The sequence below is a fragment of the Chenopodium quinoa genome, unplaced genomic scaffold (genome assembly GCF_001683475.1).
Source record: "Chenopodium quinoa cultivar QQ74 unplaced genomic scaffold, ASM168347v1, whole genome shotgun sequence".
Taxonomy (NCBI): domain Eukaryota; kingdom Viridiplantae; phylum Streptophyta; class Magnoliopsida; order Caryophyllales; family Amaranthaceae; genus Chenopodium; species Chenopodium quinoa.
This window is the reverse complement of record NW_018744662.1, coordinates 1,668,495-1,740,583: the sequence shown is the minus strand read 5'-3', so window position 1 is coordinate 1,740,583 and position 72,089 is coordinate 1,668,495. Positions and strand designations below refer to the sequence as shown.

At 36.1% G+C, this 72,089-nt stretch overlaps 5 protein-coding genes across 7 annotated transcripts; 3 read left to right on the top strand and 2 right to left on the bottom strand.

Moving 5' to 3' along the window:
* Window positions 1-398: 398 nt before the first annotated feature.
* On the bottom strand, window positions 399-2,966 carry LOC110701962 (aspartyl protease family protein 2-like). 2 transcript variants are annotated; one of them, XM_021879585.1, is made up of 2 exons: window positions 2,660-2,966; window positions 399-2,494 (listed from the first exon to the last, which is right to left on the bottom strand). In XM_021879585.1, the coding sequence occupies exon 2, from the start codon at window positions 2,436-2,438 to the stop codon at window positions 762-764; it is 1,677 nt and encodes a 558-aa protein (XP_021735277.1). In that variant the 5' UTR covers window positions 2,439-2,494; window positions 2,660-2,966; the 3' UTR covers window positions 399-761. The 2 variants fall into 2 exon arrangements, with proteins under 2 accessions (XP_021735277.1, XP_021735276.1); XM_021879584.1 differs by having other exon boundaries at window positions 399-2,478; window positions 2,660-2,965.
* A 3,107-nt stretch (window positions 2,967-6,073) lies between these two features.
* LOC110701961 (protein JASON-like) lies at window positions 6,074-10,061 on the bottom strand. The gene is made up of 6 exons (XM_021879582.1): window positions 9,578-10,061; window positions 9,422-9,482; window positions 9,231-9,322; window positions 7,249-8,064; window positions 7,085-7,167; window positions 6,074-6,767 (listed from the first exon to the last, which is right to left on the bottom strand). The coding sequence occupies exons 1-6, from the start codon at window positions 9,767-9,769 to the stop codon at window positions 6,659-6,661; spliced, it is 1,353 nt and encodes a 450-aa protein (XP_021735274.1). The 5' UTR covers window positions 9,770-10,061; the 3' UTR covers window positions 6,074-6,658.
* Window positions 10,062-20,867: 10,806 nt separating this feature from the next.
* Window positions 20,868-24,983, top strand: LOC110701960 (4-hydroxyphenylpyruvate dioxygenase-like). Its single transcript, XM_021879581.1, has 2 exons — window positions 20,868-22,238; window positions 24,495-24,983. Exons 1-2 carry the CDS (start codon window positions 20,920-20,922, stop codon window positions 24,679-24,681), a joined length of 1,506 nt encoding a protein of 501 aa, XP_021735273.1. The 5' UTR covers window positions 20,868-20,919; the 3' UTR covers window positions 24,682-24,983.
* A 2,231-nt stretch (window positions 24,984-27,214) lies between these two features.
* On the top strand, window positions 27,215-36,124 carry LOC110701959 (differentially expressed in FDCP 6 homolog). Of its 2 annotated transcripts, XM_021879580.1 has the most exons (11): window positions 27,215-27,393; window positions 27,537-27,641; window positions 31,324-31,385; window positions 31,516-31,599; window positions 31,692-31,723; window positions 31,850-31,931; window positions 33,185-33,413; window positions 34,325-34,552; window positions 34,781-35,073; window positions 35,416-35,799; window positions 35,891-36,124. In XM_021879580.1, the coding sequence occupies exons 1-10, from the start codon at window positions 27,370-27,372 to the stop codon at window positions 35,786-35,788; spliced, it is 1,512 nt and encodes a 503-aa protein (XP_021735272.1). In that variant the 5' UTR covers window positions 27,215-27,369; the 3' UTR covers window positions 35,789-35,799; window positions 35,891-36,124. The 2 variants fall into 2 exon arrangements, with proteins under 2 accessions (XP_021735272.1, XP_021735271.1); XM_021879579.1 differs by having other exon boundaries at window positions 35,416-36,124.
* Window positions 36,125-61,637: 25,513 nt separating this feature from the next.
* Window positions 61,638-63,621, top strand: LOC110701957 (1-aminocyclopropane-1-carboxylate oxidase 4-like). The gene is made up of 4 exons (XM_021879578.1): window positions 61,638-61,846; window positions 62,115-62,341; window positions 62,504-62,837; window positions 63,046-63,621. Exons 1-4 carry the CDS (start codon window positions 61,742-61,744, stop codon window positions 63,346-63,348), a joined length of 969 nt encoding a protein of 322 aa, XP_021735270.1. The 5' UTR covers window positions 61,638-61,741; the 3' UTR covers window positions 63,349-63,621.
* Window positions 63,622-72,089: the final 8,468 nt, after the last annotated feature.

Here is a 72,089-nt window from a genome sequence, read left to right as displayed (position 1 = left end):
TATTTACACTGGTCACTCCATTACTTGAAGAAATCTGCGTTCTGAGCCATTGCTGGTGATGTTGCTGCTGTGGTTGCTAGTTTTGCTATTGCTGCTCCTCAGGTTGCTGACTTTGCCCGTGGAGAGCAGATAATGTGCTGGTTTTTCAAGGGTCGTTGGTCAAACATTTTGCAACAGTAACAAAAAATTTCTACAAATCTAACCATTATGTTACTTAACGAGAGTCTCTTCATTTTTCATGGGTACAAAGGGACAAAGACGGGTAAATTTGGCTTTCGGAGTCTCTTAAAGAACTTTCTAAACCCCTTATTGAAGTATTTGGTTTACATCTATGTAAAACATGGAATCAAATTTGATAATAAGCACATGAAGGTACAATAGGTTACTCAAATTTCATGAACACAAATTCTTCTTATATAGATTTGTTTCGGTAGTTAATCTGAAATCAGGGAGGGGGAGAATGGGAGATAGATGCTGTACATAAGTCGCCGAAAAACATATAAAGAGATGTGTACATTTCATGGGACAGGTGATATTCCCTGTTCTCCAGTATATAAATTAAATGAACTTTGCAAGGGACCTATTTTCAAGTATCTAACCTGGAATAAAAGAGAACAACCACCCAAATCTACAAAAAGAAGATGAAAATACAACAAACTAGAGAAAAGGAATAAAGAGTTACTGCCCCTTTCTAACCCAAAATGTGTGAAAAAATTCCTTCTCTAACTGACCAAATTTATATGCTCTTCTGCAATGTTCTGTCAGACATCAGCACAGCTTGTAGGTGCATATCCTATCCTAGATCGTTTAGTGTCGTACAACATGTGAAAATTCTGCTGCTGATAGTTTCCAATTATAGAAAAGGCTGATCTTTTCGTGCCCATCATTGCCAAACACACCACCTCCTGATCAATCCTTATGAAATAATTCTGAACAGGAAAGTTCCACTCAGCGCCGTCACTGAACTGAATTCTGAAACTAGGCATCTCAAGATCATTATTCTCCACCCCAGATACATTATAGCAAGGACTTAGGATAGGGAAGTCTGAAACCAATGGATACTTATTGATCTTCTTCATGAACGCGGATTTAATGACATCATAAGCTGGTTCTACAAAATAGCTGAGAGTGGTTCCTGAATCAACAATAGTTCCACCACCACCATCCTCCATGAAATCCCACATTTCCTTTGGTATGTTCAACATTTCACCTCCAACTGAGACCGATTTTATCTCCACATAGTAAAAGGTATCAACTGGATTATCTTTACCATTTACTAGCTTAGTGAATTTCAATTCCGGGTGGTTCAAGAGATCCTTATCCTCCCCGAAGATCAGCTTGCTACTAACACTAGGATCACTATTTCTGTCCACCAAACAATATGAAAACGAATGTCCATATATTGATTGCAACTGAGAGGAGAATGACAGCGGCCCCTTTCCAAGTCCTAACAACCCTGCAGCTCCATGGAAGAGACCGCGGTTCCAATGTCCACAACCGAACATTACATTATCCACCTTCTTAAACTCTGAATCCCCATTTGGAGATGTCAAGTTCACTGTAAAAGTCTCAAGGGCAAAATCCCCTGTGGTGTTCGAACTGTCACCATACCAATAAAAATACGGACAGCTTTGGTTTCGACCTTTACAAGGCACTGGAGGATCAGGTGAACTAACAAGATCACACCTAGGGTCTTGGCAGCTAATATTCTTAAACGACAACGAATCCTTTGGATCATAATGAGGCCCGTTCTGCTCGAAACAATCATAGCAAGGTACACATTGTATCCAATTGAGATCACTTCCTGTATCAACAATCAGCGAAAAATGCTTAGGAGGAGTACCTACATATACATCCATAAAGTATTCTCCTGAACCAAGACTAACCCCGGATTTCAAACTGCCCACAAGATGCCCTTGCAACACACTTACATCAGGCTCTTTTGCAGGCTGTTCTTCAAGTAACTGCCTATGATTCTGAAGCCTCGAATTCGCTTTCTGATTCTTATTCTCAGTAATCCTTCGTCGAAAAGTCTGAATTCTGTTAAAGTCCCTGAATGTAGACTCAATAACAGACTGCTTCCTACCCTCCTCCCCAACTGTCCTGTGTCTTAAAGGGAGTTTCACTAAATGTGGTTGTTTCTCCAATTTCTCTAGCTTTCCCTCATCATTCTCATGACTGACAACTACCCTTTCTTCTGATTCTGCATTGCTGTGATTCTGAGAAGCAGACAGACTGCTGCTGCAGCCTGAACCCGAACCCGAACCTGAAGAGATTACAGTATTGACATTGACATTTGTATTGAAGTTGTGTTCAGGCATTTCGAGCAACGAGCCATTCGAATTAAAAGGGTTGTGATCATGAATACTAGAGCTTGATGCTAGAATCAAATATGAAATTAGGACTAAAATCGCGGTATATATTGCTTTGGAAACCATAAGGATGATCTTTTTTTCTCTGACAAGAGAGAAAATCCCCCTGCATCAACAAATTGCTGCAAGATTTAGAAGCAATTCTCAATATAAAAACACAAATTCACCCAAAAAAACATAAGAAATCAATAACAATAGCAAAAACAGAAACAAACCAACAATAAAACTTCCATAAAATTTTAATAAATGTAACACAGTAGCATAAAATTAGCAGAAATTGAACTAACCTGGGGAAAAAAGGACAGAACTTTGAGCAAAAAAAAAAAAAAAAATCCTAGAAATTAAAATCCCTTGATTTGTTTAGTGGGAAACAAGAATCAACAAAAACCCAACTCCAAAAGAATTAAACTTCCAATCAAAAATGAAAAAAATTAAATAATTTACGAGATTTCAGCTCTTTGAAGCTGAAAGTTGAGGAAAGAGAAAAGTGGGAAATGAGAAAGAAACTATAAAAAGATTGAACTTAAATTAAAAAATATGAGTACGAAAGATATAGGAAAGAAAGAAGTAGTAGTAAGAAAAGGAAAAAGGGTTAGTCCAAACATATGATTTCAGTATTCAATTAATAAGAATAAGGTGGGTTATTCAAACCGTTGAAATTTCCAATTTCTTGGTCAAAATGAAGAACACCACATAGATAAAAGTAATAATAATATTATTATTTTTATAAACGCGTTTTGGAGATTTGCTACTTGTAGTATATAAATGACTATGTTCCCTAATTCACCTAGTGTTGTATTGTTACAAGTACGATTTATGTGTGTAAGATTAATCAATATTAGAGTCGTGTTAATTGATCTCGAATATTAACATGGGCTTATCAAAGCTAGTTCATTAGTCAAATGCCAATGCTAAATTAAAAGTATGGCACTAATAACTTTAAAATTACCTTGTGGAAATTTTATTGGGTGAATCTTCTTCGTCCTCCATTGATGACTGAAATAAGGTTTCACAATTTCACACCATATTAAAAAGACTAAATACTAAAAATGGTTGAAAATCTAACTTTATTTACAAGTTTTTCAGTGAGAATAAATGGTGTGGTTTTGTTAGAGATATGTGTTATCGGAAAATATATGTGTGATATATTTTCTGTAGATATCATTAAAGGAATAATATATTTAGGTTTATTTTATGTTAAGATATGATTTAGTGAATATATCATTAGGATATATGGTATATCTTATGGAAAGATTGTTTCCTATCTTATGAGTATAGGTTTTGTATAAATACTCAACTTATTGATGAATTATAATCAAGCAATACAAAAGCTATTCATTCTCTCTTCTCCCTAATTTATCATGGTATCAAGAGCAGGTTAAATCTTGGGACCGCTCACAAAAAATTTATTTTGACAGGTTTAATTAAGCAGTGTTAGTATATAATGGTAAAATGTTTTGACTTAATTTTATTTTTTATTTTTTTTGACAAATTGACTTAAAAGTTGCATTTATGGAATAAAAAAATAAAATTAAAAAAAAAAAGGAGTAGAAGACAAGTTAATTAATTGTAAAAACTAGCTTTCAAAAATTAATTGGAAAAAGTAGAAAAAGTGTATTGTATTTGCTCAAAGTACGCAGTTTTCCCCGCCAAACACGCAAGGGTATGAAGACCGTGGCAAGGGAGGAATTAGCCGTCAGATGGGCCCACTTTGCCCTCATTTTTTTGGCCTCCTTGAGTTTAAATGTTGGTATGTTGCTACCTACTTCCAGATAATCTCTTAATTAGGCATAATCAAAGATGATAATGAATTGATGGAATGATAGTTGTTGTCAAAAGTTACTTATATTTCATACTTTTGCTTAAAAAGCTTTTCTTTCTGGAAAGGGAAAGTGTTAGTATATATGCTTAGACCAATGGATTAACATGGGCAATGGGCGGATCAACATTTACTCAAAAATAACAATACTTAACTATTATATGTCCTACTTTTTATATAAATTTATTATGCTTCACATAACTAATAACCAAATACTACGTATTTAGAAAACTTAGGGGGTAGAGCCCTTACCCGTCATACCTAAGATCTATCCACCCCTAACTATGAGAGTCTAGTTGTTCTACTAGCGAGTCAAGGTCTAGAGACTAACCATTAAAACACTTTGAATATGCTTCAAAAGAAACCATTTCTATTTTAGAAAAATAAATAAATATATTCCAATTTGTGGACCACCTAAAGCAATTCAATACACGACCCAATCATCTCCCAACTTTACTTGTGACAACTTCCCGTCCTATGGCCTGTTCGCTTCAGCTTAATTTCACTTCACTTCAATTCAGTTCAGTTCTGCTCCAATCTGTTCAGTTCAATTTTTAATTTCCTTTTCTCATAAATAATTCATTTCAGTTTAGTTCTGTTTAGTTCAGTTCAGCTCAACTCAATTTAGTAAATGAGAACATACCCTTAGTCCATTGACTCAATTCACATGCTTCTCTACCCTAACATGGGTTGGAGTGGCCTAATAGCTTTATCTCAAACACGATACACTTTAAAGGGATACAAAACCCTTTGTTTAGGACTAGAGGCGATAAGGAGTTGAGTTGGGCTTTGACTAAAAAGCAAGGTCATTTAAGCTCCATTGACAAACAAGCCAAAACCTACTAAAATTGAGCCTATGAAGTGGTCTTTTGAGCTAAATCGAGCTAGAACGGATTTTGAGCTGAACAGCCATACATTTAATGCTCAAAATTGTTTTCTTAAAAATGCTATCCAAATGTGTCATTATTGGAGGTCTAGATATATTTGAATGGCTCTAATTAACACTCTCTTTGTCTCATAATATAATAACTGCATTTTTTTTTATGTTCCGCAATATTGTGTTTGTTTTTAACAATTCTGTATTTACTACCTCCATTGCATATTATTTGTAACATGAACTATATTATGAATTAGGAAGACTTCTTGCGTGGAATTAGGATAAATGAAGTTCATCTAAAAGCAAGTGTTCCTTCTTCATTCCGATGCTCAACCGTGATTTACCAATGCCATTTCCAATACGAGTACACAACAATGGATTCCTATTAGGATAGTATACCATTAACAAAAGTCAGTAGAATACTTGTCTGCTGTTTAGTAAAACAGTCGATTTGGAAAATGTGACCTAAAACAAATTTAATTAAATTACATGTACGATAACTGTAACTACCGTCAAAAACAGCTTGTCTTTTGCTTACAAATTCGTCAGAGTTGATTACAATGTCAGTCCTTTTATTTTAGGAGGAACAATTTATTTCTCCTATCTAGATGTTTGGTAGGTGGGAATTAGAGATTTGTATTGATTTTGAAAAAAATTCATTTACCAAATGTAAGGACAATATGACTTAATTCCAAATGAAGTAAAATCTATGAAGTATGGAGTACAGAGTACATAAGATGTTTACCTATTTTAAAGGACAAGTATCGAAATCAAGAATCTGAAACCGACAGATAAATCTTCAGACTACAGATATGGCAGTACAGTAGAAGTAATGAATTAAGCTCAAGATAACAGTAAACCAGACTTCTTCCAAGAGCTTATATAAAATGGTGGAGCTTTAAGAATCAAAGCTTAAACATTAAATGCTGCTTTTATGCATTAGATTCTTCAACTCAGAAATGAAACCTTCCTGTCATCAATTATATAATTACTTTATTCAAGTAATGTGAGTAATAAAAACCTAGGTTGCAATATTTTGCCTGTCTTGGCAACATTAACATTATCAAGCATAGTAACATAGCACATGCCATCCATTATTATACTAGATAATACGAGAGGATCATCACTGGTTCATCAGATAATGAACCTCGAAATACAGTAAATATCATTACAGGTGAGAAAAAAGTAAGGTTGCAATATCTTGCCTGTCATGGCAACATTAACATTATCACATGCACTCCATAATCAATGATATTACTAGAGGATCATCACCAATTCATCAGATAATGAACGTCGAAATACAGCAAATACTCCATATTACTTTCTTGGCTCTATATAAACACTAAAATTTCATTCTGCTGAAAAGTTGCATATATCATTTGAATTCATGAATTGATCCAATCATATACCTTCTCTGAACCCTCCACCCCACCCCTTCCCAAAACATGTGGCTACTCAAATCGAGCATATTCGTAGTGATATTCACTCGCAGGGAAATCTTTATATTCACTGAAAGGACAACTAATGTCAAATTGTTGTCAATGAAAACAATCGTTTTCATACTTTTATAAAATTCCTGATGGTAGGAGTTCAAAAAGAAACCACAGATTTTGGACAACTTATTGACTGCAGTTGTGATGAAGCAGTATCCTGGCCTTCAATGTCTTCAAAGGATATTGGCGCCCCTGTAATGGGCTTCCTACAAATTGAAAATGAAGCATGTAAGAGACAATGAAACAACGGCCCACAAGTACTAACATAGAATTTGACCTGTTTAAATAATTATAAAAAATCATAATATGAAATCATTGCTTATTCACAATTGCAGCACTCCTCAAGCTGCACCCTAAAATAAGCTATGCAAAGGGGCTTAGCAAAAATACTGTTGCAGACTTGTAGGTGTCCTAGCCATTCAGAGCTAGCTTCAAGTCTTCAACATATTTCAGGCCCGAATGAGTTTCATACAGTGCACCAAACTCAAAAACTCAAGTTAAAGAAAGAAGAGACAAAGCTTACCTTTGGGGAGCAACAGTCTCTTCAGACATCGCCTTTTCCAGCCTTTCCTCAAACGGAGTAGCATGCCAACAAACCTTCTGATCCTGAAAAAGATGCCAATGAATTAGCAAAGTTCCATAAGCAGACTAAAGCATACAAGCTGGCTTGAGAGTGAAGACAAAAACCTCTTTATATTTAGTTGTTGAATTTGGAATGCCATTACCATCCCATCCCTTTGGTGAAATATGAGAAGCTTCCTCTTGATCATTCCAGTGAGTAGCAACCAGCCCGATAATAGGCCTATCTCCAGGAGTTCTTCCAATTTTAGGCTTTCTATAGCTGGCAGCTCCAAGGTTATGGTGATCATCATCATACTTAGATGCTGGGGGCTTCAACCATGCAGATAAACTGACATCTCCAAGTTTCTCTTCATTGACTGAACATTTACTTGAACCCACTGCAGAAGGAGTAGCATTTCCTTGCTTTGATCCTCCTTCATGATCTGATGCATTTAGGGTAGTATCCTCTTCCTTCAACTCATCCAACTGACAAAGATTCTCAATTGGATTTAAGACTGTATAGACATACTGGGACCGTATTCGACCATTCCCTTTTGTTAGACTTTTCATATTTGTCGCAAACACGGTTCCTGGTGTTTGCATGTCATCACTTATTTTTACAGGAGTTGGATAAGGTGAAGATTTTAGCACACTCTGAGGTCTTTGAGCATCTAATTTCACTGAATTTTCAGCAAATGTTCCCACTCTTTGGACCTCATCAGGTGTCTCTGGTGAAGACTCCAGAACATTAGGAGAATTTTGCAAGTCAGGTCTCTCCAAAGTTTCTGCTTTTTGGATTTCAACTGGAGTGTCTGGTGAAAATTCTTGCATACTGCATGGTCTTTGTATGTCCGAATTGTCAAAGTTCTCCACAATAGTAACTCTTTTCCGGATTTCAGCCGGAGTCTCTGGCAGTGTACCACATGCTTTAAGGAACTTGGCCTGGTATCAACACATAGATAACAATAAACATCTTTAGGGAATAGACATCTGTACACCCACCCTCCCAAATGAAAGATCTGACTTGACACATTGAACAGAAAAGAGCATAATTGAATGAGCAACTCCTTGGCCTAAATTATCACCCCTTAAACATAAAATCATGGATAAGTCATAGTTGTCAAGAATTTCTAGATTGCCGTACTGTCAATCCTACAAGAAAATATTTCTTCTGTCGAGCACATTATAGACATAAAGATTGCAGATCAGTTGACTGTTAGACCACCAACATTTTCCAGTGCAGGGAATACTAGTGGACAAAGGCTCCTCAAACCAGCTAACATTTAGACTAGACAACAAACATCTCCATGAGAAATGAAAGCACATTTAATTGGACAAAAGGTATGATTCCACTAAAGAGCAAGGGATAAAGCTGTTGATATAAATGCTAGAACACTTTCAAGTTTCGACATTGACCCCATTTACCTTAACCAATAGAATGTGAGATAAGATGCAAATTTCTCAAGCTAACCTAGTTCATTATACGTACTGATAATACCAGAATTGTTATACTGTCTGGAATCTGATAGTTGGTTGATTCATCTACCCATATTGAATGGCTACTACCTTATTACAGAAATTAGATTGACTCGGTGATTGAATGCAAGTGTCCAACATAGGAAAGCTAATTATTGCTCATAGATCTGGGCAACATGTCAGCACATAGATGCATATCACGAACAATTTAAGCCCATGCACAATGACGAATCATGATAAGCATCAATGTTCTCCACAGAGTTGTTCTACTTGTTTAGCTCTAAAATTTAAATCCAGATATAAAAAAACAGAAGCATTTTATGATCAGACAGAGACAGATTATTGAAATGACTAATGATAATGCCATGAAACAATCTAGAATCAGAGTTATTCCAATCATCTATCATCACTACAGTAAGCTCATCCTAAATTCAATGAAAAAGACCATTACAATAGTGATTCCTGTACTTGTAATTTCACAATCACCCCATAATTAAAGCTCCCCTTTTTTTTCATAAATTCAACAGCTTCCTTTCAGCTGATTAGTAATAATTTCATAATCCAATTAAACATTCTACCATACACATTATCTCACCAGTTACACTCATTTAGTAAAAGCGACGAAAACTTACTTCTTCCACGAGTTCTTCATGGACATCGGATCGCCCCGCCCGACGCACAAGCACTTCATTCTCCGGCGCTTTCGCAGCAGTTTCATCATTTTCTGCACCAATTTCAGATAATGCCAGTTTAGAATGAGCAAATACTTTGCAAAATTCAAACATAATACATCAAATTAAGCCGAAAATCAAAATCAATTCACCTTCAGCTGTAAAAAGACTCGATAGACGAATCTTTTGTCGCACCTCTTCTTGATCACCAACCTAATCAAGAACATAATCAATCAAATTACTAAACCCTAAACCCTAAAAACAAATCAAATTTAAAAATGAACAAACTCAAGAATCAAGAAACTTACTCTTGCATTAGAAGTTGGAGAATCATGAGGAACAAGTTGAGGGCGAGGATTATTATGAATGTGATGATGTTGATGACGACGATGATGATGATGATGATTATTGTTTCGAACTCCAAAGCAATCGAAGAAGCAAGCCATTGCTTGAACAGATCGCCAAAGAAATCCCAAAACGTCGCAGTAAGTCACTGGCATGTCATAAGATGATGGGAAATTAGGGTTTCTTATAGAAGATTGATTTGGGGGAAATGTAATGATGAAGAAGATGATGATGATTGATTAGGTTAGGTTAAGCTGATAATCGAGTGTGACTGTCTGTGAGGTGAGGAGAGAGAAAGTGAAGAAAGTGTGTCTGAGAATCTGCGATTTTGTGCAATTACACTTGAAATCCGAAATTGCTGATTTTGCGTTGGGACAGAGAGTGAGACGTTTCTGCTCACTGATTTTGAAATTTAAACTATTTAGGAGGGAAACTCTTCCTCTCTCTTCTTCATTCTCTAGACATGGGCATGGGTCGGGTTGCGTGGACCCATGTGTTGTGTTAGCGTGTGCTATATCATGTTTATAATGAATGAATTATGGCTAGTAAAGTGGTTAAGAAGTTGGTTTGGGGCACTGGCCCATTGTGTTTGTGTCAATTTTTGAAAATGATGTTCATACACAACTCATGGCCCACTGACGTGTGTCTCGTACAGTGTTAAGTTCGTGGCAAATCAAGCCATTTTTGTGTTGTACTTGATTGGCCTTGAGAAAACCCAACCCATGCTTAGCTCCACTATTTTCTCTTTTTTGCTATATAATCCTTAAAACTTTAATCATATAGGAAGTATATGAGCTGAACTAAAATAGCTTAATTAACTATGTTTATTTTTTTATTTTTTTTTTATTTTTTTTGTGGGGGGGAGGGGGGGCTCAAAAATAAGGCTAAAAGAACAAGGTTTTATTTCCTCATCCCCACATATTCCATTTTCTCATTCTCCCTATGTTCATACTAAATGCCTCAATTTGACTAGTTTTACTTTTTTACTTATCAAGACTTAAACAAAATCTCAATGTAATTAAGTATTATGGTGTAATATAAATACTAAGCCAAAGTATCTATAAGTTTAATCCCTCGATATTAAGTGATATCGAGTTAATTATATTACTTAATAAGTATACAAGTATTGCATTAAAGTATTAAACTTATAGATACTTCGGGCATGTTCTCATAGACTGAACTCAATTGAACTGAGCTGAATATTTTATAAGAGAAGGAAATTAGGGGTTGAGCTGAACTAAACTAAACTGAAAATAAACGTATGAGAACAGGTCCTTCATCACCACATAAAACGCCCTTGTTGTAACCCCTAACTCAAAACATCCCACCCTTAACCCCCACCTCAAAAACAATCCCTCTTCCTACCCCATCCCAAAACAACCTCCACTGACCACACGCTTTCCTAGTTGCAAAACAACCCCCTCTCCTATCTCATTTGTGGGACTTCCCTAACCCTAGCCCAAAACTACCTTCACAACACATCATGGCCGACTCATACCATGTGCAGCCTAGGCCTCACATTATGAGAAAAGTATATACATTATCAGCTACAATATGTGGCATGCATATTCAATGTGGCTTAGTGGTTTGATGTTTTTAGTTACTATACATGAATTTATATATTTATTTCATTATAATGATAAAATTAATAGGGCAAATTTTATACTATGTACTCCATATTTGCATAGGGCCTCCAAAAAAGGTGGGACGACCTTGATGTACATCCATTGCCCTTTTGCACACACTAGTCGATGATGGGGAAAGGGAGAGGTTGTTTTGGTGGTCGAAAAAGGTAAGGGAAGGGGTAAGGGAGGTGGTGGTATAAAGAGGATGACTGTAACACCCCCGATTTACTAACTTAAAATAAATAAGAATTAAAGGAAAAATAAACAACCTTTAAATAAAATTGCTGAAGCATACTCTTAAATCGGAGGTATTACTGCCACACTCAACAACCTGTCAAGTGTTAAGGCTTACAAAATCCCAATAATTACAACCCAATAAACTAGGTGAGCTATTTATACAACTTTACAAACTTTTTATAAACAAACTAATCGATCACTTGAGCTCCTTTAGCTACGATCACTTGATTAACCTGTTTAAACAATCTTGACTGCTCACCATTAAGTACAAATTCCAAAATAGATCGTTGCAGGGCCACCATAAGAAAAGACATGGCCTCAAACACAAGTAGCACAACAAAATAACACACACGTCAGCAAAAAGTTGAGTAATCACCACATATCAGAATATAGAGTATAATAGGATAATCAACATTACTAGCTAGCTCAATTAAATAATGTAGTTCAAAACTACATAACACATTGTACTCTGAAAATAACCTTTATCAACTCAACCTCGAATAATAATAATCCTTTACTCAACTCATAACCAATAGTGTGCCATGCTCTTTGTTCAATACCTAGCCTTGGACATGGGTAATTCGAATAAAACCAACAAGTATAAAAACTTGAATACTCCCAATAATTAGAAAACACCTTGAACCAGACCACATACGGGTCAATTCCCACTGTAGGGGACCATAGAAAAATAAATAAAGATTGTACCTCATTCTTAACTCATGATTATTACCCTCTTACCAACAAGCAAAGGACTGAGTTATATAAAGCCGAGCCTCAAACCAAGAACAAAACAATAATTCTCAACCATTTGATCTCATACATCGATCAAATTAAATAACCATTCACATGATAATAAATAATATCTCAATATTGGCACAGGTTCCCAATTCATATATGACGACATATTCGGTTCATAAAATATCTCAACTCTTATAGAACTAATACTAGTACCCAAAATTAATCAAATCTCCACCCAAAAATAATACTCTGCATTAACAACCCTAAAACCTCGATAAAACAATACTCCCTATAACAACAACATTAAAAAACCTAACATATTTATACGATTCATCATATACGTACAACAATAATAACAAGCTAGACATTAAATCTGATTAAATCATGAAATTGTATACATTAATCATACATATAAATTAAAGCATATGAACAATTAATCATTCAATAATAATATAAACAACTCCAAAATAGAAACGTGTGATTACCGTCACAGACATACAATCTTCGTTTTGCTTGATCTGACGAGGAGAACATCACACTTTCTTTCACATCGTATAATTAAAATCTCATGAATATAAGATGCTTATTCATGCGCACCAACACCCAATAGTTGACTTTGATTTAGCAAATCAATTGATGATAATTTGCATTATCATGTTAAAGGCAAAAGTAGTAAACTCAATTTTTGCAGAGTACAGCGTTGGGGTAAGCCGAGGAAAACGTAATATAATTAGGGTATAAGAAGTATTTATAGTTTATAAACAAGACTTTTATAAGATATAAAATAAGGTTTCAAACTTTCCAAAAATAAACTACGTAGATAAGGAAGGTTACTTAATAATTAAAATAACTTAATTTATACGTATAAATTTATAAAATATTTAGGTATTACAATGACGGGTGGGAAGGTGGCTAACATGGACGCATATGGGGTTATTGATAGGAGTAAAGGGGAGAATTAGATGAAAAAGTTATTTGCGTAATAAGTTATTGGTCACCAACACTTAATAAGAAATTACCCCTAAAGTATTTAATGTTGAGGTTATTAATTTTTTTTTTCCTATTTATTATTCTTACAACAATTTAAATTTGAAAATCATAACATTTGTCGTTAAATGGAACTCTTTTAATCTATAAAAATGTTTAATAATTACATATTAGAACAAAAATCTGGTGAAAAATAATTTACAAACAAAGTGATTTCGAGGTTATTTTAAGTCAAGTCACAAGTTGGGTAAAGTCAACACACCAAAATTATTATCAATCAGGGTTGAGTTGACACCATATTGCAAATTGTGAATTACTAGATGAGTTAGATTGGTTGTTTGTCAGGTTAAATCGGATTTTTTCTCAAATTGAGCTTTATTGGTAAATTATTTACCAAATTGGTCTCGTGGGAAAAATATTTCCCAAACTAAGCTTCTGGGGTGAAACGCTGTCTCGGACAGCGTTTTACACCCAGTTTTTTTTAAAAAAAAATTCAAGAAGTAAAATGCTGTCTCAGACAGCGTTTTACCTTGTTGACCTGTTGGTATGTATTTTGGCAAAATATACTAGTATATTTTGCCAAATTATACTGGAATATGTATATGGGCTTTAAAACGCTGCCTGAGGCAGCGTATTATGTTGAAGCATAAAACGCAGCCTGAGGCAGCGTTTTATTTGAAGCATAAAACGCTGCCTCAGGCAGCGTTTTTCTGCTAGACTGCATTACCAGCAGCATCTGCTACACTGCATCACCAGCAGTTTCTGCAATCTGCTGCTGCCCCTACACATAACCCTCACCCAGCAGCATCAGCTTAGCCCCACCATGAACCACCACCCCCACCACCATCCACCACCATCAACCACCTCCCCCACCACCACCGGCCGCCACTCTCGACCACCCCTATGCAATGCAAAACACCCTAAACAACGCAAGGACATTCCCACCACCCCCATCATTAACCACCACCCCCACCACCATCAACCACCTCCCCCACCACCACCGCCCCCCACTCTCAACCACCCATAAACTACCATAAAACACCCTAAACAACGCAAGAGCATTCCCACCACCAGCCCCAACCTTTCCACCACCATCGACCACCACCGACAACCATCAAACACCGAAACAACCCCAACAGCATGATAACCATCGTGAAACAGCACTTTAAGTGCAAGAGACCAAATATATGCTGCTTGATACATATAACGGATATAAAAGATATAGTTTCACTAACAAAAGTCAAATTCGGACAAATAAGGGAAATAAACTTCAAATTGTACAAAGAGTCATTTAGAAAACATTTCTTGTATTAATAATGTAAGCGTTATATACAACATTGTTAAATATCTGAGTACCACAAAAGGATCAACTAACTAATACTATCCGGACTCATGTATTGGAGTTAACTGATCTCCATCCTGTGTGTCCTCCGTCCGTCTACGAACACGCCTCGGACGCCTCGTGTAATGCTGAATGGTGGTGAATGGGTCTCGGGACGGCGGAGAAGTCAGCTGGCGAGACGATGAGTCATCCTGGTTGTGGCCGGGAGCGGTGTTATGGATGAAGTAATCCTCTGCCTGTGTAGAGCCCGAAGTATGACCTCCACCACTACTCTGTCCGAAGTCGAACTGTGAATGGAAGGAGTTGGGGTCATGATCGTCCCTGGGGTGGACGAGATGGCCATGGCCATATCTCTGCAAGCTATGTATGCCCATATCTCGCACCCGCTCAACCTGGGCTCTGGTGGGTACGGCTGCTAAGGCATCTGAAAGTGCATCAACCATCGCACCCATATCCTCCGCCTGCAGTAATCATCCATGAATTAGTAATATGATATAGAATTTCAAATAATTTTGGAAAACAAGAAACTGAAAAAACTCACAAGCCCGCTGTTAACATCATAAGCTGGATGGTAGTGCGTGGACGGTGGGGTGTAGGTAGGGTTGATGAAAAGGCGTGTAATCTGCCTGTACCATACCATGTAAGGATCACGCGGATCCATAACACCCTGAAACAGGTGACCGTCAACGATGGACTCCAACCGCTGGTCCCAAAGCTCAATGAATTGATGATGCTCCAGTGCCCAGTTTGTCTCCAACTTTCCACGACGGTCAATGCCGTGGAGGCGAATACTAGTGTCACAGGGCATGGGGATAGGCTGGTGAAGTCCGAATTGTCGCAACACTCGGTCCGGTAGGTGGCTCTCCACGACCTCAAAACAGATCATGGGGGTCCTGGCAAGCCACTCAGCACGATGCTCGAGCAAGTGTTCCGGCATGGCCTCTACCAACACAGCAGAATAGGGATCCCATGTCATCTGCAACAAGGATATATCGTGAAAAGGTTAGGGCAATGCCAATAAACAGTATAAAGAGTAAACAAACGATTACAAATTTAGTGCAAGATTCCACCTGTTCATCCGAGAGTCGATCGAGGGCGTCACGGTAGTAGAGAAGACCTCTCGCTGTATGCGCATGTGTTAGTCTGGGAACCACCCACCTGTGGCAAAAAATTATTTAAGTTGTACTAGCTAATTATAACAAAATTTGAGTACACAAGTATAATGTTACGAACCTACAACCGTATGCCTGATCGGGTTCAGGGAGCGGGGGAGCATCGTATGCTGCGTACTGATCGTCCTGGTCCAGCTGCCCTGGACGGTGTACAACAGGCCTACCTGGTCTCCCTACATGGATGTGCTCCCAAGCCCATAGCTGTTTTAAAAATCAAATAAAAGGTAAAGCATAAATAACGTCAAGTCATTATCAGACTAGGCTTAAGGATAATGATGAGGTTTACCTGTAGCACAACCAAAGGACCTCCAATCAGTTGTGCTCCACGCTGTGATGCTCTACACAGATGGCGATACAAGACCTCCAAACAAGCACTACCCCAACTGTATCCACGGATCTCATCCTAGTCGTGGTCTAACAGCTGCAGGTAAATAATCTGAAGATGGCTTCCGCTCTTGTTTCCAAAGAGCACGCCCGAGATTAGCAGGACCAAGTAAGCTCGGGCGTATCTCTGCACTGTGGCGTCGTCAGCGTCCTGAGGTAAATGTCCAAAAGTGTCGCGTAGCCAACCGGTCCTCAGCGCGCTGCCCCTGATCTCGTGTGGCTCTGGCTGAACCCCTAAAACCCGACCTACTAAACCTGCGGGGTCAAGTACCACACCCCCTGTCACCGCATTCCCATGGATGGGAAGGCGTGTGAGTATCGTGACGTCCCGCAGCGTGACTGTCGCCTCCCCCACAGGAAGATGGAAGGAGTGTGTCTCCTGCCTCCATCTCTCAACTAATGCTGTGATAAGCCCTCGATCTATTTCTCTGTAGCCCACGCGATGAATACCACCAAAGCCAACCCAGTCGACGTACTGAAGAACGCGTGGATCGACTGCCCAGCCGGACCTCAAGTGCCTGCACCCCAACATTTCCGCTATGTCCACCAGGTAATTCATTTAAAAACTGTAAATAAGGGTCAAGTATACAAAAAAAACAAGACAAATCTGTATATGAAATGGCACGTGAGAAATTACCGTCTGCTCCCATATGTCAACACTCCGATGTCTATCCTGCAGTGTAAGGACAGAAGGGTCAAGTGGTCCTGGTATCCGATCGTGTCCGACCATGATATCTGTTCATTCAAAACAATATGGCCAAACCAATTAAAAAACAGAATTACTAGTCAATGAAATTGACATGACTGTCACAAGTAAAAGACAAGTACGAAATATAAGTCACCAAATCTCAAATATAATCCAAGCGTTACAAATGTTACATAACGTCATTAATCAACTACTACATGAATCTACTGTTCTACTACTATAGCCAAACAATTACAAGCTTATGTTTCGGTTGATCTAGCTGGGCACGTTTTGCGATTGTGACCTTGTTGGTGACAGCGGCTGCATTTAGTCCTAGGTCGGTTAGTGTCATCCATTTCATTGTGTATGCGCTTTGACTTTGGCCGACCTTTTCCTCTTTCCATGCTGGCGTCCGGGATGAGTCTAGGTCCTATGTACTGCGTCCAAGTGGTCTCACATGGAATAGGCCAGAACTGTGGTGCATACATGTTCATATACGCATCCGATAGCAGGAAAGGGTCCACCCACGGCCTCTCGGACAGTGAATAAGTCGCACACACTGCTAGAACATGAGAGCATGGAAGGTGGAATATCAGGGGTTTGTTGCATGTACAGGTTCTCAACTGGAAGTTAACAGTGTGTTCGGTTCACTGTGAACCTCATTCATCAGATCATTCACAGTCATGTTCGGTTCAAGTGTTATAAGTTCCATATTCCCTCCACTGTACTCAACATTTGATCCATCGCACATAATTTCACCTCCCCACCGGCATAACAACACTACATTTTGTGAAGCCATGTTCTACATACCAACCAAAACACATTTAAGGATAATCGAATTCTAAAACAACGTCAAAAAACCCTAATTTAACAATACATAGCATATATAGCTTCGATAATGGAAAGTTATATCAAATTTCAAGAACCTACATGTGTAGCTAATATGACAACAATGAAACAAGTCCATTCTCATTATCAACATTTTCATCACCAATTTCATAAACTCTTAGTACCGCATACAACTATCAACATACTAATACCGCATTACCATCAATAATTTTATCATTTTTTTCACAATAATAGACCACATTACCATCAACAATTTCATCAAGAATTTCATCAAAAACAAACCACATTATCATTGAAAATTTCATCAACAATTTAATCAACAATTTCGTCTATATTTTTCCTCAACAATGTACCACATTATCATCAATAATTATCAACAATTTATCACATTTCATTACTAATTAGCAACAAATTAATACAATTTACATCACAATTTGCTACAACATACAACAACTATCTACTACCAACTATTCAATGTAAAATTCAACAATGTACTACGAATTTAAGGTTTACCCGGATTTAAAGAGCGAGTGAGACAATGCCGGCAACAACTTCCGTTCACTTTGGCGGCGGCAGGGGCGGCGGCACGGCAGGGGAGGCGTTGGCAACGGATGTGGTTCTTTGTTGCTGACAATGAGAGTTAGTGAGAGAGAGAGTGTAAATTGCGTGAAAGAGATTGAGAAAAAAAGGCCTGGAATTCGTTATAATTCCCGCAAGAAACGCTGCCTGAGGCAGCGTTTAATGTACAGATAAAAACGCTGCCTCAGGCTGCGTTTTATGCTTGTACATTAAACGCTGCCTGAGGCAGCGTTTCATTTAAAGATATAAATGCTGCCTCAGGCAGCGTTTATTTGTATAAAACAGGTATGAAATACGAAGTTTTTGAAAAAAGTCAAACTACCATAAAACGCTGCCTGAGGCAGCGTTTTATGTCTTGAATTTTTTTTTTAAAAAACTGAGTGTAAAACGCTGTCCGAGACAGCGTTTCACCTCAGAAGCTTAGTTTGGGAAATACTTTTGCCACGAGACCAATTTCGTAAATAATTTCCGTATAAAGCTTAATTTGGGAAAAAATCCGGTTAAATCAGATACGACTTGTTAATGTATGAGTCTCTTGTGAGTCAAAGTCGGGTATGTCATGATTGAAGTGTTGTTTAGGCTGGGTGCAAATTGGATACAAATTTTAGATTGTTGAGTTTAACTAGTTTCGATCTAATATGGATCACCATTCATAGGTAAATGTAATGCCCATAGAGAGGCTACGAAGAAATGAATACGGTTGCTATTGCTCAATCTTGCTTTATTTAAGAGCGTCAAATAATATATTTTACTTTCTATTTTAAGAAACTGTTGTAACATGTTACGAGAATTTCGACAAGATGATGCTCACTTATATCTAAAACTCCCGTATCATTCGCATTAAATATTCAACCTGCTTTCTCTTAATTGACCAACTACTGTGTGGTCCGGACGTTGCACTGAGTTGCTATATTTAATTAACTTTTTTGTGGTTATATGTATTTACTTTTTGGTGTTTCTTTCTTTTCCTTTTGAAATTAGTCCTTGTGATTTGCAATTATATACATTTACTTTCATATTTATAACATGGTTGTTAATTGATTTAGATGGTTAAATAATCATATTACTACGTAAAAATCGAGTGGTGATGTGGCATATTGAGAGGTTGAGTAGGTGACGTGATGTGTGTTTTTAACTTAGTATAGAGTTGTTTTTTCAAACTTTTGATGCACTTGTTTAATCGCTGATCAATGTCTTCATTTTTGTTTTATAAAAAGTATCATTTCATTACTTATCGAGCCGATTTTAATAAAATCTCACATTACTATAATTTCTCTTACATTTTAATAAAAAAAAAATTTACATATATGTGAACTCTACGACATGAAAAGACTTGTACATTATCTAGAAGTGGAGGATATATCATGTTTAATTAACGTAAAACTTGAAATTAATAAAACTTGAAAATTGGGATAAAGAAGAGGAAATTTCTTCCACGTAAGTCACAAGTAGAACCCATGGATCACGTAATTCAATCCTCAAACTTCAACTTTTATTAATTCTCCTCCAATTTCTTTTCCTCAACATAAACGGTCTATGGCAATCGTTTACGTTGACGTTGAACACCAAATGTCACGGTCAACCTTCTTCTTCAAGGATCGATAATTCTTCCACCTCACAGTCACATATACAAATTCATATCTTACAAATAATTTCATTTTTATCTTATCAAAATTATTCTTTTTAACTCCAATCCAATCTAATCCAAAAACAGTGGAGTAATTAATTTGTCATTAGCCATTGTACTCTCTCCATTTGATTAACATTTCATTTTGATTAGTACATTTGTCATAATTTAAGCTAACTAATACTCCATATATCTTTAATTAATACGGAGTAATAATTAGAACTTGTCTAAGGGCCTGTTCTCATACGTTGAAATTCAGTTTAGTTCAGTTCAGCTCAGTTTAGTTCAGTTCAGCTCTTAATTATCTTCTCTTATAAATATTTAGTTCAGTTCAGCTCAGCTCAGCTCAGTTCAGTTTAGCTGAGTTCAGTCAATGAGAACATACCCTAATTCACCTTATTCTTGTTAAAAAAAATACTTCCTCCGTTAACTATTATTTGCAACAAAGGGGGTGTTTGGGGACTCCTAGGCAAAATTTGTTTGTGAGAGTAAAATGGAGAGAGAAAAAGTTAGGTGCACCGTGCATGTGATGAGGACAGAGATAGAGCGAAATGATTACCTAAAAAGGAAAAAAAAAAACATTTGTTGCACATAATAATTGGCATTCATTTATAATATATGTTGCAAATAACCGTTAACGGAGGTAGTAAATAAAAAATTCACCTGCTTATTTGATTTGATTTAGTATAGTCTAAACTAATTGTTAAATTTGATCAAACTTTGACTTTAAGTGTAAAATAATCTACCGTATAGTTTTATAAAGAAAAATATATCAAGTGAAGTTTTGTTAATTTCGTCGTAATAAATATTTAATTAATACTCGAGAATGTAATTTTCATGATTTTTTCGTTACAAAATATGATCGAAGTAAAAAATATTTAGCCATAAAAAAATGCAGAATGATTGTCTGATATAAATTTATTTTTCGCGAAATAATACGAGTACTCCGTAGTAAAAATAAGTGGAATTAAACAACACGTAAGATTACCATAAATAATCATACAAATATTACTGATGAGTGGATTACTATATAAACCACATTACTCTAATTCTCTCCCTCCAAACTTGGACACACTTTCTATGTCCACCACTCTTCACCTCCACCACCCATTTCCAACCCACCATTTTCTCTCTCCACCACAACCTCCGCCGTCACTCCCTCCCTTCCACCGCCACTTTACCCCCCTCAATTGCACCCCACTTTCTCTCTCCTCTTCATCCTCATCCTCATCAATGGGCACCCTCGATTCCCAAGCTCAACCCATCACCACCACCACCACACCCGAGTTCAAACTCGTCGGCTACTCCAACTTCGTCCGCGTCAACCCCATGTCCGACCGCTTCTCCGTCAACAAATTCCACCACATCGAGTTCTGGTGCGGCGACGCCACCAACGTCAGCCGTCGCTTCTCCTGGGGCCTCGGTATGCCCGCCGTCGCTAAATCCGACCTCTCCACCGGAAACTCTGTCCACGCTTCTTATCTCCTTCGTTCCGGCGACCTTAACTTCCTCTTCACCTCGCCGTACTCCCCTTCTCTCTCCTCGCCGTCTTCCGCCGCAATACCCACCTTCGATTTCTCTCTCTTCACCTCTTTCCTCACTTCCCACGGCATCGGGGTTCGCGCCGTTGCCGTTGAAGTCGACGATGCCGAGGCTGCCTTCAATATTAGCGTCTCTCACGGCGCAATCCCGGCTTCTCCCCCGATTCAGCTCGGAAACGGCGTCGTTCTGTCCGAGGTCAGCCTCTACGGCGACGTCGTACTCCGCTACATAAGCTATGAAGGTGGGATTAAGAATAATAAGAATTCTGAGACTGTTGGTCCTCCTAGTGAATGGTTTCTTCCCGGTTTCGAGGAAATGCCGGAAGAATCGTCGTTTCGAGGGCTCGATTTCGGGCTCCGGAGATTAGACCATGCTGTGGGGAATGTCCCGGAGCTAGCTAAAGCTATTGAGTATGTTAAAAAGTTTACTGGGTTTCACGAGTTCGCCGAGTTCACCGCCGATGATGTTGGGACGAGTGAGAGCGGGCTGAACTCGGTCGTGCTGGCGAACAATTCAGAGACAGTTCTGATTCCGATGAACGAGCCGGTGTACGGGACCAAGAGGAAGAGTCAAATTCAGACTTACTTGGAGCATAATGAAGGAGCTGGGGTTCAGCATTTGGCATTGACGAGTGAGGATATATTTTGGACTCTAAGGGAAATGAGGAAGCGGAGCGGGCTCGGCGGGTTCGAGTTTATGCCGGCACCACCACCGACGTATTATCGGAACTTAAGGAATCGAGTTGGTGATGTTTTGAGTGAACAACAGATGAAGGAATGTGAAGAGTTGGGGATATTGGTTGATAAGGATGATCAGGGTACTTTGCTTCAGATTTTTACTAGGCCAATTGGGGACAGGTAGTATTTCTATTACACTACTCTACCTTTGGTTTTATGTTTTGTTTGCTTTATTTATTTGATTATCTTTGATTGATTGGTTTGTTATGTTGATTTGATTTTGTTGTTTGGCTTATGATTGCTTATATTGTTTTTAATTAAAGTTGTGTGATAGCTAACAAATTTACAAAGATGTCTTAAGGTTGAACTGTGGAAGTGGGTAGTTAATGAGAGAAAAAATTCGATGTTATTTAATTTTTTATATGGAGTATTAGGTTGCTAACAGACTAACAGTTAGCTATTTAGGGTTACTCTTATTCGGAGTTTATTTATACTAGGAATTGTTTAAAGAGTAAACCTTGGGATCATTTAAGCTATACCTTGTTGATCATTGTTGTGGCGTCTTTTTCGTTTTAATGTACTAATGATATGCATTTTGTCACTTTAGTTTATGCAATGCCAGCGAATCCTCAATCAAGCTTTGCATATTTACACATTTCAAGCTGTAATTTTATTAGAATTACAATGCCAAATTCCCAAAATGTCACAAAAGATGCTCAAATTGCATAGTTTTCCAGTATAATTGTGGCTTGAAGTGTTTACTTACTATCATTAGTAAAGTGTTCAAAAGAGTGTAAATATGGCATATGGAGTATTATTATGGAATTGAGTTTGCTGCATTGGTAAGCTTTTTCTTTAGCTATTTTGAGCAAAAGTGTGGGGCTAAAGTGGAAAGCTTTTTTTTAATGTTAGTAATTTGTTGCTTTTGTGCTTTCTTTGTCAATATACACATTCGTTAAAAAATTAGAAATTCTGATGCCACAATGAAGATTTTGATTAGGTGGAGAACACACTTTCAGTCATTTGTGTACAGTGGGACTGCACTTAAATGTGGACATATCACGAGAGTTAGTGTGGTTAATGTTCTTAGTTGTTGAGCACAAATGCCTCACCGAAACAAAGAATTTTGATGTTGATTGAAACACAACTATAGAGATCAAGGACATTATTCTAGTTGAGTAGTTTCTTCGGTGTTCAGTTCGTTTAGACAGTTGCAATATATTTTCCAGACTAGATCTTTAGTATCAAGGACATTATTCTAGTTGAGTAGTTTCTTAAGTGTTCAGTTCGTATAGACAGCTGCAATATATTTTCCAGACTAGATCTTTAGTCTTCATTTTGATCCTTATGTCTTTCAATTGCCAGTCATATTGGTAATTCCAGTCGCGTTTTCTTTTCCCTCTGCTTATTCACCTTTCCTGTCTTTCTTTGGGAATCACATCTTCCCCCGAACCTCATTATTGGCATATATAGCTTTAGGGTATAGCTAGTCCCAGGAACGGCCTGTAGGAACCTTTATGAGATTTTATTTTCAAACTATCTTACGATTAATCAAAGATGACGTTATATGTGTAGTATCTGGTGGAAGTGCAAAGCCAATGGACCTTTTTGATAGGTGCTGGACTGACGTTTCTCAATGACCAATCTTTTTTTCGAAACTATTCCGTTAATTTAAGATGGGAGAGACCTTTTTATGTTCTGGTTATAGGAAAAACATCAAATTATACAAAAAAAATTGCCTGATGGCTGATGCCTCATTCTAAGTAAAATTGGCACACAGAAATATATGTGCTAATAGATTGTTTTTTCCGGATCACTTTTGTGTGCTTCAGAGCAGAAATGCTATACTTCTTTGTCAACTCCAGCCAACACCTTTGACAATATCCTTGAATCTACATAAGTTGTTTATTGGAATGTTTCTTTTTTTCATGTTAGGATTGACATTATGGTTTGGAATTCAAATGAATTGATATCTTATGCCTCAGCTGTAAGTTGATACAAGTATGCATTAGGATACGGAGTTTAAGGAGAGGGTGGGTCCGAACATTGGGAGAAAGTAGCGTGGAAAAACTTATTAAAAGTAGAATGTTAACTTAGGAACAGCAGAACAGGACACCATTTTTTAGGTAAAGGTACAACTGGGACGGAGGGGATTACATTTGAAGGCTGTAGCATGCTCTGGAAATTGACAGTTTGGTAGCAAAATACTAATTGAAATCAACACTTAAAATGGCTTTAAGATGAGTTCATGTTGCCTAAGGCTGTACGACTCACCAGCATTAGCCTACTATGGGCTCTTATAGTCAGATAGGTTCCGAGGCACTAAGTGCCTAGGATGTTTTTAGCTTTTATCCTAAGCAAGGGTTGTTTCCTTACCCATTTATTTACATGTGAATCCATAAATGCCTCAATTTTCGTCTGTGTTAATGTGATCAGGCCAACTATGTTCATTGAGATTATCCAAAGAATTGGTTGCATGATGAAAGATGAAGAAGGCAAGTTGTACCAAAAGGGAGGCTGTGGAGGATTTGGGAAGGGAAACTTTTCAGAGCTTTTCAAATCAATTGAAGAGTATGAGAAGACACTTGAACGCAAGCCCGTTGCAGATACAAATGTTGCATGAGTTACAAACTATGTTGCTGTTGTGCAGCCATGAATGGTAATATTACTGAATTGGCGGTCTGCTGGCTCCAACGATCTTGTAATTAAGAACTTATTAACCCAGTGTAATTATGCAGAATGAATCATGCACTGTGTATAGAGATCAACTGATCTTTACTAAGTATGTATCACATATATTGATTATTATAATGGATATGGTGAATAACTTATCAACTATGAAGTCATTTGACGCGTACACAAATGAGAAATATAAGGTGAATCTGGAGCATATGCTTGTTTTATGAGGAAGCAATTTTTTTTTTTTATTTTTTATTTTTTATTTTTTATTTTTTATTTTTATTTTTTTACAAGTATGAGGAAGCAATGTTGGTGCAAATGAAGTTTATACTTGTCAACGTATATAACCAATTTAGTTGCATTTTTACACACTTATACATGTAAGTATACAACTATGCAAGTAAATAATCCCTCATAATAGTTTTTAGCTAAGAACCAAGAGTATATTCATCTAGTCAAAATGATGCAACTGAGGAAATACTACGTGTATAGTGATTTTAATACTCATTTACCAAGTTTTATCTATCTTAATTCTTTATCATGGATTTTATATGTTCAAGCATTGATAAAAGTTTCGATTAAAATATTTATTATGAGTGACCTTTTGAGTTGTACATGACATTTATTGTTGGTTCATTAATTGGAAAACAATTGGAATTGGGCTACTTTTATCTTTTTTCAAAGAGGAATTGGACTATTCTTATTTATTTTTTAAAAGAGAAAGGAGAATATTATAAAAACCTATAATTTCATAAAATTGAATTTTGCTAACGAACGCTCCCGCGCTGTTGAATAAAAATTAAAATAATTTCTAAAATTGTATTACCTTAGTTTCTTTTTAGTTGACACGTTTCTCTAGTCACGTTTGCCAATACACAAATTCAATCATTAATATTTTTAATTATCAATATTTTGAAAATTACATTGTGATGAATCTAACAAGATCCCACTTGACTATATTTTTCATCATATATAAATCACAAAACATGATCAAAGGGACGTGTGTGAATAGAGCTAAAGTTCAAACGTGTCAAATAATAAAAACGGAGGTAGTATTAATTTGGAATCCATGACAAAATCATGCGTCAACCACTCGATTGGTGTAATTTTATTTACATGTCAATAAGCTTTAATTTTTTTATTTAATTTTATTTATTTATTAATTTTTTTTTTTTTTTTTTTTGGTATCAATCACCCATATTTTGAAAACTTTTTCTCAAGCAAATTAGTTTGCTGCTTGCCCAAGCCAATTGCAATTTCATTTTAGTTTTTAGCTCCAATTGTCAAGTTACTAATTAGAGAATTTTAGAAATTGCAAGCAAATTCCTAGCAACAACCATTAGAGTTGCTCGTGCTTCACAAGAATTTATTTATCTTATACTCCATTTATCTAATATAATCTTATCGAACCTTACTAACCCTTAGCTTATCTTATCTAAATTATATTTGCTCTTATTAACCGTCATACATTTTTTTTGAACTTGTTAGAAGCATATATAAAGCTAGGAGAGAAGTGCCTAAAAAAAGGTGAGATAAATATGCAAATTTGAAAATCAATTACTTCCTAACATTCTTTCATTTTAGAAATATTTCCTCAATTATTTTAAAGAAATACTTCCTAAATTATTTTATTTATTTTTTAACCAAGAAATATTTTGATTTTAGGACTATGAAATACGGAGTTTTTCACTCACTTACATATAAGATACCTTGACTACCTTTGATGTTAATACTTAAGAAAAACTATATGGAGTAGTTGTAACTTATAAGAGTTTTTAATTTGTTCATTTATCATAATTTATATATTCATAACATTAATTATTTTTTATATAAATATTAATTTTTAGGAAAATTTGTGTACCCGTTTTTTAGCTTTGTTGTGAATAATTACCCGTTTTAAAGAAATTTGTTAAATACCCATTTTTTACAAAAGTTTGTGAACCACTATCCACAAACGGATTTCATCTTATTTCGCCGCTTATGGGCCCACATTTTCGTAACGTCATTCCTACCCTAATTAACTCCATTCTCACCCCAATTAACTCCCATTCCAACCCCATTAACCCCCAAACTCCTTTGTCACCCTAAACCCTAAATGAAACCCTAAACTCTAAATAATACCCCAAGTGGAAAGGAGGTTCCACAAACGGTGAAATTAGACGAAATTCATTTTGAGTAGTTGTTCACAAACTTTTGCTTTAAATGAGTAATTCTTAACCAATTCCTTAAAAACAATAGTCTTCACAAAAGAGTTTAAAAAAACAGGTAAATTATACACAAAATTTCCTTAATTTTATTTTGGCTACAAGTAAGGGTCTGTTCTCATACGTTGAAATTCAGTCCAGTTCAATTCAGTTTAGCTCCTAATTTCCTTCTCTTATAAAATATTCAGTTCAGTTCAGTTTAGTCAACGACAACATAACTTAAATTTTTTTTATTTTATTTTTTTTATTTGTTTTAAAAAGGGAAAGTAGTTTGGTGAGGAAAGAGAGTAGTACCAAAGTCTAACGAAAACTACCAGTCTACCAGTATTCCCGAGCTCCAACGACATCTCCCACAACCCGGAATTACCAAAAACCTAAATCACCAAAAACCTCCATTTTCAACCATTTGAGCTCAATCAACTTCATCAATGGCGTCAAATGGAGCTTCTTCGGTTCGTCTCTCTCTTTCTCTCTACTCCTTCCTCCTTCCTCTTTGATTCTATTTTAATCATTTGATCAGCTTTTTACAAATTGATTATTGTAGTTTGCGAATTGCAATCGAATTGAATTGCTTTTTTTTTTGGTGATTTTGCAGAAAATGGAGGATACTGAAGCTAGTCTTGAGAAGATCAAACGCCAATTAGCTTCGAATTCTGGTCGAAATCTGTTACAAGGCCCTCTTTATAAACGATCTGAAACTGTAATCTCCTCTTCTATTTTGTTATTTTTTTTTTCAATTAATTTCATAATCATTTGTTTCTGAAGTTCATATAATATGAGTTTTAGCTGATAATTGAATTAGGGATTAGAGAACCTTTAAATTGATTTTTTGTGTAAAAGTATGTGAAAGCTAGAATGCAAAATCAATGTTAATTCCTCAAATCTAGTGATCCTAATTTCAATGAGAGGTGGTGGAAAACTGGAAGTTATTGACTTGATGGAGTTATTTTTACGCGGGAGCTCAGCCGGGGGAGGGAGTTGGGTAGATGAGTGGTCTTTATGTGATTTGGATGGAAAGTTGTGTTGTTATAAGAGATTAGGGAGGATAAATTAGGGAACTTTTATGAGGTGCAAACTAAAGGTGCGTGCTTTAGAATCTCCTCAATTATGCATGGAGGCTTGTTGAGGTTGTTGAGTTATTGCCTCTTGATGAAGCTGTGGTATACATTCTGTGGTACATTACGATCCTCAGCGATAGTATGCAAGTATCTGATTCTGGCCTAAGAGCTGAGTCTGTAGGAAGTGGTCTATGTAATGCTTTTTGAAGAGTCTACCAACAGCTAGGAATCACCTCTCTGTTAGGAAACCAAGGTAACAAGTTTTTGTGTAGATGATGTTAGGCTACATTCTGAAAGAGATCATTGAGAAAGATTATTGGACGAATGTGATTATTGGTTTAGGTTTCTTAGAGATCATAGTGCTTGTTCTTGAAAAAAGAGCGGATATCACACCAGACATATGCATGTTATGCCAGGCAAGCTGCGTTTCTTCTTCACATTTTCCTTCACTGTAAGGTGGTTTCTTATCTACAGGACCAGGACCAGGCTCTTTTAGTTGCAGCTGAGTCTTGGGTTTGTCCTTAGAATATTATAAAGTGTTGCTAGTTCAGAGTACGGGGTTTGGGAAGTCTGAGGAGATGTTATGGAAAAAATTCTGTGACAGCAATCTTGTGGAGCATATAGCTTGAATGGAATGGCTATATTTGAGACAAACCTTACCATCATAGTATTTAAATATAGTTGATAAGCTGAAGCTTGATTGTAAAAAGTTTGAGGTACACTACACTAAGGTTTAGATTCAACCACTCAAGGGAAGCAAAGGCGTGCACATCGTGCGAGGTACACATTTCTTTGTAAAAATCTCGTGTATCAGCATTATATTATATTGATTAAAAAAAGCTAGTAGCTCACATTTCACAGAATAAGATGAATATCATTAATTAATATTTGCAGATCACTAAAAGGCTAATTAAGTCATCTTCTAATGGATGACTAGTGCACACCTGTAATCTACCCTCATAGGTGGATGGTAGTTTTCTCTTTTCAACGATGAGTTGGGTGAAGAACAGAAAAGATGTTTAGAAAAGATTAAATAAGTGCAGGGAGAGAAAATGATGGTGTTAAGTGCACCGAGTGATAATCATGTAATGACAGTGGTGTATCAATCATTAGAGCACGATTTGTGGTAATTGAAGTGATATATTTGGGTGGGTAATGATGACATTGTTTGGGAGAAGTTGTGTCGTAGAATCCTAAAAGTAGCCTGGTACATGATATGTTACCAACTACTTTTGACTGTTGAGGTCTCAGTGTCTCACCTAGTAAAAGGAGGATGTTTACTATGAGTCTATATTTCATCCTATTGTGTCTATTTGACACTAGCTGCTATTCCACTTATGGTAAGAAGCTAAGATGTAGCATAGTGAATTGCCATCCCTTTGCTGGGTTAAATATTGTACCCTCATCCTTTGTGGTTGTCTGGCCAGCTTCCTTGAAGGAGCTGATCGTTCAACTCAGTGAAGGCTCTTTTGGGGCTGGGTTCTGGAATTGATATAATATAGTCTGTGCTTAGCTGGAAGGCCACACATAGGTCATGTAAACCATGTGTTTTTGAATTTTCTAGCACCATGTGAAAGAAGAGCTTTGTAGCACTCAAGGGTATTTATACTATAAGTTTTGGTCCTTAAGGGAGGTCATCCTCTGGTTGAAGATACCTGTCATTTATTTTGTCTCTCAGTTATTAAGCATTGACGGTAACCCTTGAATCATAATGGATAACAAATGGACGAGGCTAGTTCAAGCCTCTACTAGAAAATTTCACAGTTTATTTTTTGGGGGCTGGTACTATAGGCCACTTTCAGGAATAGAAATCTCCTGAGCAGTACACCATTTGCATTTGTAAAAGGTTAAGCATTCTTCATCATTGTTTGTTGAATTTGCCAAGTTTTGGTTCATTTCACTATTGCTGTTGTCTGTGGTGCACCTCTTATGAACCCTATAGAATAGTGATCCAAATCTTATTTTGATTTGAAGGCCCAAAAGGGACACGTTGAGCCTATGTTGGGTCTGACAAGGAATCTTTTCATGGGATTTCCCTTGTGCAGGCCTTTTCGACCTTTCACCTTACTTGGTCTCCACTGCACTTAGGGGGAAGAGTTAATCAACTTTCCTCTTATTGCCGCAGCTGTTAAAGTCTTCTAGAGCACTTTCCCTACCTTTTACGTTTATGGACTTGGGTGGGTCTATATGACATTCCTTCTTTCTCCTTCATTGTTCCTATTTGATTTGTAGCTGCCATCAATAAGATGTTATCTGTTCATACTAGATATCCGTTGCTAGATTTCAGTTCTTATGCCCCTTTGCAGTCACCTGCGATTTTTACTATTATATGGAAACTAATAATGCCCGTGTCTTCCATTCTTATTTGTTCGGCATATCTATGGACTGTTGGGTATTGTTGCTTTTACTACAGTCCAATGAATACTTTATAATCCCGTGTGGGAGGACAGACACAGCTCCTATCAACCTGAATGCTTGTTAGGGTCCCCCCCTTTTCACTCCATGCAAGAGAGCCTTACCAGTCTACCTCTTGACAGTTTTACCACACACTGGGCAGCAGCTATCAATTTCATCAAGCACAGTGAGCTTTGGGTCTTCACAGTTAAATCAAGGATGAAACTAACTCTTAATTATTTTTAAATATTGCCAAAGTAAATGTACATCAAAAGGGTACTCACAAAGACACACACACACACACCCAAAAAAAAGAAAAAAAAAACTAATAGCTACCACCACTTCTTTGTATCTCCACAATAGAGTCCCTTGGGAAAGCCGCACTGCCTTAATCTTTTATGTCACCTTTGTAAATGATTCAGTTCAATAGCATTAAGGTATAAAAAATTGAATTGTGTACTTCTTGATGGTGCAACTGAACTTTTATGTTCCTTAAGTAATTTGTAATAATGTTCATGGAATTATCCTTAAATTAGGCCATTAGTCCATCTGGTAATCCCACAAGAGTAGCAGGAAGGCTTACAAGAACTGACATTATCATATCTCATAGTTACAGGTGATCTGATCTAGATATAAGATTTGGTCCAATGAAGTTTTTTATTGGTATGGCGAGCCTTCTATGCCTAGAATTGGAGCGCCCTATTGTTAAAGGTTCTTATTTTTTTGTTTCTGCACAAGACGTTAGGCCTTCTGTCAGTTCCGTAACCATGATTAGCATTCTCGTGCATTAAAGTAGTTATTGAGTATTGACTATGGATATCTGTAGATTATTTACATTATTCAGTTAACTTCTTAGTTGCCAAAAACTTTCAATATATATGCTTATGTTAACTAAAGTTTGTTTATCATCATTATCTCTATATTTTGTAGTTGAGGAAATGGAACGAGAGATGGATGATTTTAGATCCTAGCACTGGGAAAATGGAATACAAGTAAGTAGTATCTTAGGCCATATTCTTTATGTTGATAATTGCTAATACGAAGTATATAGTAACTTTCAAATGGTTTCTTTGACCTCTTTCCATATGTGTATCTCTTCATTAAATTTTCAATTGACTTCAGGTTAAAGCGAAATGAGGCAACTGTCAAAGGGACCATTTTATTTGATGCGAGCAGCGCAATTACCCTGTCTCCTGTGAATTTCCAGTATGATTTGCTAGTTCAACTTTTGCTCTATTAAGCTATTTTCTTTGTCTTCTGTGGAGATGAGATGTTGATTTGTGGTTTCATATTTTCAGTGGACTACCAAAGTATGATGGGTGCTGCATCTGTATCCATTGATTTATTTGATGTTAAAGTCATATGCAGTTCCTAAATTCTGTAATTGGAAGTATACATCTCAATTTGGGGGAGGGGGATGAGAAATAAATTATATTATACTTAACAGAACATACAGATATCGGAACCCCGCAGAAGAAAGATTATTTCCTTTGTGCAGAAACTCCTGGTGCTGCAAAAGCTTGGGTGTCAACATTACAGTAAGCTCCTATGCTGCTTTTTATGTTAATTTCTTTATGAAGAAGGCTTGGTTACTTCTCTCTATAAGTTCATGAATTACCTTTCTATAACTGAATGTGCTTCAGTGCTGGTAATATTTGCAAAGATTAATCAAAATTAGCAGCAGTGTATGGCTTATTATCAGGAGATACTTTCATCATGATAATGCAAATCAGGGAAGATACAAAATTTCATCCCTAAACAATTTATATATTCATAAAATTCTGTGAGGGATCGTCACCTACCACATACAGAGTCATCGTGCTCTACCATTTTGCAGTTTCTGCTTCTATATCAGCTATCTGCATTTTCTCCACATTCAACATCTTTTGTACCAATCTGTCCATGAAAAAGGCTTGTTCTGTAACGTAGCTAACCATTAACACTGTCTGTGATAGAGAATTCTTAGTAGCTATATTATCATCTTTGCTTAGTTGCTACTGGAGGAAGTGTAGGCTGCTTCCGTGGCCATTCTCAAAGGAAGAACTTCCTTTTGTTTGTATATCGCAGAAATCTGTTGGATTTTCTTTGCAGTTTAGGTGTCGATTTATTTTGTGAATTTAAAACTGTAAACAAGGATACTTTGGTGCTAAGATCTGAGAAGTCAGTCCCACCAGAGGATTTTTAACCCAACTTTCTAGAAAATAACAATAATTGAAAATTACTCCTCCTGGCACAATTAATGTAACTTGACTCACTTTTATCAAAATGTTAGTGTTTTTTAAAAAGTTTTTTTAATTCAAAATTATTATCTTTCCAAAAGCCCTGGCAACTAATCAATGCAAAAACAATGCAATTCAAATGACACTTTCTAAAATGGGCAGTATTGTTAATAATTATCTTTTCCTGAACAAGAAATTGGCCATTTACGGCTCTGCCTACTATCCTGCTTCTTTCTTGTTGTCATGTTATGCTTCCATACGTTGGATGATTTTCAGTCCTTTGCTTTCATCTTGTCGGTGGAAGAAGTAAACACTTGAACAGTTATTAAGTACTTCATAGGCTCATAGCTTAATAAACACTTGATTCTCAGTTATTCTTTGTTCGATTCCTTTCTTTATGTGAGGTTTAATTGCTTAATAAATTGGGATCATGTTGATTTGCGCTCCTGGTTGATTGCTTGATGTATGTTCTGGTGATGATTGTCTGCTCTATGAATGCCTGAACTGTTGTGGAGTGGCTTTATTATTTTATAGCTTATGTCTCTAACTTTGATCATTTTGCATGATTAAAGTGCGGCTCAGTTGGTCCTAAAGGCCCATAAAGAGGCTGTGAATTCATTAAGTGGAAGTGGCTCTTCTCAACTTGGTACAGTCGCTACTGTTGTTGCTGCTGCAAACTCAACTGCACTAGAAGCCACAAAAGAAATAGAGGCAGCAATGAAGGTTTCTTTGAGAAATGCTCTGGGATCAATGTTGAGCAAACCTCCCGAAGGCCAAATGGATGATACAACAATCATGAAGGTATGGTGATGATCAATCTATTTTTTTACAAATGAATAGCTTTTCCTGGCATTTGTAACTTAGGCTGTTCGACCGCCATTTGTAGTAGCTTTGGATGTGTTTTTTTTTTTTTTTTTTTTTTTTTTTTTTTTTTTTTTTTGGGGGGGGGGGGGGGAGCTTTGGATGTGTTATTTTATCTTTTTTATAATAAAACAGTAAGACTCTGATGCGGGGATGAATTATTATTGGTTTCTTTGTCTCAAGGTCTTCACTTGCAAGACTTCCAGACTAGTATCATCTTTCACTCTATCCAGAGTGACTGGAAGGATCTATCATCTTGCTGACTTATGTTTTTTGTGAATACTTATGACTCATTGTCCCCCTTTCAAATCTTCTTACCTCTTTAAGTAAAATCTTTCATTACCAAGAAAAAGCAGAAACAACAGTCTTAAATCAAATTAGACAACTACAAGTCTACGACCATGATGTCACTCCCATTTTATGTGTTTGTCTTCAAATTCCTGGATAGGGCTGACAAGTTTTTTGTAGGGATGTTGAAACAATGATGACTGATAAACTTTGATGCTATTTCTTTTATACTAACCCCCCCCCCTCTTCCCAACACACACAAACATACACACCTCCCTGATTTATTTTGTGTAAATAGTTGTAGCAGATTCAAAATTTGTGTTTACAATAGTATAAAATGCGGATTGCATATAAAAACGATCTTACAGTTCTTGTCAATCCTGAATAGGTATGGGGCAGTAATTGCACTTTTATGAATTGTAGCCTTGTTCTTTGTCAAAGGGTAAATTGACTGTCTTGGAGTTGTTGAACTCCGTAGATTAAGGTTCCGTGTCTGTTCTCTGAGCATAGACGAGATATTAACTGAAGTTCCCATGATGATCTAATTTCTTATTGTCTTTCAGGAGACTTTACGGGTGAAAGATGAAGAACTACAGAATTTATCTCGTGAGCTGCGTGCAAGGGATTCTGCAATAAAGGAATTAACTGAAAAGCTATCTGATACTGCTCAAGCTGCAGAGGCTGCGGCATCTGCAGCTCATAGAATGGATGACCAAAGGAGAATTGCTTATGCTGAAAAGGAGCAGCTCAAAGAGGGTTATGAGAAACAGTTGGAGTCTACTGCAGTTAAGGTACTTTGTTGTGTGTGTATGTTGTGACAAATATAATCTTGTATATAATGGTGGTAGAGCTAGATGATTTAAACATTTCCAGCATCACTTTCTTTGTGCTAATTACTTTTTGTATACTTCATGTCCTGGATCTAATTGTCTATGTGTGCTTACTCTTTTGTAGCACACACCATCATTCACTACATAATATATGTTTTTGACTGAGGCATGCTCTGCTTGAATGCGCAGTTGAGAGAATCTGAAGAGAAGGTTGTGGCTCTGAGTAAAGAAATAGATCAACTGATTAAACAGCGAGATTCAGCTCTTCAAGAGGCACATTTATGGAGAAGCGAGCTTGGGAAGGCTAGAGAACGTAATGTGATATTAGAAGCAGCTGTTGTTAGAGCAGAGGAGAAGGTCAGGATTACAGAAACGGATTCTGAAACCAGAATAAAAGAAGCGGCACAGAAGGAATCAGCAGCTTTGCAAGAGAAGCAAGAGCTTCTGAATTATGTTAATGCACTACAAATGCAGCTTCAGAGGTCAATGAACAAACCTTCCTAACTTCCTTATTAGTGTGTGTGCTCAGTATAACTGGATGCTTCACTATGTACTACTCCATATATCCCACAAATTTTTACTCCATCCAAACTAATTCTGCGTATTTGCTGGATAAAAACTTAGTTTGGGTGTTACCATCTGTGTCTTAGACTATTGTTAATATGCTATTTTCAGAAGAGATTAGTTCAGATAGGTTTTCATTTATTTGTATTGTTTTTGTTTTTGGAATAGTGGTCGAATGATCACCATTTATAATCATATGCAGTACCTGATTGGTTTTTTTTTTTTTTTTTTTTTTTTTTTTTTTTTTTTTTTTTTTACAGTGACAGGCAGCAAATCGACACAAAGCAAGTCTTTGAGAAGTCTGAGACTCGTTCTGACATGGAAGACACACGTCCGCTAACTAAGCATGTGGACTCATCTGATGAGAATGTTGACAAAGCATGTTTAAGTGTCTCAAAAACAGTTCCTGTCGCCGAGGATGGTGCTGATCGCTTATTAGAAGCAGACCAAGGTAATGAGCACCCAATTGGTGATGGCCAATGGAATGATATCGAAGCTACAGACTCAAGAATAGCCGATGTAAGAGAAGTTGCCTTTGATTCAGAGGGAAGAAGCTTAGACATTTCTGTAGTCAGCTCACCGTTGAATGACCAGCAAGAGCAAGGAGGCTCCTATCCTCAAGATCGACAATGAAACATCCAAGGGTAAAAGATAGTAATTTACTAGCTGTTTGAATTATTTGAAAGCAGTTTGTGATGTACATGAAAGCGATGACAGGAGCTCCTTCCATTGCAGGAACTCTGGAATTAACGATTGTAATTCTTGTAGAAATGCGTAGTGCTGAATATAGCGAGTTTTCCTGGGACAGAACAAGATTTGATATGGTTTACATCTTGTTGAGATGGATGAAACTTTGTGAAACCTTGCCCCAAGATGAGAAATTTGTACAACTCATCTCAGAAATTCATTAATCATTTTATTACAAAGTTTTCAATAGGATAAATCTTATAATCTTATGCGTGGTTTATTCGAAGTCGGTGTTGATGAAATCATCTACCTCCCCTCCCCTTCCTCCTCTTTCTCCCAACTATGAATGGTAGTATTTTATTAAGGTATCAACAAATAAAATCCAAGAAAATTAAACGTAGCTGTACATGGTTTACTAATAATACTGCATGAGCTACGTCTTTATGACAGTTGGTAGAATGGTCCCATAATCTACTAAATGTGATAATGCATGAGCTAAGTTTTTGGGACATTTGGTACAATGGTCCTATAATCTACTAAATGTAATAATGAATGAGCTATGTTTTAAGGACATCTGGTAGAATGGTCCTATAATCTACTAAATTGAACGGGCTCATAAGAAAGACATTACAAAAATAGTTTTCATATAATACATTGACTAATTACTGGTTCTCTGATGGTGCTGCCCTAATACCCCCACCGGAACTACGCTGCCCTCGAACTTTTGGCTAACTAGCCAGGCAACGAGACCTCGTCGCAGTTATTTGAATCACGAGATTAATGAGGGTCAATTGAGAGAAGAAGCCTGCGGATTCAAGACGCCTCATTAGACAAAATTAAGTAAAAATATCTGTAATTTAGGTCCCAAAGGACTGCATAGCAAAGACTCTTAACAAATAAGCTAAATGACAACAGCAAATGTCATAATATAATGTCATTGTGAAGAAAAATAGGATACATCCTAGAATGGTACGTTTGGCATATTAGTAACCAAGTTGATTACAAGTTTGACCATCGTTGTTACATGCATAAATCTACATCATCTTAGTTGGAAATCAAGAGCTCTTGAAGCAGCCTCGCGTGCTTCTAGTGCTAGTAATATCGTCATTTGTTATTTTGTACTCAAGGATACAAAGGTACGAGCCTATAGAAGAGATCCAGTCTAGTAAGGTCGTGATATCGTCATTTGTTATAAATAACTTTTTATTGTCAGTAATTTGTCAAAAAATGAAGTCGATGGTTACGTTCGAGTAAAAGTCTTACTCAACATGAAAATTAATTTTTTTATAGTCTTAAAATATCACGGGTTTTTAAGGTTATTTTTCACTTTTAAAGTCTAAAAGCATATTACAAATTACAAAGGAATATGATTCAAACTTACAACCTATTATGCACAATAATATTTTTGCACATCTTTTGTTAATATATATTCTATATACTCAGTTTTTTTTTTTTTTAAGGCAAGGAGACTACTATTGTGTTTGTTTCTGATTGTCTTGTACTTAGAAAGTTAGAAGTGACATATTACTAGTTTTACTACTAATACTGCATTATTTAATTTTTAGGTGATGTAATTAAGGACGTAATATTCCAACTTTAGTAGGGAAAGGGCCCATTTATAGAGTCGGCAATAGGCAGACGTTGAAGTCATTGTCATATTGGCCCATCTCAAATTAGTTGACCAACGTCCATGGACGACTTTGACTGATTACTGATCAGCTTGTATTCTTTAACGAATTTTTGTCCATTGAATTCAAAGGATGGATAAGACTAATAAGCAAAGCGATCTTACTCGTCCGTTTATTTTATTTATAATAATTTGACTTTTATGTTTAATATTGATACATACTATTTCCTCCATTCTTTATTACTTGACCCGTTTTGACTTTTACACTATTTACCACCCCTCCTTTGACCGTCTTTTGTGAATAGTATGTAAGGAAAAATATATTCATGTATGATCTTTTTGGATTCGTCTCAATAATTACTATTAATATATAACTTTTATAATTTTTACTTATGGAGAATTTAAGTTATTGATCATTAAAGTTTTGCATTGACAAGCGTGATAAAAGAACAGGTCAAGTAAAAAAGAACAGAGGAAGTATAACTTTAACCACTAATAAAACTAATAATAATTAAATAAAAATTATAAGAAATATTAATATGATGAAATGCAAATGAAAACATTGATAAACATAAATTCTTTCAATAAATTCCTTGAAGCTATTATAATAAATACATAACAACCCGTGTATTTGTACATGGAGTACATTATAGTGATAAGGTATCTTTTCATATTTGTCTCTTAAATATTTGTGCATAATAAGATAAATAAAATTATCTAGTAATATTTCTCAAAAAAAAAAAATAAAAAAAAAATCTAGTAATAGAGGGAGTAATAATTTATAGACAAAGGCACAAAGCCATTAAAAACAAGCCCAAGTTGCAAAGCACATGAAAGGATAGTTTTACTAGCTCATTTGGCTTTTTCTTACGGATCAATCCATTCAACTTAATTGCTAATGGGCCCTCAATTGAATAATAGCAATCTCGGCCTTGGGAAATTTGATCCAAAATAATTTAAAATCCCTTTTTCATTATTTAAAGGAAATAATGTACTTTTTCTGTTACATATTATATACAACATTTGTCATAAATGGATGTTTCACATTATGTGCAATAAATATTTTCTTTCCTTTTTTGGTAAATTTTTTTAAATGAAATTCCTATAATACCCCTGTTTAAGAACTACTAGCATAATTTAAGTTACTAATTTAAATTAATTAACATTAGTAATTAAACAACTCCTCTCTCCTGTCTACTACTGCCACGGTGCCACCACCACAATCATCACCGACCACCATGAAAACCACCGCACCAAACCACCAACACCACGAACACCTTCAACACCACACCACCGAAACCAAGGCCACCATTACAACCACCAACACCATCTTCTTAATCTTCTAGGTTTCATCTTCTTTGTCACAGCCGAAACCACAACCAGTCACATTCTTCTTCGTCTCAATATAAGGATCTAAGATCGAATCAAAAGAGAGAGAAATGGTGTGCGATGCTAGAAAAGCGACATAAATTAGATCTAAATCGAAGGGTTGTTGTTCGTGGTGGAATTCGATTCGTTGAGCTCTACAAGGACGGTGAGTGAGGTAGGTTGGGTTCCTTTCGCGGGGTGACTTCCGATTTGCTGCTAAGAGGGTGAATGCAAGGTGGGGTTTCGAGGTTTCAATTTGCTGGTGGTGGGAGTTTCGGGATTTCGTTGGCTTGTATGTTTCAGGTGGTGGTCGTTGGGGTTTCAGTGTTATGGTGGTGGTGGTGGTTACAGGGTAACTGCAAGTGTTATGGGTGGTGGTGGATGTTGCTGCTGGTACGCGGTGTTAGGGTGGCCATGGCAGTTGGTAGTGGTGGCCATTAATTAATTATCCTCCTTTCTCTCTCCTACCCTTAATCACACACCCTTCACTTTGTTAATCAACCATTATCAAAGTTTGTCTTAGGAAACGTGCAGCAAGGTTTGTTGCACATAATGTGTAACAGAGGAAGTATTTAGTATAGGAAAAACTGTAACGATTAATCCCAACTTTGCTTCATCCGCCAACATTAATCCCAACTTTAGTTTATTTTCTATTAATCCGAACTCTGCACCCTTTCGGCCAATAATACTCCCAGTTGACCGGTGACATGTCGAGTAGGTAATATTTTTTTAAAAAAAATTAATATACACATGACAGCATGTGATAGGTCGAAAGGATAAAAAAAAACTCAAAACTAGTAACCCACCAACCCAGCCACCCAAAGCAGCCCGCTTCCACCAACGGCCACTTCGCAGCAACCCACAGCCAACCCAACACCCTTCCCCTCGAACGCCAGCTGCAGCTCAATCCTCCTTCCCCTCCCCCGGTGCTAGCGCTGCCCGACCACCTTCCCTTTTCCCCTTAAAACCTCTTGTAACCCCTCCCCCCCCCCTAAAAACCATTAAATATCCTCCCCGACCACTGGAAACGTCCAACAACATCCCCCTCACTGCCACGGACGTGCTCCATTTCCTTTTCTCTATCTTCGCCCTAGCCTTTTGCTGTCGGAGATCATATCAAAGGCTATGTATGTTAGGGTTTGAGATTCGGGGGTTGGGATTTGAGGAATTTTTGCTGGATTTCGTGGTGATCGAAGGGGAAAGGGGAGATGGTCGGGGAAGCACTAGCACCGGGGGAAAGGAAGGATTCTAACGGCTACCGGCACTCGGGGGGGGGGTTGGGCTGGCCGTGGTGGCAGCGGGCTGGGCATGGGTGGTTTTTGGGTTTTTTTTTTGTAAAAAAAAAAAATTGTTTAATCAAATCATACGCTGACACGCACGTGTCTTGTAACCTGTAATATTAGGTTGGATGACCGGTTGGGGGTGATAAAAAAGTCGGGGGTGATAGAAAACAAGTTGAAATTGGGATTAAAAACAGCAGACAGAGCAAAGTTGAGATTAATGATGGCAATTTTTCCTTTCGTATATTCTTTTTTTTTTTCAAAACATACTTAAGGCCCGTTCTCATTAACTGAACTGAAATGAATACTTTATAAGAGAAGGAAATTAGGAGCTGAGCTGAACTTATTAAAGCTGAACTAAATTGAACTGAAAATAATCGTATGCGAACAAGCCCTTAGTATATACTTAGGGCCTGTTCTCATTGACTGAATTGAGCTGAACTGAACTGAACTTATTAATTAGTGATTTTTAACTACGGATTAGTGATCTTTGATTATTTATTGATTATTTATTACTATACATATGTGTATATAAAAATGTACATATTAAAATATTTACGAAAAATATACTATATAATTATAAAATTTATGGAAAATATATTAAAAACTTGAAACCTCTAAACATTTTAAACACATATACTATTTAATTTAGAAATAAAATAGTATTATGAAAAAAGAACACAAAACACTTACATGTATCTAACCCATTTAAACAAATTTTTTTAAAAAAAAATATTTTAAAAAAAAAGAAAAGAAAAACACACGAAAAGCTAACAGAGGCAACGGCCCAACAGTTCAACACCCTAACCCACTCTCTTTAATGTTATTATTATTATTATTATTATTATTATTATTATTATTATTATTATTATTATTATTATTATTATTATCATCATCATCATCATTAGCTGAACTGAACTGAACTGAACTGAATTTCAACGAAAGAGAACAAGCTCTTAGTATATATGTTATCTGATTGCCTAATTAATTTGGGGAGACTATACTGTCTATACTAAGGGCATGTTCTCATTGACTGAACTCAGCTGAACTGAACTGAAATTAGGAGCTGAAGTGAACTGAACTGAACTGAACTGAACTGAACTGAACTGAACTGAGCTGAACTGAACTGAACTGAACTGAGCTGAGCTGAGCTGAGCTGAGCTGAGCTGAACTGAACTGAACTGAAACGTAAGAGAACAGACCCTAAGTATATTCGTTACATTCAATAATTAGATATAAAATAACTAAAAATGATAAGGTGTTGAAATTACTAGTAGGATATTTTATTGCATCAAATGTTAAAAAAAAAAAAAAAGTTTGGTAGAAGGTTTTTTCTTTTAGGTCGCTAAAATTACTTTTATGAAATTTATAATTTAATAATAAAGATGATTTAGCCTTTAGATAGATAACTACAATAATTTCCACCTAATTATTTTCAGATGGGACTCGAATTAACATCTTAATTCTCCTCTTTTTTTCCTTAGTTGTGTCCAGTGAATAGTGAATAGCTAAAAGGTAAAATTGATCATGATAGTTGAAGTTGACTAATGGATTTGACTATGTTTAGTTCCCCTTATTTTGCTTATCTAATTCAAACTTATTTTTTCTAATAGATCTAATTATCTTATTTGACTAAATTATAACCTTTATATATATGTAAGCTAATCTACAAGGAAAAATATAATTTAAGTCAAATTAGCTTATTTTGCCCCTATAAACTAACCAACCCTGCAACCTTAAATTTGATTTAGAGTCTGTTCACATTTATTGAATTGAGCTGAACTGAACTAAACTAAATTAAACTGATTGGAGCTGAAATAAACTGAACTGATTGGAGCTGAGCTGAACTGAACTGAATATAGTTGAAATGAACATTTTATGAAAGAAGGAAATTAGGAGTTGAACTGAATTAAACTGATTGGAGCTGAACTAAACTGAAATTAAGCTGAAATGAACAAGCCCTTACTTGTTATACAATAAGGAGTTAACATGCTTTTGTTATAGTAAAAAATAATACTGTAGTATTTTTACCAAATGAATTTTATTCACAGTCCTAATGGATTAATACCAAATAGGCAAATAATAATTATTCCAAATAATGCAAATTCAATTATTCAAATCTTTAACACATTTTTGTCTTAAAATTTCATTTGCATCTTATTAAATGAAAATGACCTAAATATAAACATAAGAAACATGCTAATATTTTTTATCCCAAAGTGCTGGAAGAATTAGGAATTTTAGTCAAGCACGTCACAAGTTAAGAGGAGGCTTGGATATCAATCAAATAAACAATTAGAAACCACAAAATTTTCAGCCTTTATAAAAATAGTTATAACCACAAAAAATATATTTTAACCAAAATATCACTGTTTTGGAAATTTCCATGGAGGTCACGCAATTAACAAATTAAACACGCCAATTTTACAAAGTTGAAATTTCTTGCACATTTGCCATTTATGACAAGTCTATTAGATTCTCAACAGCATTTGAAATGTTGTTGTCAATTTTGAATCAATTCGAAATGCGTTTTGTTTTTTAAAAAAACGTTAGCCGGGCAATTTTATTCAATCAAGCAAATCAATCTCCGCCAAAGTAAAAAAATTTTGGGGAAAATTGTCAATCAATACAAAAGTTGATTCATTATTACAATAACGAGCAACTAAATGTGCTAACGTACTACCTGACCACCGTACATGACTATATATAAAGGACGAAAAAACACATCTTAATCTTTAAATGTCTTCATAGTAATTGACTTGTAAGGCCCTGTTTGATTCACCTTAATTTTGCTGAACTGAAATTATTTTTACTAAACTGAAATTATTTTTACTGATTTTCTATTATAATTCTTATTTAAGAAAACTGAATTTTACTGAACTGAACTTATTTTTGCTGAACTGAAATTATTTTTACTGAACTGAAATTAATTTTACCGAACTGAGCTTATTTTTTACTAAACTGAAATTATTTTTACTGAACTGAAATTATTTTTACTTAATATTATTTTTTTAAGGTGAAGAGAACAGGGCCTAAATTCCCTTTATTTCTTTTTGGTGCTTCTATTTGTAATCTTATAAACAACTGTAATCCAAATTTTATTTAATACTCCATAAATGCATGAAAGAAAATATACTCATGTGAAATCTTGTATAATAGATTTGTATCATTGTTCAGTTACACAACTATTTTTTTTTTTTTTTTTTTTTTTGAAAGAAGTCTTAAAGGACACTAAATTTCATTAAATAAAGCCATACAACATCTACAATTGACAATTAACGATAAAAAAACGAATTTAACAAAGTCAAACAAGAATTAATCGGGAAAGGGCTAAGGATCCAAATACATAATATAAAATTCGGCACATTCTCGATTCGTTGTCTCATAAACTTCTTTAGTGGATCCGTCGCCGCTTCGAATTTTGTGAGAAAGTAAATTCTTGTGTTGATTCGTAACCCGAATCCGAGCCATAATCAATCGTAGTCCCACACAACCGGAGACCAAATTAAACACAAATAAAACCTTGTCGTTCGAATGAGTCTGAAAAACCTTTTCTTTTGAAGGAGATAGACCCTTTCTTTCGAGGGAGACATTATTATTGTAACCTAAGAAACAAAAAACTTAAAAGAAAATATAAGATAGGGGCTTTCCACCCGTGAAATCTGAAAGTCCCTTTAAAATTGACAATGGATGCTAGAGTTTAAGAGAGAGAAGAGAGAGAGGAGGCTAGGTTTTATTTATTTATTTATTTTCAGATTTAGGTATCACAAAATTGTAAGTCTTATAATACTTCATTCGTTTTTTTTAGATGCATCGTTTTCTATATATGAAAATTTCAAATTCGACGCACCACTTTCTTTCTTTCTTTCTTTTTTTTTTTTTTTCTTTCTTTTTGTACCTTTGCATGTGTGCATTGAAAATTATGCAAAACAAAAAACATGATTAATGAAAACAAAGGTTGTGATACAAATTACAGAGTATAAGTGACAAGGTACTAAGATAGTGTATGATGGTTGATTATTAATGTATGGGATGTTACCGGATACTGATATGGGTCACGTAAAATGAGTCGGATCCTTGATTCTAGACTATTTCCACATCGACATATAGTCATATTGGCCTACTTACCAAGTCTATATAGACAGCTGCTTGCGGTCACTTGGACACTAATCATCCCATCTGGCTTCCCATGTTGTAGCATCTGCTTTTGGTATTTTATAAGTATCCTCTCACAAATAATGACTTAGCTTCTAAGGTACAATTTTTGTTACCCTAAACCACTCAAATTAATTACCCTTTAGACCCCGATTAGATACTATTGATGACTTAAACATTGGAGCAGTTTTCCTCGAATAAAACCCTAATAGTTATTAGTTCTAATTGTGCACCTGCCATGCATCATCAAGATGTACGATAAACCGTTACTGACCGTCTGACCCTAGACACAAGAAAAAAAATCTGATCTTGATTGACACTCATATTTGATAAAAGCAGTGTGGGTATACATTAATTCACAATCATCAAGTCAAAACCTTTAATTTTTTGCTCCATGCAATACCCATTTATGTTTTAAGATTAAGGGGTAATATGGTGTGATGTATTGAAGCCTTACTCCATTGCTATAAATTTGACAATTACCTATTTCCTATTTTTGTTAAAATCAAGCCATAGCAGATTATACCAAAAGAAAAAAAAAAATTCAAACCAAACTAGACGCAGTTGTGAAATTTAACATTAAAAAATGAAGGAAGTATTCGCTAAACGGTACATTACTATTATGTATGTACAGCGGATATAACAATGCAATTTATCTTTTAAGTTAGCAAAATATCAATAATGCATTCCATGTGATCCATTTTGCTTCATAGTGCTTTGTCCATTCCTCCATTTTTGTTTGCTTCTCCATTTTTGTTTGCTTCTCCAATCTAAACAAAACAAATTGTTTTCTTTTCATAGTTTTTCATTTTGTTTTAGTTTTCTTTATTTATCGAAGTTTGATATGTTTCTTGTTTTTATTTATTTTAAACGAACTAATGATCAATTTGCAAATGAATACCTAGTGTACATGTGCAATTGCTCCCAAAGCTATTTTGTGATAATTATGTATTTAAAGTGGCATGAAATAATGCAACATTGTCTTCATGTCTATGATTTTGTTTGGATAAATAACATCCATATATTTCTATTACATTTACTCTATTTATATCGTGGTACACATACCGCAATCACTCATAATATAGTGGGTGTCAGGTTAATTAAATTAATTAATTAATTTGTAAAGTTTTAATATAGGTTTCTTAGACCTGCATGCCAATATGCCATCAAATCACGTCCACATTTTTATTCTTCTAAACACTCACAAAATTAATTACTTCGTAATATACTTTTCGTGTCAAAAACTCTTTCGATTTTTTTTTTACAAGAAAATTCTTTCGATTTTGACTATACACATAATTGATCATTAACATTGGTAATTATGGATCAGTAAAAAATAATTCTTATACATGACATTTATAGAGATAGATCATATATGATCTCATTTAACTTTGTTTTATTGTACATATATACTGTATTGAAAATAGTTTTATAAATTGCTTCAAATTGTAAATAGTGTCAAGATTTTAAACAAGAATAGTAGAATTGGATGATGTCAGAAAATACACAATTTTAGTCACTATTATGAGATTGAATTCTCTTATATTTTCTTTTAGTTAACTTATTCTATCTTCAATTATATTAATGCTTACTAATTAGGCAGAATAACATTACATTATTTTTTTTCTTTTAGGTGTGAACACTTGAAATTAATACAGAGTACATTAAGATTCATTTTTAATCCAAAAGCATTTAGAGTTTGTTTACTTCAACTTAATTTAAGTTCAATTCAACTCTAATCAGTTCACTTCAATTTAGTTCAGCTCCTAATTTCTTTCTCTCATAAAATATTCATTTCAATTCAATTCAGTTCTGCCCCAATCAATTCAGTTCAGTTCAACTTATTCAGAAAATGTGAACAACCCTTAGTAGAAGCCGCCCTTTTTAAAACACATGATATACCATTAGCACCAATTTACGAACACTCGGATTCTCATCATATCCATCAATAAGAGCTACAAAACAATATCTAACTCTTAACGTCGTACCAAAAATCAACTAATTAACTATTAGTACAAAATTAAATTCAACAAAACTTGGGAAAAAGTTATCCCTATAATACCATTAATATATACATAGGACATTTTGTGAAAATCTACCTTATAAAGCATTTTTTTTTTGCCATAAACTAACTAATAAAAAATTTGTTGTAAGAAACTACCTTATAAAAGGTATAAAAGGTTAAATGTTGTAAGAGACTACATTGGTCGGAATTTCATTTTCCGACACCCCCTCACATGTAAGGTTCCTTTTTTAACTTTGTCTCATGTGATTTTTCGGGCTAGACTGCTTCTTCACTCCCCCTCACACGGACCTACTCTTGGCCCAGTGAACTTTAGCCATTTAAGGTCCCATATCGTGGGCCTGGCTCTGATACCATGTCAAACGCGAGCCTGGGCCACACCCGCAAACCAAGAGAGAAAGTCCACTTCACAAGTCCAAGGAGGTTCCATCCTAAAACCATATGGCAATAGGAGGAGTAACCCCTTAGCCTTATAAAGTGTTTAACTCTCTCTTTTTCAACCAATGTGGGACACTTACATGTGGTGACACTTGAGAGGTTTATTTTTCAACAGTTTTTCACAAAATGCCTTAATACCTAAGATATTTGGATGCTCATGTCTTTTCCTCATAAGAATCATGTCATATTTTTTTAAAAAAAAAAAATACAGTGACCAGTTATAGTAATAAAGTACTCCGTATAATGATGTCAGCGTAAGTTAATTGATCTCAGGTTTTGACATTTGAGTATCATCTCCGAATATTTTAACAAATTAAACTAGTTGACGTTTATATCAGTGTGACAAATTTGTAACCTTACACAAATGTACGTATACTTGAGCACACATTGTCACAGGAGTCATATAATGTGCATGTATGTCCAATGTCTATATGTATATGCATGTATGATATGATATGAATTGACATTTATCGTTATTGTTATACCTTTAATTATATTCCATCTCTAACCTTAGTTTAATGATGTAATGGAAGACTTTGTCCTCATATCATCATTTAGCTTGCTTTAAATCTAGAACCAAAGTAACAAAAAGAATGCTTAGTGAATAGTTAGAAACTATTAAAGCTGTTCTCGATGAATTCCGATACCGTTATGTCTTCGGGGTTGGTAAAGATTTACCGTCCAATTCAGTACCTACACAGTCAACACAGATTAACTAGCCCGGGGATTATTTGGGAATAACCACTCCGATGCTAAAGTCAGGAATCTGGGGAAGAAAGAATGAAGGTAAAGAGAGTGTTTTTAGAGAGAGAAAGTATTTAGAGAGAGAAAGAGATGGTAGCTAAATATGAAAATATACTTGGGTATATATAGGGGAGGAACCAAGCTGGTGCCACCTAACGACATAAGGTGGCAAACCGACCTTATACGTAGCAGGTGCCTACGTGGCCGGGAGCAGCTCTCCACGTGGCCGAAAGGAGAGCCGCTAAGGATGTTCAAGTTCTACTAAATAATAATACGAAACTTTACTTTCGGCCAATTAACACTGCTGTCGGTATTATCCCGTAGAAAAGCAACAGAAACAAGAAAGGAAGTAGTATCAGACAAAATGTGTAGTGAATCGATCTATAAGTGCACCAACATCTGGATTTTATTTACACTAGTTTTGCCCTTATTTTCTTTCATTACTATTTTATAAATTTAATTAATTAATTATAAGTCCCACTTACAAAATAATATTGTCATATTACTCATATATACTGATTTTTAATTCCTTAGCTAGATTTTTTTTTTTTTTTTTTAAAATAATCATTACTCATATTATAAGTAGTTTAATGTTTGCCTAAAATAAAGCACGTATAATACTATATTGGCATCAAGGGTTTATTTAGTTGTTTGTATGAGCTTGTTTGATTAGCTGCTTTTGCCTGTTTATACTAGTTGTTTGTCTTGGGCGGATCTATAAAGCCCGGTGGGGAGCAGCTGCATCCCCATTTTGTGAAAAATAAATCAAGTCCATTAGGCCCATATAAATTAAAAGAAGAAAAACCCATAAATTTAGACCCCATTTCTAATGTCATCACTTAAAGACCGACTAACCAAGAGTCCAAGACAACTATATATAATGTTTTCTTTTATTTTATTTTTTAAAATTGTTGGCCATCTGATCACCTTTCACGAGAGGTTAGGACCCATATTCCAATTTTGTCTCTCCAATTCCAGGAACCCACAAATGCAAACAAACACCTATATTTGCTACTCTCACATCTGATACGCCGCTGCCCAACCCGACTTTGCCACAGTGGCACCGTCCACCGGACACCAGTATTGCCCCTTTATAAATTTATTTTAGACCCTGTAGGGAATAATTTCAAGCCTTTAAAATCCCACTAGCTTGAACCCCACTGTGATCATACACTAAAGTACGGTGGCGTCCAAAAGGGAAGAAGATAGAGCAAAAGAGTCGCCAACAAGTTTTTTAAGGAACTTGTAAACCGTTCACGAGGTGAAGGTTACACCCCTTAACGATCCAAGAGATCGTCAACTCCATAAGGTCATGAACCAAATAAGGGTTCGGGGATGAAGGTACAAATCCAACCTAAAAGAGATTGAACCTGCCCTAATAATAGGCCTTTACTTTATTCTGATCGTATTCATGTGCGCTTTTTAATTAACATACAATCAATAGGATTAACCCTAAACATGTTTAATCTACGTTGGTTGAATTTAATGCACAAATAAACTATTATTGGCGATCACTTGAATTATAATCAAATTAAGCCTTAGATGATTATTAATTATCTTATTAAGCGTGATTACAAGTACCAATTCCCTTTAAACATGCATAAAGGTGTGATCAAGCAATAAATAATAAATAATAAAGCAACATAATAAATAATATCATGACAATAAAATTATAATCATAAAAGTAATAATCATAAATTATAACAATAATAATATTCATGATCATATTCATATTAATTTTAAAGCATAATAAAAATAGCAAGATCCTAGGCATGATACTAACAAGATTAATAACAAACCCTAGCATGTCACTAAGCGATAAAAATCAAATCTTTAACCCTAACATGATACTAACAATCATAAATATTAGAAAGAGAATAGAAAGCATCATAACAATCATATTTAATATTAAAATTACCCTAGACATGATACTAGGAATATCATAATAACAATGTAAACATAATTTCTACATCATAACATCGATTAATCAATTAAAGTACTTACTTTGATGCCTCGTACCTCTTTCTAATAACAAAATACACGCGTTAGTAACTTCAAGGAAAATAATAAACAAACAATCAAATTAAATAATTGAAATAGAGATTTGGGGCCAAACCCTCAGAAATTAAACCTTTCACGTCTAGGGCGAAGGCAACTTCAGAAAACAGAGCTGGCGCCACCCTTGGCTAGCTGGCGCCAGGCACCACCACTAGCGCCAGGCGCCAGGCCTGGTTCCAGGCGCCAAGGCCTAGTGTTAGGCGCCAAGCCTGATTCCAACGCGTTTTCGAAAATTCGATAAGTTTACCGTACTGGAGGATAAAATAATATAATTTCCTCAAAAATGCTATTTGATTTTGATTAAAACTCTGAAAAGTCAACAAAAGTCAATTTATCAATGCTAATTGGATTAGGAATGAAAAGAACCTTCTAGAAGATTCTAGAAGACTAAAACCATTCCTAATTGCATTAGGAATGATAAATCATATTAGGCCCTCCCCTAGATCATTGGGTTGTACATAAAGCTCAAACCGGGCCCAGTTTAGTAAATTGGCCATAACTTCCTCAATATTCATCGGAATTGGGCTTATAATATATCGTTGGAAAAGTCTTTGCAAGACCCATCCAACTACACTACTATTAGACCCATATCATGGACCAAAAAAACTGGATTGGCTGTTTTCTTAAAATAAGTTTTCAAAAACAGAGAGAAAAGAAAAGAAATTAAAACTTTCCGCAACACTAGACCTTTCCACACTTTCGTTTTATTCGATTATGATTCGACGTGAAAGGTACTCATCACTGGGTTTGGTTTTGGGGAGACACAAATGAGTGTCTACAGAAGCCCCACTTTGACTGAGTTTGGAGAAACGCAAGTTTCGAAAACAAAAGTCAAAGTATCGATAGGGACGGAGAATGATTCAGAACGTTCTGCGATCCTAAACCACTCTTGTAACGCCGATACCTGCAAAACTAACATTAGTTAAACAGATAAAAGAGTTAAGAAACGCGTATCTTGCACCGTCGAGCACACGTCTCTAAAAGTAACCGATTGTTGCTGTATCCTTGCTGTTTTGATGACCTTCTGCAAGCTAAAGAATGCCATCCTGCTCGAAAACCGCTACGCCTGTAACTGTTTCCAAATTTGGAAGACTGCTTCGCCTTAAACGATCCTCCTCCGCAATGATAATATTCCACATCCTAGGGAATACCATCGAAGATTATTTCTCTTGAAATAATCCTCATCCGCATTGATAATATTCCATATCCTAGGGAACACTATCGAAGATTATTTCTCTTGAAATAATCCTCATCCGCATTATGATCATCTTCCATGCCTAAGGGAATATGATCGAAGACAACTTCGCCCGAAATTACCTCCAGTTGTTTGTGACAACTCTCCACAATCTAGGGAATGCCACCTTGCTGTTTCGATGTTCACTCGTCTCTGAACAAAGAGCTTCTTTTGGATATGTTCCAATTTCCGCTGTGATAGTCTTCGAAAAGATCACTGCTTTTATCCTTAATGTTGCTATGCCAGTACATCGGCGCTTTGCTGCTTTTGAACCAGTATGTCGGTGCTTTTGCTGTGATGACAATCCTCTTTTTTTTTTGGGAATAGTTGCCAACACAACTCTTGTATGATGTGTGACAATCCGATTTAGGGAAAGTTTTCAATGCTTCGTAACAATCCATCTTTGGAAATGTTGCCACGATGAAGCGACAATCCGTATCTCGGAAAATTTGCCAAAATCCAATTTTTGGGAAATGTTTCCAATGCTTCGTAACAATCTTTCATAAGAACTTTGTTACGATCGACAATCCACATCTTGGAATATAACTCTTGAAAGCAATCCACCTTGGAAATTTTCCAACGCTATGCGACAATCCTTTTGGGAAAATATTGCCACTATTGACAACCCGCGTCTTGGAACATTTGCAAAAAAGAGTCGACTGACAATCCACTTCTGGAAAATTTTCCACTTACTGAAATGAATGACAATCCACGTTGAGGAACTTTGCCGAAATTTATGATGAATAGAGACCTACGACAATCCTTTGGGAAATTTTGTCATAGGGAACTGGGTGTATGACAATCCAATCTCGGAAAACTTTCCAACGTGCCGATGAATGTGTGACAATCCGAACTTGGAAAAACTTGCCAATAAAGAAGGAGCACTACAATCCACACTTGGAAACTTTGCCAGAGATGACAATCCAATCTTGGAAAAATTGTCGTTGAAGAAGATGCACAACATCCATTTTTGGGAATATTGTCAGTTGGGGATGACAATCCAATTTTTGGAAAGCTTTGTCGTTTAATAAGAATGCGCGACAATCCATATTTGGAAATATTGTCGTTTAAGTGCTTGCTTTTGAACCGATTGTAATGAGCCAGTGTTTAGGCGCTTAAGCTAAGTGAGGCAATTTTTCGTCAGGTCAATCACTTAGACTGTAATCAAATCGACTACTCAATCATGTCAAATTGCTTATAGGGGCTAACTGGCGTACCAAGGAACCCGAAATTGCTGCATGAGGTCGAAATCACCTTTCTGAAAGGCTTCGAGCTCTGTCGTTGTTGAAACATTTCTGGCGCCAAGAATTGAAGTAGGGTCCTCCCTATTCTGCTGCACCTGTATTTATTTTGACTATAGAACTTTGCCAATTTCTTTAATTATATTAGGGTTGACCTAAGGTTTAGCGTTGCTTGATTCATTGACTTGACACGACTCAAGGTATAAACTTGACTCGCTGTGATTGACTGACTCGAGGTTGACTCGAATCAAACTGTTTGACACATGTGTTACACTCAAATCAAAGTGATATGACACGACATGACTCAATGTGTACATGACTCGTGTATGCATTGTATTATGATTGTGCGACTTGAAAATGCAGAAAAGCAAAAATTTCCGCCATTTTTGTGGAGGGTACCGACTTTCTCCCGAAAAAGAAAGACGTGAAAAAGAAGAAGCGAAGTTTTGAAGATGCATGTTGAATGAGCTTAGTCAAATGTCATTTGATACTATCTCTCAAGGTGCAAGGATTAATTCATCCTAGGCTATCTCAATGGTTGACTCAATGATGAAAGTATTTGGGTAACTTAGGCACGGAGGCTAAGCACTTCATACTTCCTGATGCAATGACGATTATGATTGATGAGTGATGTTGATATGACAAGGCATGCTTCAGCGTTGTGTTAAGATTCCATGACAAAAGGTTCCTAAGGGAAGTATATTTGGTCATGTATCTGTGATGTGTGTGATAGTGACACTAAAGTTAGGCCGCAAGGGCTAAGTGTGTGAAAAGATATGATTGAAAAGAGTCGAATGGTGGTGACTCTTAGGTTAGGTAAGCTAATGATATAGGGATCAAGCCCCCAAGTCTAGCTCTAAGTGAAAAGGGATGAGCATTGGAGATCCCTTGATATGATCATGGTTTAAGTGTGTGAATGTGAATATGAATACATGTTTATTACGGCCGCACCTCGATGTGAGGTTGCCTACGTATCCGTTAGGAATCAGGCCAAACATAGCTCTAGCCGAACCTCGCACAAGTGTGTATACCTCAAAAAGGTCTTCTTTAAGGATTGTAACGTGGTTAGGCTAAAGGTTTGAAGAAGAAGGGGATAAAGGCTCAAGACCCTAGATAAGCCCCCAAAGTGTGCAACCTCGCTTTTGAATCTTTATATTTTTATGCTTGAGTTTCTACTCTTTTTTTAGCTCTCTTTTTGCATTAGCATTTATCTTTATTTTCATAAGTGTGGGAAATCTCGATCATGCGGTCTATCACTCACTTGACATTCATGTTTCTCAGGCACGGTACCGAGCACTCGATAAGAGACGCAATCTGAGACGTGTTCTTATCGAAGATACTTTCATATCAAATACATTGGAACACTTACCCTTTTGTACACTTGTTTTCGTTTTTTATTATTGCTTATTTTTTGCTATTGCTTTCTTTTGCTATTTTAATTTTGATCTTTTGAAATCACTCAATCTTTTTAGAATTGCACAAGTTGCACACCATCCCATCCCAAGGTTAGGTAGATGTAGGTTGAAAAAAGAAGGTTATATCGTTAGACGAGGCTCAAAGTGGTTTATGAAGAAAGGATTGTAAATTTGGAAGATGAAAGGAAATATGATGTGGCTACAAGAGGTGCCTTAAATCATTGGTATACCTTGTGCTTAATTCGACACGGACCTTTTATTTTTTTTTTTTTTTTTTTTTTGCAATGTAATGAAATGATCATATATAAGGAAATAAATGCTCATTTTATTAAAAAAGGGAAAAGGAAAAAACTATAAAATTAATCTAAAGGAAAAGAAAAAGGTGCCTATGCTAGACTTATAGGGGAAAGGAAAAAATGAAAAAGAAATAGAAAAAGAGGTCATGAAATCCTGTCGTTGAAGCTCGCCTCTGTCTTGTGTTGTTTGCTCCGAGATCATCCAGTCTTCTCGCTAGCTAGAGGCAATGGGATCTTATTTGCCTCTATGAGATCTTGAATGAGGTTTTGAAACCTGTAGCATTCATCAGTAGTATGACCGCGCCCTCGATGATACTTGCAATAGGAGCTTGGATTCCATCTCGAAGATCGATTTTCTAGTGTTGGATCCTCGGTAGGGCCAATAGGTTTGATTAATCCTCGATCATAGAGACGATCGAAAGCAACATCGTAGGTCATTCTAATGGGTGTGAATTCTCGCCTGGGTTTCCTTTTAGATCCTTGATTGTCCATGGCTAAGACACCATTATGGTCAAAGGTACTAACATTATTACTAGAGTGGGCGTTTTCGGAAGAAGAAGGATTGTCGCTCTTCTTTCCTTTCCAGCCACCGTGGTTGCTGTTGTTAGTAGCTTTTTTCTTTGCAAGGTCGTCTTCGATTTCAATTCCGATGTCATAAACGGCCTTGAAAGTATTCAAATTGTGTTGATATTTCAAATGCTTCGAATACTTCTCTTGAAAATTCTTGATAAACATCCTCACAAACTCCTTTTCGGTGGGGACCTCAATCATCTTGGCGGAAGTTTCCCTCCATTTATTAAAGAAAGAAGTAAAACCTTCATTCTCCTTTTGTCTTAGCATCTCAAGTTGTCTATGATCGGTTTCAACTTGAATATTGCACTTGTATCTATCAACGAAAGCGTTTACTATCAATTCCCAGGTAGAGGTTTTCTCCTTGTCGAGGGAGAAGTACCATTGTTGGCAAACAGTTTCAAGAGATAGTGAGAACAGAGAAGGGAAGACCTTCTTATCGATGCCCTTAATGTTCATTATAGTTTCGAAAGCTCTTAGATGAAAATAAGGATTATCTGTTGCCTTGAATTTAGGGATGTCAATGGCGTTAAACTTATGTGGAAGAAGTTCCTTGTCCAGCGAGACCCCTTGTGAACTCATGCCCTAAAATTTATAGTCATTAGATAACTTCCTCAAACTTTCTTGCATGAGGTTCATTTGTTGTTGCTTCACGGGATCATCAACCTTTAGTGCGAGAAGCTTCAGTGTTTCAGTCACGGTAGCCAGTTGGTTCTTAAGATCATTGACTTCTTCTTGAGTTGCCATTATCTTCTTAGCCTTCCTCTTTTGACGAATCGGTTTATCAAAAAGCGAGACCTGAATAAAGAGGTTGTCCATGATTAATCTCCCTTCTCTCCTTGACCAAGTACTGTGGAAAAGGAATTTGGGGATACTTATTGTTAATTATTTGACTCAAACTTTGTTCAACATGCAATGGATGGAGGAAGTGAAGAAAGATTGGAATAGAATGTGAAGAAGATTTAGATGGAGGGATATGAAGGATTAGGAATAGAATGTACCCCCAACTCAAATGACGGAAAGACTGACTCACGCATGGACCTAAGACATGGTCATGGTAATGTACTCAAAGTGTGTGCTAAGACTAGTGAGTGTAGATGGTGCGTTAAGACTCGTGTCATGACCATGTGGCTAGACTATGTGACTAAGACTCGATTAATGACTCGACAAGGTGTTACTGACAACGAAAATTAACCGAATTAATTAGCAAACTGGTTAATTAGACACTAGGTGATGACTCGACAAATAATTCAAACTATCGACCAAGCGACAGGACTGGCGTCACATTGTGGAGCTTGGCGCCAGAAAACATAGCTGTTGTCAGGTGCTACACTCCATAGTGTGGCGTTACAGCTCAGACCTTGGCGCCAATATTGGAGCTTCGGTCTGGGACTGTTTTCGGTGTTATTAGTCAACTGGGGTATACCTAAAGTCGACTAGGTCAATTCCGATTAAAAAAAATTAGACTTTATTGACTCTAATTAATTAATTAATTAATTAGGCAAAGTTTTTCAAGTCATTAATTTATTTAGTCTCAACACAAGTTAACAAACGGTTAAGAGAAACATAGAATATATATGCACAACAAATAATGCACAATTAATCAAGTAGGCACAATATGATGCAATGAGTTCGCAACCTAACTATGGCTCTAGTTCTCTAAAGTTCGGGATAAGGTTTAGTCAATAGAGGGTCCATGGTTAATTGTCCGGATGCACCGCGCGGAAGCCTAACCGTGAAGGGTTGGCGCGAGTGGATGGGACACCGCGAGTTTTAGAAAAAACTCGCTTCCATGGTTTGGTGAATTCAACATCTCGGATGTACCCTTTGTTGCACGGAGCGTTCAATCAGGTAGATGGAGCATGAATTTCCAGAGGGTTATGTCCATATGTAGAACACATATGGGTTTCAGAAAAGTGAGAAAAAATTCAATCAGGATGTAGGATCGAGCAAACAATACGAAAACCGGTCGAAATTAGAACGCATATTTCTGGCTCGGTATTGGGGGAAATTGGCGCCAACAATCAGAGACTGGCGCCAGCTTTTAACTGTAGCGCCTGGCGCCAATACTGGCGTTTGGCGCTACGGCTTAAAGTCTGGCGCCAAGATCTGGCCCCTGACACTACTTCCCACATGCCTCAGCAGCTTTCTGTGCTCGATAAAATTTTCCAGTTTCGCGCGGTGTTATTTCAGTCCTAGTTGTGAAAGATATTCCTCAAATTTCCTACGTGTAAAATCCTATGTTTTTAACTCATTACGGATGGTCTTTCCAATGAGATCTTTTTTATGCATATGACAATAATGTTAATCAAAATTACGAACATGAAATACTTAGAACTTTTCGAGTCTCATCCACTCATTCTAAATCATTGCCGAAACAAATTCAAGAATTAAAATAGAAATCCTCCCCAGTGGAGTCGCCAAATACTGTAGGGAATAATTTCAAGCCTTTAAAATCCCACTAGTTTGAACCCCACTGTGATCATACACTAAAGTACGGTGGCGTCCAAAAGGGAAGAAGATAGAGCAAAAGAGTCGCCAACAAGTTTTTTAAGGAACTTGTAAACCGTTCACGAGGTGAAGGTTACACCCCTTAACGATCCAAGAGATCGTCAACTCCATAAGGTCATGAACCAAATAAGGGTTCGGGGATGAAGGTACAAATCCAACCTAAAAGAGATTGAACCTGCCCTAATAATAGGCCTTTACTTTATTCTGATCGTATTCATGTGCGCTTTTTAATTAACATACAATCAATAGGATTAACCCTAAACATGTTTAATCTACGTTGGTTGAATTTAATGCACAAATAAACTATTATTGGCGATCACTTGAATTATAATCAAATTAAGCCTTAGATGATTATTAATTATCTTATTAAGCGTGATTACAAGTACCAATTCCCTTTAAACATGCATAAAGGTGTGATCAAGCAATAAATAATAAATAATAAAGCAACATAATAAATAATATCATGACAATAAAATTATAATCATAAAAGTAATAATCATAAATTATAACAATAATAATATTCATGATCATATTCATATTAATTTTAAAGCATAATAAAAATAGCAAGATCCTAGGCATGATACTAACAAGATTAATAACAAACCCTAGCATGTCACTAAGCGATAAAAATCAAATCTTTAACCCTAACATGATACTAACAATCATAAATATTAGAAAGAGAATAGAAAGCATCATAACAATCATATTTAATATTAAAATTACCCTAGACATGATACTAGGAATATCATAATAACAATGTAAACATAATTTCTACATCATAACATCGATTAATCAATTAAAGTATTTACTTTGATGCCTCGTACCTCTTTCTAATAACAAAATACACGCGTTAGTAACTTCAAGGAAAATAATAAACAAACAATCAAATTAAATAATTGAAATAGAGATTTGGGGCCAAACCCTCAGAAATTAAACCTTTCACGTCTAGGGCGAAGGCAACTTCGAATATGGCTAGGTGTTTCTAGATCTTGTGAATGCGGAATTTTTTATGAAAAAGCAAAGGTTTAAAGAAAGAAAGAATTGAATGTAAGAAAGATGAATGATTTAGAGAATGCTAAAGAATTAATGATTGAAAACGATTGGTGAGAATTGGTGAATGATAGATGTAGATGATTCCTAAAAACAGAGTTTTTAATACGATATTTATAGAGAAAATCAGCCAAAAAAGATAAATTAACAAAACAGAGTATGACGCTCAGAAAACAGAGCTGGCGCCACCCTTGGCTAGCTGGCGCCAGGCATCACCACTAGCGCCAGGCGCCAGGCCTGGTTCCAGACGCTAAGGCCTGGTGTTAGGCGCCAAGCCTGATTCCAACGCGTTTTCGAAAATCCAATAAGTTTACCGTACTGGAGGATAAAATAATCTCATTTCCTCAAAAATGCTATTTGATTTTGATTAAAACTCTGAAAAGTCAACAAAAGTCAATTTATCAATGCTAATTGGATTAGGAATGAAAAGAACCTTCTAGAAGATTCTAGAAAACTAAAACCATTCCTAATTGCATTAGGAATGATAAATCATATTAGGCCCTTCCCCTAGATCATTGGGCCGTACATAAAGCTCAAACCGGGCCCAGTTTAGTAAATTGGTCATAACTTTCTCAATATTCATCGGAATTGGGCTTATAATATATCCGTTGGAAAGGTCTTTGCAAGCCCCATCCAACTACACTACTATTGGACCCATATCATGGACCAACCAAACTGGATTGACTATTTTCTTAAAATAAGTTTTCAAAAACAGAGAGAAGAGAAAAGAAATTAAAACTTTCCGCAACACTAGACCTTTCCACACTTTCGTTTCATTCGATTATGATTCGACGTGAAAGGTACTCATCACTGGGTTTGGTTTTGGGGAGACACAAATGGGTGTCTACAGACCCCCATTTATTATTTTCTAGATCCGCCACTGTTGTTTGTGTATAACCGTTTCGTAAATCATTGTTAACTAATAAATAGTCACTTCATTGTGTAAAATGATCAATAATATAGCTAAGGGTAACTTGCTAGAACAAACTTGTTAAAGACAGTATATTTATTTGATCAAATCTAGGATATCGTCATTATTTATCCTCAAGCATCACAAGTCTCTCTCATCAAAAAGTTCTTTGTAAGATTAATTTTTTCAAAGTTAGCTTTTTGGACTCAAAATTCTCTTTCAATCCCCTCTCAAGTCTCAACCTTGCACTCACATTTGAGGTTTGTGTTAGATGACGCCTCATTGGCCGCAAACCTTTCTTTTTGCCCTAAACTTCTCCTAACTAAACATCCCTCTTAATTCTATTCTCTTAATATATATATATATATATATATATATATATATATATATATATATATATATATATATATATATATATATGGGGGAAGGCTCTTGTACATATTATTGAGGATAAATGACTACTCTCCTATATCCTAGATTTGATCTAAACAAAATAAATAAATAAATACATTTACGCACATACCGGTAATATGAGTTATATATATAAACAAAAAAAATAAATAAATATCGGTAATACGAGGATATCTTGTACATATTTTGAAAACATTTACGCACATAATGTGTGCATTTATATAAATGATTGAATAATCTTTCCAGCCAAACTAAATAACTAATGTCATTATATTATTAACAATAGAGCTAGTAATTACGTCACTAATAATTTAGATCTAATTATATTCACATTAATGTGGAATAAATAATATTTATATTTTTACAAATATATATAATATACTTGTATGTATAATGTGAAAAGGTATCCATCCATAAGAATACCAATGATGAATCGCCGGATTTATTAATTAGGTTAGGCTAGGAATCAATATATCCACAGTCTTATATTTACTTTCGGCAAAACCACTTAATTATTGAAAGCGTATTATCAGAATCGCACGTGCATGGACATTAATCATGAGCTTCTTTAAGGATTCGTTTGGTAATCTTACAACTTCATAACAATATCAGTTGATGTAACGCGCATTTTGTACGACTTTGTCACCTACCAAGTACTATGGGATCTTCTAGGCTTTCTAGCTACTCTTACTAATCTAGTATCATCAAATAGCAAATGTAATATTATGGGGTCTTCTAGCTAGTATAAGGATGTAAGAAAGATTAACAAAGAACGACAAATATACAATTTGTCACCTACCAAGTATGTAGCTAGGGGACTAAGAGAATGCAATTTAATTTGTTCCCTCAATGTAAAAGCTACTTCTTCCGTTTTAAAATACTTGCTTCACTTCTCATGCGCGGAGTTTTAGGTGGAGACATAAAAAATTGTAAAAAAACTAAAGTAGTTGAGAGAATTGAATGAGAATTTATATAAAATTAATAAAATACTACTCGTATATGATTTATGTTGATTTCATTAATTGAGAAAAATGAATTGATTATTGTAAAACTTTTCAAATAAGAAAATAAAGCAAGTATTTAAAAACAGCCGAAAATGAAAAGTGGAGCCAGTATTTAAAAACGGAGGGAGTAATTCTTAGAGTGTATTTTTTGCACCAAATTAAGATTAGCAAGGGAAAAATAAATTGAGTAAAATGTTTCAAAATTAATTTAAAAGTTAAGGGTGTATTTCTATTCATTTTATTTTTCAATTATGTAGAATTAGTTTCAGTTCAACAAAAATAATTTGAGTTTAGTAAAAATAATTGAGTTAATTAACTAAAATAGGGTGAAGAAAACTTGGGCTTCTACTTTGTATATCTCATCTAAATTATTTATTTTTCTGAACTTATATATCTAGCTTATATTATATCTTAACTTGTTTTCGGTAAAGATTTTTTTGAAGGAATTTTAAGTAAGATAAGATATGAATAGAACAAAGAAAAAGTAAATTTATTTTCGTTGATATAAGTAAAAATAAGGTGAATAGAACAAAGTGAGACTTTGTTCACCACACCTTACTTTTTATGTATTTTAGGTTTGATAAGCTCATAAAAATTCAAATAATATAAATAAGGGTTAATAAGTTCAAATAAATTTAAATAATATAGTTTAAATGCTAATAATTTCAGATAAACTAAAATAATAACTAGGTAATACGGAGTAAGATTTAATCTTAAAATACCACATATATATCCAACAATATAAGAGAAAAAGTTGGGATTATCTTCACAATACCCGTCAAAACTTTGAGTTATCAAGTCACAACTAGGTCAAGCTAGCCTCAATATAATTAAAGTCTCTTGTAAGAAAATTATTCCCTTTGTTTAATTGTTTCACTTTCATTTTTTTTTTTTTTTTTGGTAGATTATAAATGCACCCATTCAAATATTAATATTTTCCAATACCTATTATATTATTCAAATGTTAATGAATATTTTTGGACTAAAATTAAGTCAAATAGATCGTTATATTAGGGACGTAGGGAGTAGTTTTTTTAATTATTTTTTTTAATATGTAATTTTTAAGACGACTCCATTGTATTTTTCATTAAATTTATTTAGAGTACTAAATTTAATTAAAAAATAAATAAATAAAATAATTAGGAAAAAAAAAAAAAGGAATCCACGACTAACATTATGGTTACTCTAATTCCAATCCCGAAAATACTAGGTAACTTCTTACTCAAATCTAAGATATATGACATTTATGCTTCTTCTCCTGTTTTGGTCAAAAATCTAGACCCACACTTAAGCCATCACTAATGAAACATGTACTAGTAAAATCATGTGGTAGGTCCCAAACATTCTCCAAATACAGGGTCCCACTTTTTTTTAATTAAATAAATTTCATTAAATCTCAATTTGTTTACTTTTCTTAATCCTATTTTCCCACCCTCTATAAATAGCTTAGGACAGACCAAAGCACATTTATCACAACTCAAAGAGCAAAGCAAGAAAGAAAGAATATTCTATAAGAGAAAAACTCAGCTTATACCAAGAAAAAAAAGAGAGTTAATTTTAAGCAATGGAGAATTTCCCAGTTATCAATTTGGGGAATCTTAATGGTGAGGAGAGACAAGCTACCATGGCAAAGATCCATGATGCTTGTGAAAACTGGGGTTTTTTCGAGGTAAATTTTAGACGTCTTTTTAATTCGTTTTTCTTATTATCCACGAAGTTATAAACAATTAAACATACCTTTATAGATTCACCTAGTGGCACGACTATACAAGTGAGTCCGCGCCACTAGGAGAAAAGACTCCTTTAATTGACTAAATGCATCGACGACTTTTTAATTCATTATAGTTTTTTTTTTTTTTTTTTTCATACAAGCATGTAAAAGTTATTTTTTTGGCTAATTAATTTGTTATTAATGAGTATTATTATTGTTGATATAGCTGGTGAATCATGGAATTTCGCATGATCTTTTGGACACTGTTGAGAGGATCAGCAAAGATCACTACAAGAAATGTATGGAACAGAGATTCAAAGAGCTAGTTGCTAGCAAAGGCCTAGAGAATGTATCTACTGAGATTAAGGACTTGGATTGGGAAAGCACCTTCTATCTGCGCCATCTTCCTACTTCTAACATCACCGAAATCCCTGATCTCGATGATGAATACAGGTGAGACGCGACACAATAAAACCATTACTGCCATTAATAGTCACATATACTATTATCTCAAGTTTGAAAATAAATGTTTTTTTAATACTGTAATTAATAGTCACATATACTATTATCTGATGTTTGAAAATAACTGTCGGGTCAACTGTTATGAACATACAGGAAGGTTATGAAGGAATTTGCTCTGAAGTTGGAAAAACTAGCAGAAGATCTTTTGGACTTGCTTTGTGAGAACTTAGGCCTTGAAAAAGGTTACCTTAAGAAGGTGTTCTATGGAAACAGTGCACCAAACTATGGGACTAAGGTGAGCAACTACCCACCGTGCCCTAAACCCGACTTGATCAATGGACTCCGAGCCCACACCGATGCTGGTGGCATCATCCTCCTCTTCCAGGATGACAAAGTTAGCGGCCTCCAACTCCTTAAAGGCGATAAATGGATTGATGTTCCACCTATGCGTCACTCCATTGTTATCAACCTTGGTGACCAACTCGAGGTAAGTCACCACCAAAATTGTACATACACCGTTAAACGACCAACTCAGCTAATGGTTGAAACCCAAGAATATGTTTTATACTTTATCATATACACTTTAGTAACAATTGGTCTTAAATGAGACACGTAACAAGTCACCCCTTATATACAGGTACAAATATTTTTAGTACTAAGACCTTACAATAACAATATTATGTTACTTTATGTAGGTGATCACTAATGGGAGATACAAGAGTGTGCTGCATCGAGTGGTAGCGCAAACAGACGGGACTAGAATGTCGATTGCTTCGTTCTACAACCCTGCGAGTGATGCAGTGATCTACCCTGCACCGTCGTTGGTGGAGAAGGATGCAGAGGAGCAAAAACCGATATACCCGAAATTTGTGTTTGATGACTACATGAAGCTGTATGCAGGGCTTAAATTCCAGCCTAAGGAGCCAAGGTTTGAAACTATGAAGCAATTGGAAAATGGTGTCAAGTTGGAGTTGGGTCCTGTTGCAGCTGCTTATTAGAAACCCAATATAATCAACATATAGATTATCATATCATATCATATGATAGTATAAAGAAATTTTTTATATTGTTGCTAATAATAATGTAAAAGTTGTCTTCAAGTTCAACTATGTTTTTTCACTAGTAAAAATGATTTAATAGTTGACATGTAATGTACTTTAAATTGTTTTAGACTAAATATTGAAAAAAAAAAACCTGATTACTGTACTTAGTAATGGACCAAATTCATTATTTCTATAAGAGGCATCTTGATCTTGTCCTGTATTCTGTAACAACTTGGCTAACAACCTCTTCTGATATAAACAAATGTGACTTATATACAACGGCTTATGGCCTTATGGGTGTAATTCTATACAACAAATTAGCCATCTCAAATCACATAAAAGTCACCCGTTACAAAATTGGTTTTTGCTGTGATGAAACGCGTTGAATGCTTACTCCCTAATAAGTACACGCTTCATGATTACAGAATTACTTCAGAATCCAAGAATGAGACGGGTAAACTACTTAACTTATATTATATATACTACTCCTGGTCCAAATTACTCACAACTTTGGAATATTTTATATCTCACAAATAATACCCCAAAGTTGCGAGTAATTTGGACCAGAGGTAGTACTACATATATACGCGAACGAGCAGTAGAAATTAGACATGATATTATTTTGAAAAAAAGTTTGTGAATTGGGCATGACAGAATTTTATATTTTGTAGTACACTATATCTGATTTATCTGCAAAACCTCTCACTCTCTCAGAACTAATTAATCTTCAGTACAAGTATTTTACATTCTTAAATCAAATCCCATGTAAATCTAATTGCATCTTCTCAGGCTTATCTGCAATTTTGTCCATTTTTTAGCTAAAAACCAAATCTAACTAAATTAATACGAAGTAGTAGATTATGTACTACTAAGAACCCACATTTTTGGCATATTGGGATGGGATTTTATACTTCTACAGTTTTACTCTAAGAAGTACACGCGTTATTGTTTTTAATTTTTAAGTTAGCCGGGTCAGCTGCTATTGAGAGCCTAGTGGGGTGAGCAAACACAGATATCCATTTGAAATTTCAATTTCAGGATTTAGTTGTAAATGATAGATATAAAACATATTCTTGGGGCTCAACCATCAACTTAATGTTTTAGTTGAGTTGGTTCTTTAACAATAAGTTTGTAATCAACTCTAATATAAAAATTGGAACATTTATGTTGAGCTATCAGCCTAACATTGTACCAAAAATCCAAAACCTTTTTTTTTTTTTTTTTGGTTTTGATCATCTCCTGTCCAAAGCTTACTAGACTTCAACTAATATAGATTTAGAAGAACGAGTATCAAATTGAGAGGGTGGATATAAGCTAGTACCTATTAGATGTTCAAAATGAAACCATTATGAATTTATGATCAGTATAATTTATTTATTAACTTGACCATATGCTTGGTGCTTCACAAGTTTGGGCCTTTGGGAAACTTTGGGCCTACTAACTTGGAACTCGTACCACAAGTCCATAATATATGACACTATTAGCTACTGTAGACCTATAGTTACAATAAATTTGTGTACCAAAATGATTATTCTTATTTCTTACTGGTAAGTAGGTTTTGGTTATTAATTTTCTCAAACCATTTCTCTCTTTTTCCAGGCTTGGAATACAGATCCTAAACCTCAAGAGTGTGTTGCACATTATGCTCTCGAGTCTCGATCCATGTTACTCATTACACTAACATGTTCTTTTTAAGGAAAAAGATATATGCAGCCCTAAAGGCTGTATATAAGAAGCTAAAAATGGAAAGGAAAGACAATAAATAACCATTTATTACATCGATTTACTCGTAAATTGTCGATAAATTCCCAACTTAATACTAAAAAAGGAAGTATATTAAATGCTTATATGCAGCCTTAGGGCTGCATATAGCATTACCCTCTTTTTAAGTACACATATTAGAGGTCACTTTTTTATGTAATAAGTTGAACATGTTTTCCATTATACCTACATGTTAATTTTTACGTAACTATAGTGAGTTGGCCACAAGCGGATGTTAATCATGCTCCCAAAGGTAGGATCCAAGCTTAGGGCTACTATAGCTAAAAAGGTAGACCCTAAACACGATTTAGGATCTAACACCATATATAACATCAATGACTCTACATTCTTCGTATGTCCTCTCAATGCTCATAAGGCCAAAATCTAGTAAAAAAGCACTTCTTTGGACATCAAAATAACTTACTTTATAGCTTCTTATGACTCTTAAGAGCTAAAAGAGAAGTAGAGACACAAAAAAAAAAACATATATACTAAAGTTTCAAGTTACCATAAAACAATGCTTAAGGAAGACATTGTAGACGACAATATGATGATATAGTCTAGAATTAGATTTCAAATATTAACTTAATGCAAGAATAATGAGATACATGTAGGCCATTTTATGTTGGGGATATGGAGCTACAAATCATTAATAATATGAAGATTTTTGATAAGCTAAGTTTTTCCTTGTGATCATGAAATCTCAAGTGAGTGAGGTCCCTAGCTTAAATTAGTAAAGAACTCTATCAATTAAAGTGATGCTCTAGAATTATCCAACATGGAATAGCATAGTGCAAGTTGTATATCAACTTTGTTCTTTTGCACAAGTACAAGTATATATACTATTTGTTAATTTCGTTTCATATGATATTTCAAAATGAACTGATACCTGTTAAAAAGTCAAATGGGACAACTATTAATCAGCAATGGTGACTAGCTTATACTATACCTCCTTTTTTAGTTGACACATATTACTTTTTGGACTACTGCTTGCAAGTGCCGAGTTTCATTAAAGATTGGTGACAATACGCAATAACAGTATAGACCTCGATCGAAAAGCAGCAGACAAAAACAAACGCACAAGAGATGATGATCATAATTTTCCATGCATGAATGCAAGGAAATAAGTTGAAGACATACAACATGCATGTAAATGACAAACATGATTATAAGTGCACAAAATAGATGCACTCAACTGACGCCACTACCTAGATGTAGGGAAATTATGTTCGTTGAGTGGAGCTACAATCCACCATCATTATAATCAAAGATTGAGCTTAATACTCAAGAAGTCAAGAGTCATAGACTTATAGATTACTCTAAATGTATCTGTTGATAAGTATTAGGTGACTCGTACTTCGTAGCTTTGTCCGCCCGATCGGGCGGACATTGCCCGGTCTGACCGGGCGGTGGGGGTTGGATACGTTGAAGCATTCGTATGGAGTTTTCTTCTCGCGCCCGATCGGGCAGACCTTGCCCGGTCTGACCGGGCGGAGAAGGAAAAATGCGGAGACGCGGATTTTACGATTTAAAGTTATCTTTTATGTTATCTTTTTGCCCAAGTATCTTTTATTTTAGGGATTAATATAAAACCTCCCTAATATTAGTATAAGGGTTAAGAGAGAGAGAGGGAGAGCCGTTCTTGAGAAATACAAGAATCATCTTTGTAATCTTTGCAGTTTATAGTGAAATCATTCGATCTCGGTGCCCGTGGACGTAGCTATCACATCGATAGTGAACCACGTAAATTCTTGGTGTTGTTCTTATTGTTTGCATTGAATTTCTTTATTGTTTTCTTGTTTGTTTTCGACCTTTGCTTCCGCTGTCGCACAACAATTGGTATCAAGAGCTCAGGTTCAATCCTTGGAGAGTTTCTTGAAGATAACAATGGCAGGAGATTCAACAATAAGAATTGAGAAGTTTACCGGGAAAAATAGTTTCGGGCTATGGCAAATTAAGATGAAGGCTCTGTTAAAACAACAGCAGATATGGCGTCCGTTGGCTCCAAAGAGTACTACTTCGGAGTCAGAAGATGGACCGACTGACCCGCAGTTAGAAGTTATGGAAGAGAAGGCACACTCTACCATATTACTTAGTCTTGATGATCAAATCATCACGGAGGTGGCTGATCAGGAAACGGCGGCTGGATTGTGGCTGAAGCTGGAGTCATTGTATATGACTAAGTCGTTGACCAACAAATTATTACTGAAACAGCGGTTGTTTAGCCTCCGGATGCAGTCAGGTACTTCCTTACGGGAACATCTAGAAAAACTTAACTCTATTTTGCTTGATTTACGTAATTTAGATGTTAAAATTGATGATGAGGATGCTGCGTTGATTTTACTTGTATCTCTACCGTCTAGCTTTGAGAATTTTGTAGAGTCTTTTGTTGTTGGTAAGGATTCTATAACCTTAGAAGAAGTGAAGGCAGCACTTCATACTAGGGAACTCAGAATGAAAGCTACGAGTGATAATGGGGATAATGGTAGTGGGTTGTTTGTTAAGTCCGGAAAGTCTAAAAAGAATAAGGGGTTTAACAAGGGGAACAATGCTGGGTCGGGTGCTGGAAACGGCAAGGATGGATCTAGTAAAACTACTACTAAAACATGTTATTACTGTAAAGAACCGGGTCACTTTAGGAATAATTGTCCGGTGAGGAAAAACAAGTCCCAGGCTGCTGTAGTTGAAGAGAAACCGAATGAGAGCTATAATTCAGAGGAAGATTTAGCATTAGTCAGTTCTGCTAGGTCTGATGATTTATCTGATAACTGGGTTCTAGATTCGGGGTGTTCGTTCCATATGTGTCCACGTCGAGATTGGTTTGATACATATGAACCTCGCAATGGGGGTATGGTTATAGTCGGTAACAATGCTCCATGTAAGGTCACAGGTATTGGTTCCATGAGGTTGAGGACTGTTGATGGGCGGAGGTTAACTTTGACTAATGTACGGCATGTTCCTGCTTTAGGAAAGAATCTGATTTCATTGGGTACCCTGGATGACTTGGGGTACAATGGTGTGTTTTCAGATGGGGAGTTGTGTATTTTCAGAGGTTCTGAGTTGGTACTTAAGGGTATCAAAAGGAACACCCTCTATGTTTTTGAGGGTGTTACACTGTCTAGTTCTGCGGTTTGCGCATCTGTATCTCACCAGGAGATGACTAAGATTTGGCACATGAGGCTTGGTCATATGGGGGAGAAGGGGATGCAGCTATTGTCCAAGAGGGGTCTTCTATCCGGGGTCAAGGTTGCCAACCTTGAATTTTGTGAGCATTGTGTGTTTGGTAAGAAACACAGGTCAAAGTTCAGCAAGGGTGCTCACATTACTGATGCAGTGCTCGATTACATCCATTCAGATTGCTGGGGTCCATCTAGAGTTGAAGGTATGGGAGGTTACCACTATTTTGTGTCATTTGTTGATGACAAGTCCCGATACACATGGCTTAGGTTGCTTAAGTCAAAGGATGAGGCCTTCAAAGTTTTCAAGCAATGGAAAGCTTTGGTGGAAAATCGACAAGGAAGGAAGATCAAGAAGCTACGAACGGACAATGGGCTAGAGTTTTGCAAAGACGAGTTTAATCAGTTCTGTGCAGATGAGGGTATAGGTCGGCATCATACTGTCAGGAAGACACCACAGCAGAACGGTGTAGCAGAACGGGTTAATCAGACACTGCTAGAGAGAGTTCGATGCATGCTCTCTAATGCAGGGCTTGGGAGGAGGTACTGGAGTGAAGCTGTGTTAACAGCTTGTTATGTCATTAATAGGGGTCCTCATTCTGGAATTGATTCCAAAATTCCGTTTGAGATCTGGAGTGGTAAGTTGCCTAATTTTTCGAATTTGAAGATTTTTGGTTGTGTTGCTTATTATCATGTTATTGAGGGTAAGCTGGATCCACGAGCCAAGAAGGGGTGTTTTGTTGGGTACGGGGATGGTGTGAAGGGGTTTAGAATTTTTTCACCTTCGGAGGGTCGGGTCATTCTTAGTAGGGATGTTACTTTCGATGAAAACACCATGTATTCAATTAAAAATGCAGAGATTTCAGATTTGAGAAGGGAAGGAGACAATTTATTACAGACAGATGGGGTACTTGAGGTACATCAGTCTACCATTGCTGATTTACCTCGGGTACAATATATTGATGATGATGCTGATGTTCCAGTGCCGGGTACTCCTGAACCTGAGATTACTCCTACTCATTCTAACTCTGGGGATGAGGTGGAGCAATCTAATCAGGGGTCATCTAGTCAACCTGACACCATTCTTGAGATGCCTAAACGAGTTATCAAGAAGCCTGTTAGATTGATTGAAGAGATGGAGGGAAGAAATTGCTGTGTTGATGCGATGACAGGTTATGCATTGAGTGTAGCTGATGATGTAGAGTCATTTGAACCTGCCACATATAAACAAGAAATTAGTTGTAGTGAGTCTGCGCAATGGCTTGCCGCAATGGGTGAAGAGATGCAGTCTCTTTACAAGAACAGAGTGTGGGAACTGGTAAAGGTACCGGAAGGGAGGAAGCTTGTGGGTTGTAAATGGATTTACAAGAAGAAAGAAGGGTTGTCGGAAACTGAGCAAATACGTTTTAAGGCTAGGCTAGTTGCTAAGGGGTTCAGTCAGGTAGAAGGGGTTGATTTTGTTGAGATATTCTCACCTGTGGTTCGACATACTTCTATCCGTGTGTTATTGTCAATTGTAGCACATTTTGATCTTGAGCTGGAGCAGTTGGATGTTAAAACGGCTTTCCTTCATGGCGATTTGGAGGAGGAGATTCTGATGAAGCAGCCCGAAGGATTCGAAGTTCCTGGAAAGGAACACTATGCCTGCAGATTGCTAAAGTCATTGTATGGACTTAAGCAATCCCCCCGACAGTGGTACAAAAGGTTTGATTCTTTTATGGTTTCACAAGGTTTTGACAGGAATTCATATGATTGCTGTGTGTATCATAGTAAGCTGGATAATGGTTCCATGATTTATCTTTTGTTATATGTTGATGACATGTTGGTTGCCACAAAGAATAAATCTGATATTGCTAGATTAAAGGAGATGCTTAACTCGGAGTTTGACATGAAAGACTTGGGTGCAGCTAGGAAGATTTTGGGTATGGAGATCTACAGGGATCGGGCTAGAGGTAAGCTTTTCTTGACTCAGAAAAGCTACATTGAAAAGATTTTGTCTCGTTTTGGGATGGAAAAATCGAAGCCTATAAGTACGCCAACTACTGTTAGTTGTAAGTTGTCTTTGTCTATGTCACCTCAATCAGAGGAGGAGTTGTCTTATATGTCTAGAGTTCCATATGCAAACGCGGTTGGTTGTTTGATGTATGCTATGGTCTGTACTAGGCCGGATATTGCGCATGCTGTTAGTGTTGTAAGCAGGTTTATGGCTCGACCTGGGAGGGAACACTGGCAAGGGGTGAAAAGGATTTTTCGCTACCTGAGAGGGACAACTGATATTGGTCTTGTGTACGGGAATGGTAGGGAATGCTTGGTCACTGGGTACAGTGATTCTGATTATGCAGCTGATGTGGATACCAGGAGGTCTGTGACTGGTTATGTGTTCACTTTGGGTGGTTCTGTGGTTAGTTGGAAGTCTACATTGCAGTCATCAGTTACGTTGTCAACTACTGAAGCTGAGTATATGGCTTTAACTTCTGCAGCTAAGGAGTCTATTTGGCTCAAAGGCCTAGTAGGTGAACTGGGTATTGCACAGGATTTTGCTACAGTGTATTGTGATAGTCTAAGTGCGATTTGCTTAGCTAAAGATCAAGTACACCATGATCGGACGAAGCACATTGATGTCAGGTATCATTTCTTGCGTACTGACAAGAGGATTAAGGTGAAGAAGATTGGGACTGCTGACAACCCGGCTGATTTCTTCACTAAGCCTGTTCCGTTTAGCAAGTTTAAACATTGCTTAGACTTGCTAAATATTGATTACTACGTGATGTAGTAGGCCCTGAGGGGCGAAGTTGGGGAGCTCCTGGTGTAGGTGTGTTGGCCTTAAGGTGGAGCTTGCCCGGGGCTTGTGATGCAGGTGGAGCATTATGAGTTGTTATACTTGGAGACGAGTATGTGATGGGTCTTGGTTGAAGACTTATCGGGATGTATGGCTTATGCATGAGTCTTGCATCGGGTTTGGCTTGAGATGTTTTTCCACTATGTCTTGATGGGGTCGTTTGCTGACTACGAGTTCTCGTCAAGGTGGAGATTGTTGATAAGTATTAGGTGACTCGTACTTCGTAGCTTTGTCCGCCCGATCGGGCGGACATTGCCCGGTCTGACCGGGCGGTGGGGGTTGGATACGTTGAAGCATTCGTATGGAGTTTTCTTCTCGCGCCCGATCGGGCAGACCTTGCCCGGTCAGACCGGGCGGAGAAGGAAAAATGCGGAGACGCGGATTTTACGATTTAAAGTTATCTTTTATGTTATCTTTTTGCCCAAGTATCTTTTATTTTAGGGATTAATATAAAACCTCCCTAATATTAGTATAAGGGTTAAGAGAGAGAGAGGGAGAGCCGTTCTTGAGAAATACAAGAATCATCTTTGTAATCTTTGCAGTTTATAGTGAAATCATTCGATCTCGGTGCCCGTGGACGTAGCTATCACATCGATAGTGAACCACGTAAATTCTTGGTGTTGTTCTTATTGTTTGCATTGAATTTCTTTATTGTTTTCTTGTTTGTTTTCGACCTTTGCTTCCGCTGTCGCACAACAGTATCGATGTTCGTGATGCTTTTTTATAATCAGCTTTAACCGTTAATTTTTTATTCTTAAACTTTATCAAAAGGCTATCTTATATAACTAATTTAAAATTAGAATATATTAATATACGCATAAATTTCAATATACGACGTATATTAATTTTTTTTAATAGAGTGTAAAACATATTCCCGAGCTTCAACCATTAGCTAAACCTTTTGGTCGAGTTAGTCCTCA

Bases quoted from the DNA above. Each gene is read 5' to 3' on its own strand.
- LOC110701962 (XM_021879585.1), bottom strand. From the start codon at position 2,438: ATGGTTTCCAAAGCAATATATACCGCGATTTTAGTCCTAATTTCATAT.
- LOC110701961 (XM_021879582.1), bottom strand. From the start codon at position 9,769: ATGCCAGTGACTTACTGCGACGTTTTGGGATTTCTTTGGCGATCTGTT. The intron at 7,168-7,248 runs GTTTTTGTCTTC...CATCTTTTTCAG, and splicing joins CAACAACTAAATATAAAGAG to GATCAGAAGGTTTGTTGGCA. The intron at 6,768-7,084 runs GTAAGCTTTGTC...TTCAATTTGTAG, and splicing joins GAGACTGTTGCTCCCCAAAG to GAAGCCCATTACAGGGGCGC.
- LOC110701960 (XM_021879581.1), top strand. From the start codon at position 20,920: ATGTCCACCACTCTTCACCTCCACCACCCATTTCCAACCCACCATTTT. The intron at 22,239-24,494 runs GTAGTATTTCTA...TAATGTGATCAG, and splicing joins ACTAGGCCAATTGGGGACAG to GCCAACTATGTTCATTGAGA.
- LOC110701959 (XM_021879580.1), top strand. From the start codon at position 27,370: ATGGCGTCAAATGGAGCTTCTTCG. The intron at 27,394-27,536 runs GTTCGTCTCTCT...GTGATTTTGCAG, and splicing joins CGTCAAATGGAGCTTCTTCG to AAAATGGAGGATACTGAAGC. The intron at 35,074-35,415 runs GTCAATGAACAA...TTTTTTTTACAG, and splicing joins CTACAAATGCAGCTTCAGAG to TGACAGGCAGCAAATCGACA.
- LOC110701957 (XM_021879578.1), top strand. From the start codon at position 61,742: ATGGAGAATTTCCCAGTTATCAATTTGGGGAATCTTAATGGTGAGGAG. The intron at 62,342-62,503 runs GTGAGACGCGAC...ATGAACATACAG, and splicing joins GATCTCGATGATGAATACAG to GAAGGTTATGAAGGAATTTG. The intron at 62,838-63,045 runs GTAAGTCACCAC...TACTTTATGTAG, and splicing joins ACCTTGGTGACCAACTCGAG to GTGATCACTAATGGGAGATA.